We start from the raw sequence: 72089 nt of genomic DNA on the forward strand, positions 1-72089 counted from the left end.
CTCAGGGCAGGTCTGACGAACATGATTCTCTCTCAAGAACTCTACTAAGGAATGAGAATCAGCCAAGCAAATTGATTGACAGTGGTTTAATCTTGAGCATGGTACTAACAAATTTCTAATGTTTGCTACTTTTAGGAACTACTTGTGTGCGCACACTTCTCTACTAGTACTAGTGAATAATAAAAATACGAGATCTCTAACCTTGATGGCGACCTAGGTCACCTTACTGCTGGCTGGCTGATGCGTTCGCTGTAGCTCGCTGGATCGTCGACGCCGGAGTACTCCCCCGATGTGGTGGTACTGGGCTGACGGACTGCGCCCCTAGCGACGGTAACTGCGGACCGTTTCACGGGTCTGACCAACGCCGACGTGGTTGTGCTCGGCTTGAACTCGGCGGATGCCGATTGCTTGCGGGACGGCGCTTCTTGCTTGAGCTGGCAGACGGTGACGGTGGACGGGAAGCAAGCTATAGCAGTAGCTGGCTACGCTGCCACGGTTTCGCAGGTCTCGGCGATAGACGACGACCGGCGGACACTAATATTGCTTGGCGGTGTATCGTCGATTGCCGATGACTGACGGGCACTACACGTGCTTAACGGTATCTCGGCGGCTGCCGACGACTGGCGGGCGTGGCACGTGTTAAGCAGTATTTCGGCGGTTGCCGACGACTGGGGCCTGGCGTGACCGTGCTTGGCGGTCTCTCGGCGGATACCGACGGCTGGCAGGCATGACCGTCTCTCGGCGGTGGCCGATTGTTGGCGGAAATGTGTTTGCCGACGATTACCGGGCACTTCACTTGACCTATGGCTAACACACGCTTCACTTGGCTTCACGATGGCCGGCAAACTCAAATCTGCTGCCCCCTGGCTTATGCCGACGGTAAGACCTGGCAAAAGAATCTTTTATCATGGCTTTGGCCGGCAGGTGTATCCTGAGGCTAAAACCTCGTCGGCGGCTGAGTGACGGCGTAGATACTCTACGACGGATTCTTATATTTTTCCCAAACGTTTTTTTTTTCTTGCACAAAAAAGTTGTCTATCAAAACTATCCAACGGCTAACTTGCAAATGGCTTGGTCTTTCTATTTTTACTTTTTAAGGAACCTTCTGTCGAAAAGGCGGCCTTTAGTGGCCTATTGTCAGTCACGGATATGGCGAATCAGTTGACTTGATGGTAATGAGGTGATGAGAGTTTCTAATTAGAATCAAATATAAACAAACGTTGCGCGAATCTAGTATTTAGTCAAGATTCGGACCAGATGAGCCACAGAGTAACACGCGTAACTCCTGGCTTCATATTTTTCGATGATGCTGTGAGTTTTGCTGCCAGCATCTTTTTCTATCACAAAGTGTTACATAGTAACAACTGTTGAAAGGTTTTACCACCATGTTTGGCCAAATACCTCCCAAGACATCGAGAACCCAAGAAGTGTACATTAATCTTCTTAGCAAAGTCACTCCCAACGATTCGTCAATCATCTTTCCCCCTGAATGTGAAACGGTTGGTACGGCTGTCCCCGTTTCTTCCTTTCGTTGATTCAAAACCTTTCGTTGATCATGTTATTTATTACTAAATAATCTGATTGCCGAGGGGTTATGGATTGTCTCACAAATTAAAGCCTGTACGTGAGCCTGGCCGTTTTAATACTTGTGTCATATTTATGATGCAGAAAAGAAATTGCTCGGAAATACAACCGACATTTCCACGATGTTTTCCAATACTGGCTGTGCATGTTCTAAGACAAGACAATACATGTTTAGCCAAATACCTCGACAATTGTAAGATTTAGAAAACTGGCGTCTTCTACAATATCGTTCAAGTGGTCTGAACCATCATGATAGAGGTAAGTTTAGTTTGGAATTCACCCGCTTGGCGGCGCTAATGTATGCGAAACTATTTTTCAGGTGAGATATCTTCGCAATCTCTTCGGTATGGGGCCCTCCTTAGCTCTGCCCCAGTGTGGGATGTAATGCCAATAAGAAGAAGAAGAAGAAGGCTGATTTCTAAATATCTAACATAACAGATAATTCCTCATACACCAGTTTCTCCCAATAGTTGAACTTTAAACTGATCATCATCAAAATGATCAGCGTTGGGAAAAAATCAAAATCTCAAAACTCAAGAACGATTCAAATCACGCGTGAGTTGAAACGCACCCAACTCAGCACATAAAAATCATGGATGAGTTGAATCATCCATTTGAATCATCGTAGGTTTTCTTTTGTTCTACTTGGTAAAATAACAGTAAATTAACGTTCAACACATAGAACAATGGATAATCTTGCGTGTGTAAACAAAAAAATTCCCCTAAATTGATTATAAACACTTATAAGAACGAAACGAAAATGATCCGTTTTAGCATGAAAAACTCAGGCGTGATGCATTATTTTAAAATCGCAAATGAGTTAGTTTGCGCGGGAGCGCTCAATGCTTGAGTTTTATGAATGATTTTACCAACACTGAAAATGATTCTCACCACTCGTAAAACTTTGTAGAAGACGGCAACTCTATAAAGCTAACAGCTATCTAACCACAATTGTAATTCCTTACCGGCCAAACATCTGTATAGAAGAGAGCAACATTCTAAATCTTATGGATTGCGAGATATCAATACTAACTGATATTGGTTCATTCCGTCCAACACCAATCACCATTATACTAGTGCCGCCAAGCGGTTGAATTCCAAACTAAGATTGCCTCCATATTGATTTTTACCTTCGGAACAACTTTGTAGAAGAAATCAACTTTCTTATTCTCCCACATTTTAAGATACCTAACCTAACAAGTAATTCCTCATACACAAACGCCGGCAGGTGGTTGAATTCAAAAATATACTTTTTTCCATCTCAATAGTTCTTACCAACTGAATAATTTTGTAGAAGACGGTAACTTCCTGAACCTTATAGATTTCGAGATATCCATTCAAACTTATATTCTTTCTACACTAGCGCCACACAACGGTTGAATTCTAAACTAATCTGTTCTCCGTTATGATGATTTTGACCTCCCGAGCAACTTTGTAGAAGACGGTAACTTTCTATATTCTACAGATTTTGGGATAACTAACTCGACTTATAATCTTTGTACACTCGCGCAGCCTATCAGACGAATTCCGAACCAAACCCTTCATCACGATGGTTTTGACCACCTGAACAGCTTTGTAGAAGACAACAACTTTCGAATTCCTATATATATATATATATATATATTGAAATAGAATCTATGACAAAAGGACGAAAAGACAAAGACAAAGCTTCGAAAGAGACAGAAGGTCGAAAGGACAAAAGATCCAAAGGCACAGAAGGTCGAACCGGACAAAGTGTCGAAAAGGACAAAAGGTCGAGAGGGACAAAAGGTACATCAAGAACAAGTTGATAACAAGTTGGGTGTATTCCAAAAGAATTTATGAAATAAAAACTAAAACATCCATCTATTAGTGGTACTCATTGAATGAACTTTATTCAATTGTTAAAAATTCTGAAAAAACAAAAGAGCAGAGTTTTTACTAACTATATAGGGCAACTCTGGTGCGAGATTGATTCTCGCCGTTTCAGTTTCTTGTCTATTTCAACCTTTCGTCCCTTTCGACCTTTTGACTTATTGATATTTTGTTTCTTTCGACCGTTCCGTTCCGTTCGACGTTTTGTCCTTTCGACCTTTTGTCCCGTTCGACGTTTTGCCCTTTTGACCTTTTGTCCCTTTCTACCTTTTTTTAAGCACATTTAATTACTTTTATTTCTTCGATACTTCAACTCGTTTATCTTGAGAGTGTACTTAAAGCTGTTAAACTTTATTTCACGTGAAACATTTAATATGTGAACCAATTGCATCTTTTGATCAATGACCTAATGATGCGAATCTCTCTCTGATGCTTCTCCAATGGGATGGGACTTTTGAAACACTATGAGCCATTTAGCCCATTTATTTATTTACTCTTTTCGCCTTCGACTACTAAAATATAACTTATTTCCAGATGCCTGGACAACTTTTATGACAGATATACTCGATACAACATCTTACAAACGATTAAACAATAGATATACATAGGATTGTAAGATCATCATTTAAAATTATCGTAAGGAATGAATTTTGCGGTTGCTTGGTCTCCATACGGGATTTGGACAATGTACGAATTCACGACAACGCACACCAGGTGGCCAGTTTGATGCGTCCAGCGCCGAATCTCGATGACGTGCGTCGACTACGATTCTGAACGACACATAATCCAAAGATGAAAGGTTTCTGCGAGGAGATACTAGGCATTTGATGTTAAAAACTTGATCAGCTCCTATCGTTTCGTAGACCATGTGCTTAACTTCATTCTCAGTCACATCATTCGCTATGTTTGAAAAAAGAGTTGGATGGTCTGGTTGATATCATGAGAGTGATCGATGTCCATTATTCTTGTTGAAGATAAAGGTTGATTAGGCATTGTTTGATTTGGTACAGTATTACACGAAGCATTCGAAACCAATGTAGTCACTATCTTGTTTATACGTTCTATTAACGACATCATCCTTTATCCTTTATCGTCGATTCATCGATAGAATCTGTTCCTGTTGAAGGCTTTCTAAAGCGTCCGGTATCAATTATGTGCCTACAGCTATCGCGCATCCAGAAAATGTTGGAATGTAAGCAAGCGCATCCTTCGTCATAACTCAAACCTACACATTTTGCGTGAAATCAGGCTTTGGAATTCTCACTCATATGAATAAAAACCTGAGTGTGATTTTTCATGGTGCCCCTGTGAGGAAGTATTCTCACACAACATTTTTATCCGGATAGAACGGCGGGTGATAAATTCTTGAGCGCCGGATCGCCGGATAATTTAATTTTAATCCACAAATTTTCCTTCTCGTCGCCTCTCCAGATAAATTTTACAAGCATACGGGATTCGAACCCAAAAAAAATTTAATATGTTCAGAGCGCCCACTAAAACTACACCACCACATGAATTGATTGAAAGCGAGGGGAAAAACTGATGTATTGAACCTTCTACTTATCGTGGCGCATCGTCAGACAGAGATGCCAGATTTGAAGACATGTCTTCAATTTGAAGACATTTGAATCTCCGTGAAGACATTTATTTCATGAAGACATTTTGAAGACTTTTGAAAATATTTGAAGACTTATCTACTTATTTGAAGATACTTGAAGACAATCAATAAGCCATCGAGAGAAAATATTATTTTATTTCTTACTTATAATTCTGCGACTTCTATATGTAAATTATACAAAAAAAAATTACAAGATATAATAGTCTCGGGCTTAGAATCTCAGACATAAAAAAACCTGGGTGGTGCGGATAGAGCCGCTTTCCTGCTCTCAAGCAAGTAGAGGGATATTTTGAAATCAATCCCATGAGCAAAATTATTTTGCAGTTACATGCCTCACTTGTCATAAGACGAGTTTGTACAATCCCATTGAATTCCACCACTTAATTGTATCTTGACAGATTCGTATTTCGACCTCAACAGTAAGGCCGTCTTCAGTGTCTCGTACTTGACTCGACCAAGACGGCCTTACTGTTGAGGTCGAAATACGTATCTTTCAAGATACAATTAAGTGGTGGAATTCAATGGGATTGTACAAACTCGTCTTATGACAAGTGAAGACATTCCACTAAAAAGCACAAAATAATTTTCTTATCAGTTAGGTACTTGCCTGTCAAACATTTCCCGCTCTTCGAATTTCTTTTTCCATGCTGCATGAGGGAGCACAAATGCGCGAGACTCTATATGACTTTACGATGGTTTGCATACATTACTGTCTCAATCAGCTGTTGAATCTCGTGAAATATCGTAACGAGTGCTTTTTAATTGCATTCCTACTAATTTTTCGCTCAAAATATAATGTGAAAATATTTGTTACAAAGAATACAAAACTCAAGCTAAGTTGATTTTTTTCCCAAATAACAACAATACTTCTCAATATAGGATCTGAATCGAACATAACCACAAGCTTCATGTTTGGCTCCGGCACAATAGAAAAGTTTGGCTTCAGTTTGACAACCAAATCGATTCTATTCGCATCACCCAGCAAAATATATTCACACTAGCTGGCTGATAAATGCAACGCATTTTAGATCTCATACGCACTTAACTTTTAGTTGAGCGCTGATTAAAAAAATCCTGATGCCGTGTATGTAAACATCGATCATTACATCGGAGCGCAATGACCGATCTAATTTACGGCAAAAATAGATTGAACTCTTCTATAACTTGATTTAATCTATTTGTTAGAAATAGTGTTAGCCGTAAAAGTAGTTTTAAGTTCAATTGAATTTTATTGCCCATCTAACGCAACCCTACACTACCCTTTTTTAATGACTCGTCTAATACTCCGCCAACAGAAATAGAGAGTAAGAGAGTCTCCCGCACGACCGATAGCCGATGGTCAACCATACAGCTGTAGGAAGAGTGGACAGCAAAATTGTAAATAAACCAGTAGCAAATAATACGTTGAAGAACAAACAAGTACGGTCGGTCGTTTCTTTGGTCCCTAGATGACACAAAATTATTCTAAGTGTTCAGCTAAAAGTCCCACTTTAACTTTGCGTGGTCGGTTTGAGTGCAGTGTATTGGACTTAGTGCATTTGGTGGAGAACTTTGCATTGCGGTGATCTTTTCGGGGCTAATTAAATTAGCGAAGCAAGTCCTTCGAGTGACGGCACGCGAGTATCATGAACATTTGGTCCTTTGAGCCGGATCGAAGGCATTTCATACCGGAAAGAGATTCCCGCGGTAGTGCAATTAAAAGCAATCTGACCAAACGCGCGCGCTGGTCATCGGTGGTGGCTGCCATTCAATTGTTGGCATTTTTTGATTGCTTTGTGCGAACTAATAGTGCGTGTGCGCTGGGAGGCTTTACCAAGGCGGGTAGACCTCGTTCGTGTGGGAGAACAAATTAAACTATTTGCGCACTATTTTGTGACTGTTTCTCGCGTGGGGATAGTACCAAGGCGGGTACTATTCGGCAGCTGTGGAAGTAATAAATCACGCATAGCGATAATTGCGACGGTATTTTGGTGAACAGATTAGTGACTATCCGTTCAAGTGTTTCGATCGCGGGTGGAAGTTTCAAACTTTCGAAGCACATTCTGCCGTCGGCATACTATTCGTGCGTGATTTGCGTGAACAGTTTTGCGCTTGAGAGTGCACTAAGGCGAGTGTTACTCTAGTGTGGTGAAGAAGATCGGACATTGTTCCTGGCCATCTTGTGAACTTTCTGTGGCCATTGTGGGTAGGTGATTTGCCCTATTCATCTTTCGCCATCTTCACCTCTTGCTAGCGTGGATTGGAGCAAGACTCGGCGCCATTGGATCCGTTTGGCGCAATTTCATCCTTTTGGAAGGCATCCAGTTCCCAGGATAGCCCCGATGAGTCTATTCCACGTCAGTTTTGCATGTGGCTAGCAGTAGCCGTGATAGTACGTAAGAAAGTGCGTAACTTTTATCTATTGCTATTGTGGCTTGGTGAGACGGCCGCGAATCGAGTGGAAAACCGTTCGCGCCCTCGATTTGCGATACCGCGTAAAATTGGGTTTGTTCGTGACGGGAAGGAGAGATCGATTCGATTTAAAACGATCCACTTCCGTCGAATTTTAAACCGCGACGGGAAGGAGCAAATCGTTCGATTGTGTATCACCCTCGCCGGTTCGGTTTCGCGTAGAAACGGTTAGTTTCGCGTCGGGAAGGATTTGATCGTTCGATTTAACTGCCGTTTCCGTTCGTTTTCGTTCGCGATGCCTGCTAAAGAGGAGAAGCAGCTGGCTGGTAGCTTGGCTCAGCGCAAGTGCCTGTTTAAAGTTTTTGATGCGCTTGAGCGGTTCATCCGTGATTACGATCATGATCGCGACAGTTTCCAGTTGTGTGTGCGGATTGATTCACTGGACAAGATGAACGAAACCTTCGCGGAGTGTCAGAGTGTGATCGAGAAGCTGGATGCACCAGAGGCTCTGGATGAGCACATCGATGAACGAGTTGAGTTCGAGCAACGGTACTGCAAGGCAAAGGGTTTCCTTCTCTCGAAGCGCGCCGGGGATCCTAACCAGTCGGCATTGAACGATTCGATACACGCTCCACAGCAACATCAAGCAAACTTCCACCTCCGTCTGCCAAAAATCGACCTACCGAAGTTCAATGGGGACTTTTCACGTTGGATTTCATTCCGGGACACGTTTACTTCGATGATCCACGTGAACGGCGATATTCCCACAGTCGCCAAGCTCCAATACCTTCTCCAATCTCTCGAGGGTAGCGCCAAGAAACCCTTCGAATCGGTCGATATCGCCGCCGATAGCTACGCTACAACTTGGGACGCTCTGCTGAAGAGGTACGACAACCGAAAATACCTTAAGAAGCAACTCTTCAAGGCGCTGTACGAGCTGCCCGCAGTGAAGCAGGAGTGTGCAACACGCATCCACGGTTTGGTCGACGATTATCAACGTCATGTTCGCGCCCTAGCCAAACTGGGCGAACCGGTGGAATATTGGGACTTGCCACTCATCTACCTGCTCTCGTACAAGCTGGATCACGCCACACTACGTGCCTGGGAGGAGAAGACTAGCCACAAGGACGATGTGAAGTATGATGAACTGGTGGATTTTCTCTACCAGCGGGTGCGGATACTCAATTCCGTCGGGCCAGACAGTTATCAACCAGCCTCGTCGAAGGTGGCCGGCTTCCAGCAGAAAAGCTTCAAGCAGAAAGTGTCGGTCAATGCATCAGCCTCATCCACTCCCAGCTACTCCTGTCCGCTTTCCTGTTCGGACAGTCATTCCATCCGAATATGTCCGGTGTTTCTTGGGAAGAACGTCAGTCAACGCCGAGAGTTGGCTTCCCAAAAGCGCCTTTGTTGGAACTGCCTCAGCGTTGGTCATCAATCCAAGAAGTGCAATTCCAAATACAACTGCCGTACTTGTCATGAGAAGCACCACTCGCTTCTGCATGATTTCACTCCAGCGAAGGTATCAGCTACGCCAGCAATGCAAGTAAGCACAACAGAGCCAGCCGTGTCGTCGAAGCCCGCTGTTTCTACAGTTTCCTCCGTTCAGCAGCCGCTTCCATCCACGTCCCGCCAAGTTAGCATGGCAGTTCAAACTGCATGCACCATGACGCTGCTTGAAACGGTTGTTCTCAACATCGTTGACGACCACGGCATCTCGCACAAGGCTCGTGCTCTCCTCGATTCGGCATCGATGTCGAATTTCATTTCAAAACCGTTGGCGAAGATCCTCTTCAGCCGCCGGTCTACAGTGGACGTATCCGTCGCAGGCATCGGATCCTCCACACAGAAGATTAGTAGTGCCATTACAGCAACCATCGAGTCGGGAGATCGAACGATCTCGATGAAATTGCAGTTTTTGGTACTGAAGCAGCCATCGTCGGAGCTACCAACTACGCCGATCGATATTTCAGCGTGGAAAATTCCAAGCGTCGAGCTAGCAGATCCACAGTTCAATGTTCCCGGAAACGTAGACCTCGTCATCGGCACACGGGACGGAAGATTTCTCTGGGTGAAGGTTTTCCGTGGGTAGTCGAAACTCTCTTTGGTTGGGCGGTCACTGGTCCCGCATCTCGCTCGGCTACCTGCATTCCACGGTTCTGCTACCTCTCCACTGCTGACGATCGACTGGAAGCCGCTCTACGCAAGTTCTGGGACATGGAAACAATTCCATCGGCTCCAGTTCGATCTACCGAAGAAAGCATATGCGAAGAACACTATGCTGCTTCTACGATGCGCAATTCCGCAGGGCGGTACATTGTGCGTCTTCCGAGAACTGAAGATTCCGAAAAGGTTCTCGGGGAATCAAGGTCGATTGCCGATCGTCGCTTCCTGAGTTTGGAACGGCGATTAGATAGAGATCCTGCTACCAAGGACTCATACCATCGATTCATGGAGGAGTATCTACAGCTTGGTCACATGCAGGAAGTACCAGAGCCTGTAGATGATCGAATTGAACACTCCTACATCCCCCACCACGTCGTCTTCAAGGAATCCAGCACTACCACGAAGGTCAGGGTAGTTTTCGACGCGTCATGCAGGACCTCGTCCGGCTATTCTTTGAACGACACGCTCCTTGTTGGACCAGTCGTCCAGCAAGACCTCTACTCCATATACATGAGATTCCGGACAAAACGCATTGCCATAGTAGCAGACGTCGAGAAGATGTACAGGCAGGTATTGCATCATCCCGACGATCGCCGTCTCCTTCGTATCCGCTATCGCAGATGTCCATCCGATCCGATCGCTACGTTCGAACTACAGACCGTGACATACGGCACGGCTAGCGCACCGTACCTTGCAACGAAGACACTCCAGCAGATTGCCATCGACCAGGCGGAGTTCTATCCTGCTGCTGTTGACCCAGTGGTGGAAGATTTTTACGTCGATGATCTGTTGTCCGGCGCATCTGACGTGGAATCCGCCAAAACACTTCGCCTTCAAATCACTGCCATGCTCGGTTCCGCTGGATTTTCGCTGAAGAAGTGGGCGTCGAACGCTCCAGAAGTCCTCCGTGATGTTCCGCCAGAAGATCTGGCCATCCAACCTCTCCACGATCTGCAGGATGAGCAGATAATCTCCACGCTCGGCCTATTGTGGGATCCAAAGGCCGACAACCTTCGATTCAAGGTAGAAGTACCTCTCCCGGCGGCCATCCTTACCAAGCGGAAGGTAATGTCGTACATCGCCAAGATTTTCGACCCACTGGGCCTATTGGGTCCGGTCATCACGAAGGCAAAGCTTTTCATGCAGCGTCTATGGGCATTAAAGCATGACGGTGTTCTCTGCGAGTGGGATTCTCCATTGCCAGATCAGCTGCAACACGAGTGGAAGCAATTCCATACCACGCTTCACATTCTAGCTACAGTCCAAGTTCCTCGCTTCGTGTTTTCGTCAGTCGGTGCTACTATCCAGCTTCATTTCTTCGCCGATGCGTCCTCCGTTGCATATGGAGCTTGCTGCTTCGTTCGCACGGAATCGGCGGAAGGTATACGAGTCCAGCTCTTGACATCGAAGTCAAAAGTCGCGCCGCTATCCACGCACCACTCCATCGCAAGACTAGAGCTCTGTGCAGCACATCTGGCAACTCAGCTCTTCAAGAAGGTGGATGCCTCGCTGAAGACCACCACCACCGCCTATTTCTGGTCCGATTCCAGCACCGTACTTCAATGGCTGCGTGCCGTTCCAACCCGCTGGAAAACATTTGTCGCTAACCGCGTGTCGAAGATCCAGGCCACCACAAGTATAGACCACTGGAGGCACATAGCTGGTTCCGAAAATCCTGCTGACGATATTTCGCGCGGCCTCAATCCAACGGACATTATCAACTGTTCCCGTTGGTGGCATGGCCCTTCCTGGCTTGCACTGTTACCTGAATACTGGCCCAAGACCGTCATCGACCAGGAGAACTCCCCCGCAGCGTCCGAAGAAGGGCGCAAGGCACCGATAGTGGCAATGACCGCCGCACAAGCAGATTTCTGTGGAGATCTGTTTTCTCGTTACTCTCGCTACAACAAGTTACGTCGTGTGGTTGCATTTTGCGGCCGCTATATCCAGCGATTGAAGAAGCGCATAGAGTTGCGCAGTTCCGGATCATCTCTTCCTCCGTTGGCCATTAGTATCCGATCCATTTCAACGTCCATCGTACCACTCACCACTTCCGAGCTCCAGCACGCTGAATACCTACTCTGCCTACTAGCGCAGAAGGAAACATTTGCTGAGGAGTTGTCGGATCTTTCGAATGGCGAACGTGTCGCCAAGTCATCATCGCTGAAGTGGCTGAAACCGTTCGTGGATGAAGACGGTACTCTTCGCGTCGGTGGTCGCCTACGTAACGCCGCACTATCCGTCGCAAACAAGCACCCGATCGTTCTGTCCGCCAAACATCCGCTGTCTGCTCTGCTGGCTAGCAGTTTTCACATTAGCCTACTGCACGCAGGGCCACAACTCCTGCTAGCCACTCTCCGCCAGAAGTTCTGGATCCTTGGCGGCAGAAATCTTGTAAAGTCCGTCTTTCACCAATGCCACACTTGTTTCCGATCCAAGCCCACTCTAGTCCAGCAGAGCACAGCCGATCTGCCGGTATCGCGAGTGTCGCCGACGCGTCCGTTCTCCGTTTGCGGTGTCGACTATTGTGGACCATTTTACGTGAAGTCAGCAGTACGAACCCGTGGCCCCACGAAAGTCTACGTGGCCATATTCGTTTGTTTCTCGACCAAGGCGGTCCACATCGAGCTAGTGAGCGATTTATCGACTCCAGCGTTCCTAGCTGCACTCCGTCGTTTAGTCGCCCGCAGAGGAAGGATCGTCGAACTCCATTCGGACAACGCCACTACCTTCAAAGGAGCTTCGCATGCACTCAACCGAGTCTATCGCATGTTGAAGACTGAAGCCGCCGATCGAAACCAAATTTTTGACTGGTGTTCCGGAAACGAAATCACCTGGAAGTTTATTCCACCGCGAGCACCACACTTCGGAGGCCTCTGGGAGGCCGCAGTCAAATCGGCGAAGAATCACTTGCTGAAGGTAGTCGGCAACGTCAATCTTGCATACGAGGATCTACTGACCTTGTTGGCACAAGTCGAGATGTGTCTGAATTCTCGGCCCCTGACACCGATACCGGAGGACCCAACCGACCTAGACGTCTTGACCCCAGGACACTTCCTTGTCGGAAGCAACCTCCAAGCTGTTCCGGAATCCAACTGGAAGGAGACCGCCGACAACCGTTTGGACCACTGGGATCGCACCCATAATCTGCAGCAGATATGGTCCCGCTGGTACCCCGAGTATTTGCAACAACTGCAGTCCCGTGCAACTAAAGGTTGCAATCCGCCCGTCACCATCGAGGTGGGCGCCATCGTCATCATCAAGGAGGACAACGTTCCGCCAGCAAACTGGCCGCTGGGAAGAATTGTCAAGCTCCACCCCGGAAAGGATGGCATCGTTCGTGTGGTGACCCTCAAGACAGCGAACGCCAACGAGGTGGTGCGCGCCGTAGCTCGCATTGCACTGCTTCCGACACCGAGAACAACGTAACAGAAACCAGGTAGAGCAACCCATTGTGGGAGAACTTGCTCGATGCTCACCTGTGTTTCTGCAAAGGTAATTGCAGGTCCAATAGTTTACCATTCTCTCGTAAGATCTACCTGGTCTTTTTCTTTGTTCCCGGTAATCTACGTCGTCCGCTCACCATCATCAACCTGAGGTGCCTGCAAACCCTCGAATTCGAATGCCAACCGGCTCGATATCAACGTTCGTGACTGGATGACAACGCCAGCTAACCAATTCATCGAACTACTTACGTGACATTGCCACCAACGACGAATTTGTATATAGTAGAATTAATATTTTGAAACAGTCCTGTTTCAAGGTGGCCGGAATGTTAGAAATAGTGTTAGCCGTAAAAGTAGTTTTAAGTTCAATTGAATTTTATTGCCCATCTAACGCAACCCTACACTACCCTTTTTTAATGACTCGTCTAATACTCCGCCAACAGAAATAGAGAGTAAGAGAGTCTCCGCACGACCGATAGCCGATGGTCAACCATACAGCTGTAGGAAGAGTGGACAGCAAAATTGTAAATAAACCAGTAGCAAATAATACGTTGAAGAACAAACAAGTACGGTCGGTCGTTTCTTTGGTCCCTAGATGACACAAAATTATTCTAAGTGTTCAGCTAAAAGTCCCACTTTAACTTTGCGTGGTCGGTTTGAGTGCAGTGTATTGGACTTAGTGCATTTGGTGGAGAACTTTGCATTGCGGTGATCTTTTCGGGGCTAATTAAATTAGCGAAGCAAGTCCTTCGAGTGACGGCACGCGAGTATCATGAACACTATTCCGTTGAGCAAGAAACTGAACTTTTTCTAAATTCCTTCTGAATTCATTTGATTGTTTCGGAATTTCCATGTGACTTTCCTCTAAATATACGACGGAAAACTCTTTGAATTTTCCGTGAATTTTTAAAAGATTTTTTTGTGAAATTTTCAAAGAATTGTTCGTGTAAAATAAGGAGAATTTCCGATAAAAATTATAAGGAATTTTTTATGTCTTTATTCCAGAGTATTAAAATTGTAAATTCAGCATAAAATTTATATTTAATAATTTCCATAAAAAAGTTATTAACCTTAGTAAGATGTTGGGGTCAATATGACCCAAAACGAAACTTCAAAGTAGAATAACTTTTTACCTGATAATCCGATCGTTCTGAAATTTCTTGACTTTTAATATTTTGAGGAAATGAAGCATCTGACATTAAAAAAGTATTTTAAGGTGCAACAGGAACGACCCCACAAAAAAAGTTACGAATAAGATGTTAGGGTCATATTGACCCAGAAATGTTAATGCTTATAAAACAGTCAAATTATAACCGAATTACAAAGTTTATATACCGTTCGAAAGATAATCTCATCAATTTTGTGGCTATGTGGTGATATGCTGGTTCTGCAGACAATGGCCACCGGGAAACGACTTCCACGGGGACCTTGTCGGTCATATTAGGGGAGCATAAAAATCGCTCCATATATGCCATTCGATCGCTAATTCTTCATATATTCTCTTAAAACGGTAATGTATGGTCCATGAGAGGGCTTCCGACGAAAGTGGTCACTCCTGGTACATGCAAGGTGCCCCCGGGGAACCCGCAGGAGGGGACATTTCCGTTTTAGCACCAAAATATGCCGTGCGGCGGCTCTTTCGTCATGATTTTCCACCAAACAGATGGTTATACGCTTGAAATCGATAAGTGACCACATTGGCCACTCCTGGTACATGCAAGGTGCCCCCGGAGAATCCGCAGGAGGGGACATTTCCGTTTTAGCACCAAAATATGCCGTGCGGCGGCTCTTTCGTCATGATTTTCCACCAAACAGATGGTTATACGCTTGAAATCGATAAGTGACCACATTGGCCACTCCTGGTACATACAAGGTGCCCCGGGGAACCCGCAGGAGGGGACATTTCCGTTTTAGCACCAAAATATGCCGTGCGGCGGCTCTTTTGTCATGATTTTCCACGAAACAGATGGTTATGCGGTTGAAATCGATAAGTGACCACAATGGCCACTCCTGGTACATGCAAGGTGCCCCCGGGGAATCCGCAGGAGGGGAAATTTCCGTTTTAGCACCAAAATATACCGTGCGGCGGCTCTGTCGTCATGATTTGCCACAAAATAGATGATAATGCGCTTGAAATCGATAAAAGACCACATTGGCCACTCCTGGTACATGCAAGGTGCCCCGGAGAACCCGTATGAGAGGACATTTCCGTTTTAGCACGAAAATATGCCGTGCAGCGTCTCTTTCGTCATGATTTTCCACAAAAAAAGGTGATTATGCCCTTGAAATCGATAAGTGACCACATTGGAAACGCCTGGAACCTATGAGGGTCCCCAGGGAACCCGTAGAAGGGGACATTTGCATTTTTACACCAATATAAGCCGTGCGGCGGCTCTTTTGGTGTTTTCTCATCAAACAGATGGACGTGCGCTCGAAATCGATAAGTGACCACATTGGCTACATTTGAAACCTATGAGGCTTCCTCGGAGAACACGGAGAACACATTTCCATTTTTACACCAACATATGTCATGCGGCGGCTCTTTCGTCGTGATTTTCGTCCAAATAGGTGCCCTCGAAATCGATTATTGACATATTGTCCACCCTTAGAACCTATGAGGTGCCCCGGGAGCCCGTAGAAGAGTACATTTCCATTTTAACACCAAAATATGCCGTGCGGTGGCTCTTTGTTATTTTGACGTAGAACTGCGTCTGTCTTTTCTATATTGGGGTACACTTTACAATTGCAAAAAATTGAAAATCGTCACGAAAATATGATAGACTTCCATCGTTAATATCTCAGCCGTTTCTCGATGGATTTTAAATTTTCTTGGACCATTCGATCAAGGAAGAGTCAACGCTTCATACCTGATGTACACTGATGTCGTTTGTTACGCGATTATTTTTACAGGAATCGTTTTTTATGCGATTTTTTTTTCACGCGAGTTTGTGGATTTCCGTGGTTCCTTCAGACATACTTCGGGATTTACGCGGTTTTTCACGATGTTTTAATTTACGCGGCCCATATCTTCCGCGTAAAAACCGACTCTAGTGTGTTACAATATTTATGTATGATAATATTTACTATTAAAAACTTGCTAACAGTTTAGCACTTGGTTTCGGTGAATCAGTCAATCTCGTAAGTGCATCGCAAGCTTCTTCTTCCATAGCACTACATTCCAACTAGAACTTGGCCTGCTTTTCAACTTAGTAATTTATTAGCATTTCTTTAGTTATTCATTGAAAGTTTTTGTATGTCCGCCATTGCAGGGCTTTTAGCTGGTACAGTTCGTTTATGCTAACTTAAACGTGCGTTTTCCTTGGAAAGCTTGGAGGCGTTTGACAGTAGCTTCTTGCTTACGTCTGTTGATGCCAATAGAGGGGCTCGGAATCTTCTTCGTTGTTGCAATGGTGGTAAACTTTCTTTGGCTCGTTTTTTCTGATTCGTAGGTGTCTGCCGGAGTAAACGCTAAGTCCGACGCAATTCACGTGAAGGAATAATTATGATTATCAATAACGCCGTTGACAGCCCAGCTTTCGCAATGGGTTTTTCTGTAATGAGCCACCAGGGTCTTAGACTGGCTTAGCAACGAGTGGTAAGTCTCTGTAGCAGTTTGCGTCGGTGATGGCTGCAGATGTACACTATCAGCCAAGCTTGTACTTTTCAAATTGTGTAATCGATCATCATTTAAAATAATGTAAACCTAATTAATACCAATTTAATGTCAACAATGAAGTTCAATCGGATGTGTGGCATTGTTACCAATGCTTCGAATCGAGATACAATTATCGAATGATTCTTACTCTCTAGCGAGTTTTTATCAATTGGTAATTTGGATATGTGAACGCTTGAGAGTGTTGTTCATCCTCGATTATTTAAAAATTCTATTTTTATACTCATCTTCAAATGTTGGTCCAAAAATTATATACATCACCAGTTATGCTCACTCAATCTCAGGAGCATAAGATAAACATCGAAAGTGGATTCAGGCTGGGCTTGAAAAACGCTTGCTTTGGTCTCATCGCACAGAATAGTCGAAAACCTGTACATTACATGCAGCTACGTAGTTCAACGTCACCTTGGCGTACAACCCGATTGGGCTGAACCTTTGAGTTTTTTACCATTGGTCATGTGCTTTGAGTTGATTAGTGATATTGTCTACTCTTGGAATCTTTGAGATGCCCTGCGAACCCGTAGGAGAGGACATTTTCATGGTTATATCAAATGTACTGGCCGCTTACGGCAGCTGTATCTTCCACAAGTCTTCAAAAAGTTGGTTATGCGCTTGAAATTGTTCTTCATTTGAAATTGAGTACTGAGTCAAATTAAAAAAATAGTTTCTGGGCTACTGTGATGATTCCTTCGAACAGCTCTATAAGGATTTTCTATTCCGCATCTAGATATTACCATTAGTCGATGGTCCCTTCAATATCGACTCATAGAAGTTTGAGGTTTTCACCGATCACCGTGGACAATGATATGAAAACGCAACATTTTGATATAAAAAAATCTCTCCTTCTGCGAGACTCCTGCGGGTACCTTGTAGGTTTTAGATATTAAGTTCAGAATGAATGACCTATTTGATAGAAAAAAAAACAAGATTAAACTACCTAGTGGTGATGGTGCCTTTATCGCTCGTTCAAAAGGGTTGAGAAATATATAAGAAAAGTCTAATATAGCAGTAATAGGTAGATAGTTCTTATTTTTCATATTTGTTTATTTGCATTCTAAAATTTTGAGCATAAGTGCCAGAAAAGTGATTTTCCCATGCAGCTGCTGATATTAGTATTTCGGCCATAACTTCGGAGCCCATAGTCCGATCTGGCCAATTTTCAATAGGAAACAATAGGGTAAAATTTTCGTCGAATGCTATTTACTGCGAGTAATTCGGTTGAGGAAAAGTTCCTAAAAAGTGAGTGAGATTTTGTGTGCACAGACACTTTCAATGGATTCTTCACGGCACTCCACAATTACCGAAACTGGGTCTGGGGTTCCCCCAGGTTGATATTAGATTTCAAGAGCATAACCAACTATTTGATGGAAAATTATAATGAAAGAGCCGCTGCACGGCATGTCTTTAAGGGCCGATGTCCACGTAAAGTATATTCACGCTGCTTGCACGTAAACGTGTGCACGACTAAATTTGATGCCGGGTACCTTGCGTGGACGCGGCGTGCACGCAGCTTGAAAACACGCTACGTGGGCATCGGCCCTAAGTAAGATTAAGCACGGAAATGTCCTCTCCTATGAGCTCCACGACGGTACTTCATAGGTTCCGAAATGGAAAATGTGGTCACTTATTCATTTCGGTATAAAAACGGAAATGTCACCATCTACGGGTTCCCCGTGGGCATCTCATTGGTTCCAAGAGTGGCTAATGGGGTCACTTATCGATTTCAAGCGCATAATAATCTATTCTGTGGAAAATTATGACGAAAGAGCCTCCGCACGGCATATTTTGGTGCTAATACGGAAATGTCCCTTTCTACGGGTTCCCCGGGGACACCTCATAGGTTCCAAGAGTGGCCAATGTGGTCAATTATCGATTTCGAGCTGAATAACCATCTCATTGGTGGGAAAACACACCAAAAGAGTCGCCGCACGGCATATTTTGGTGCTAAAACGGAAATGTCCCCTCCGGCGGGTTCCCTGGGGGCCCCTGTAAGGTTCCAAGAGTGGCCAATGTGGTCACTTATCGATTTCACTTGCATAATCATCTATTTTGTGGAAAATCATGACGAAAGAGCTGCCGCACGACATATGTTGGTGTTAAAACGGAAATGTCCCTTTCTACGGGTTCCCCAAGGGCACCTCATAGGCTCCAAGAGTGGCCAATGTGGTCACTTATCGATTTCGAGCGCATAATCATCTATTTTGTGGAAAATCATGACGAAAGAGCCGCAGCACCGCACATTTTGGTGCCAGAACGGAAATGTCCTCTCCTACGGGTTCCCCGGGGGTACCTTGCATAAACAAGGTGTGGCCAATGTGATCATTTAACGATTTCAAGCGCATGACCATCTGTTTGGTGGAAAATCATGATAAAAGAGCCGCCGCACGGCATATTTTGGTGTTAAAACGGAAATGTCCCCTTTTACGGTTCCCCGAGGGCACTTCATAGGTTCCAAGAGTGGCCAATGTGGTCAATTATCGATTTCGAGCACATAATCATCTATTTTGTGGAAAATCATGACGAAAGAGCCACCGCACGGCATATTTTGGAGTTTAAACGGAAATATTCCTTTCTACGGGTTACCCAGGGGCACCTCATAGGTTCCAAGAGTGGCCAATGTGGTCAATTATCGATTTCGAGCACATAATCATCTATTTTGTGGAAAATCATGACGAAAGAGCTGTCGCACGACATATTTTGGTGTTAAAACGGAAATGTCCCCTTTTACGGGTTCCCCGGGGGCACCTCATAAGCTCCAAGAGTGGCCAATGTGGTCACTTATCGATTTCGAGCGCATTATCATCTATTTTGTGGAAACTCATGACGACAGGGCCGCCGCACGGCATATTTTGGTGCTCAAACGGAAATGTCCCTTCCTGCGGGTTCCCCGGGGGCACCTTGCATGTACCAGGAGTGGCCAATGTGGTCACTTATCGATTTCAAGCGCATAACCATCTGTTTGGTGGAAAATCATGACGAAAGAGCCGCCGCACGGCATATTTTGGTGCTAAAACGGAAATGTCCCCTCCTGCGGGTTCCCCGGGGGCACCTTGCATGTACCAGGAGTGGCCACTTTCATCGGAAGCCCTCTCATGGACCATACATTACCGTTTTAAGAGAATCTATGAAGAATTAGCGATCGAAAGGCATATATGAAGCGATTTTTATGCTCCCCTTATATGACCGACAAGGTCCCCGTGGAAGTCGTTTCCCGGAGGCCATTGTCTCCAGAACCAGCATATCACCACCTAGCCACAAAATTGATGAGTTTATCTTTCGAACGGTATATAAACTTTGTAATTCGGTTATAATTTGACTGTTTTATAAGCATTTACATTTCTGGGTCAATATGACCCCAACATCTTATTCGTAAGTTTTTTCTAATATCCGAAGAAGGTTAAGCAAATCCCCCAAAATTTAAACGGAAAATTTATCTCGATTTCCACAACTGTCTCAATTAATTTTCATAGAAAATTCTCACGAATGTCGATAAGAAATTGAAATTGTGCTGGTGATAAATGGATATTTCTCATAATTTTCAAGGTAAATTTCTGCAGGAAAATCTCCCTAAAAGAAATTCAGAGGAAACTTGCTAGACACTTTCAAATTCTTCTTTGGATTCTGTGCAATTCAACATCGCGCAGATTAATCACCCATCATGTTTGCACTACCTGCACTCGCGAGAAATATGGGATTGACTGACTGCGAATGTGTATACTCACGATGACAAACAGGATCTGTTATTTGACACATGCTTGCTAGGCCTGTTTATGATAATAGGCCTGTCCAATGCCACACATCTCCCCTCTTCTCCAAAAAAAAATGCTATCACCCTTTTCTTCTGCATGGAAAAAAAATAACACCCACGACATATTATGTATCATTCAATTGCTCTCTCATCATGACACGAAAGCATCTTCCAGCAAACAACCATTCCCGGCACACCATTCTATTGCCAGCATCTCATTTCATAATCGAAGAACACAAATAGTGGCACACCTAAATATGGAAAGCACTCTCAATGAACTCCCGTGCAGTGGGCGTCTCGACTCGCAATTGTACTCGCAATTCGTGAAGTAATATTTCACTTGTACTTCAAATCACTACCACTACTTCTACTTTTTTCGAATACACGTCCAATTCACTGTGCAGTCAAACAACCAGCAACAAAAACCATACCGCAAGTAAAAAAACAGCTCCAAATCATGGCCGAATATCTATTCTCAATTGAATTAAACCTTCCGTGTACCTGTGACCTTCCGGATTCGCAATACCAAACTACTTGTAGGCCATCGACCATCGCTGAGCAAGAGGCTCTTGGATGAACTGTGATCATTCTGATCCACAATAACACCGTTCTTCTTGCGGGCGTCCCACCAACGCAGAGGAAGAAACACTAGAATGCGGGCGTCCCACCACGCAGAATTGTGATCATTCTGATCCACAATAACACCGTTCGTCTTGCGGGCGTCCCACCAACGCAAAGGAAGAAACACTTGAATGCGAGCTTCCCACCACGCAGAACTGTGATCATTATGATCCACAATAACACTATTCTTCTTGCGGGCGTCTCACCAACGCAGAGGAAGAAACTTTAGAATGCGGGCGTCCCACCACGCAGAACTGTGATCATTCTGATCCACAATAACACCGTTCTTCTTGCGGGCGTCCCACCAACGCAGAGGAAGAAACACTAGAATGCGGGCGTCCCACCATGCAGAATTGTGATCATTCCGATCCACAATAACACCATTCTTCTTGCGGGCGTCCCACCAACGCAGAGGAAGAAACACTTGAATGCGGGCGTCCCACCACGCAGAATTGTGATCATTCCGATCCACAATAACACCGTTCGTCTTGCGGGCGTCCCACCAACGCAAAGGAAGAAACAATTGGATGCTAGCGTCCCACCACGCAGAACTGTGATCATTATGATCCACAATAACACTATTCTTCTTGCGGGCGTCCCACCAACGCAGAGGAAGAAACACTTGAATGCGGGCGTCCCACCACGCAGAATTGTGATCATTCCGATCCACAATAACACCATTCTTCTTGCGGGCGTCCCACCAACGCAGAGGAAGAAACACTTGAACGCGAACATTCACCACGCAGAATTGTGATTCGTCTACAGCTACAACAATCAAACTCTCCTTATTAAACTCTATCGCTCCCCGAGACAACGCATGCAAAAAAACGGTTCTCCTTTTTCATGGTTTGTCTTTTATGCTTCTTCTTATCACAGTTGACCGACTTTTCATAACGGTATAAGTGATTCCAATTCGCGAAAGGTTAATTTATATTTCACAATGGTTTCCATATCGGGATAAAACACATTCATAACTATATAATATCAGGAATCTCGGCTATGTTGGAATACTCTTCAAAGGGGAGAAGCCTTCGATAATCAAAGGTAATTCAAAATATTTTATTCGAGATGCTAGATGCATCAGATAGTTCATGGTGGTAGCGTTTGGCTGAATGCAGATGACGTTACATTTGAAAAACCATTAAAGAGTACCCCGATCTTTCGAAACTTAGCCAACCTTGTAGCCGACACTAGCTATCAACAAAGTAGAAAATTTCTATCACACATTCCAATCCATTGCACTTATATTCAAAGAACAGTACGAAGACGTGTTTTTGATAATTCAAATTTCAAACCATTGTAATAAAAAACTCTTAAACATTATAACATTTAGTTTACAAAATGAACTTGTTTTGAAAATAAAACTTAGAAGTTGGGAACAACACGTTCTTATTGGTGTATTTAAGTCTATCGCCACATACTTGGTTAATCCATTAACAATCGAATCAAATTAGTGAGATCTGATCTAAGAAACTACTCCTCTTAACAAATTGAAAGAGACTTTGGCAAACAAGCATATCTGTTTGCGTTCCAACAAAAACGTTACAAACCTACTTCATTCAATCAATTTGTGCATCATTACCCATCAGCCGACCAAAACAAACTAAGATAGTGAAATCGTCCCGCAGAAATAACTCTTTTTGCCATGTAATAAAGAGTGTTTACAAAAAACTAAAGCATAATCGTCTGAAGAAGGCTATTTTTGGTTGAATAAGCGCTCTATCCCCTTCCAATGTTTGTTGGGGTCTTATCTGAGTCTCCAATATGCGAATGCAACGTATACAATTCTGATGGTGAAAATGATGCAAAACGTGCAAATGTGTAAACAGTGCATCTGTAAGTTGCATTCTGATTAATTAGGCAAATTAGTTGGATTTTCTTTTAAGTTTTAAACATGCTATTAGGCGCAAATTCGTTTTAATTGTATCATGTTGCATTATTCAGTGGTGGGGGCGTTTTGCATCATTTTCTCCTGTAACATTCAAAATTTGCGCACACACTGTCACAGATATCAGTGTTGAGGTAATTTGACACTGGGGGATGAATTTATCCCCCAAATAAGAGCGAGCAAACAAAACTGTAAAAACCATTGTGAAAAACCGGTGTTGGGTTCGGGGACAACACCCTAAAAGTAGAATCCTTCTCATTTACAAAGATACATTTACCGCCACTCTTCTTACCGGTGCAAAAAATCTCCGCTGCTTTAACTTTTTCGGCTACGTCCGAAATTATTTTTTTCACTCACTTCTATAAACATGATGGGTGATTTCATGCGAAATATGTTTATACACTCCTGGCAGGATCGCCAAATGTGCAATTCAACATCGCGCAGATTAATCACCCATCTTGTTTGCACTACCTGCACTCGCGAGAAATATGGGATTGACTGACTGCGAATGTGTATACTCACGATGACAAACAGGATCTGTTATTTGACACATGCTTGCTAGGCCTGTTTATGATAATAGGCCTGTCCAATGCCACACAGATTCCTTTGAATATTCTTCTAGAAATATCTTTGGACATTCTTCCAGTGTTTTCTCTGCGAATTCCTCTATGCATTTCTTCAAAAAATCATCCTGGTATTCTTTCTGAGATCCCTCCAGGAAATTGTCGTGAATTTCAGGGATTTTTTCGGAAAATCATCCAGGAATTCATTTGGAAGATCCTCTGGAACTCCTTCGGTAATTCCTTTACGAATTCCTTTAGTAATTCCTCCAGGATTTTTTTGAAAGTTTTCCCCGGGATTGCGGCGGACGCTCCACCGGGAAGTGCGGGATTCCTCCGTAAGTTCTTCCTCTGGAAGATGCTTTAAGAAAGTTGCCGAATGACTCTTCAAGAATGCCTCCGGAAGTATACTATGAAATTTATCTGGTATTTCCTCCAAGATTTCTTTCGCTAATTTCTGCAGCAATACCTAAAGCAGTTCCCCCAAGAATTCATCCAGAACTACCTCCAAGAATTTCTCCAGAAGTTTCTTCAGGAATTCCACCGGAAATTGCTTCAGTAATTTCTCAGGAATATCCTTTAGAAATTCATCAGGAAAATCCTTCAGGTATTCTCCCAGAAAAACCTCCGGAGTTCATTCTGAAGTTTCTACAGAAATTCCTCCATGAATTCTTCCGGAAATTCTTTCTGAACGTATACCGGAAGTTTCTTCAGTGAACCCTTTGGATGTTCCATCAGGAACTCGTCGGGAAGTTTCTTCAGGAGACTTCCAGAAGTAATTAGAAGCTCCATCCAGAAGAAATAAGTTATAAGTTATATAAAGTTATAAGAAGCTCCATCAGGAATTTATCCGGATGTTTCTTCAAGTATTTCATAGTAAATTTTGAATCCCAATAGGGTATTCTATAAAAAGAAATTTGGAAGAATTCCACGTGAAAATGCAGTTTAAAAATCCGACTCAGTACAAAATCCAGGGGAAACTCGTTAAAAAACAAAAAATGTTTAAAGAATATTCTCTTGAATTCTAACAATTTGTATGTGAAAAAATTGACATTATTCCACATCAGTAAAACAAATCTATTGGATTTTGAAATTTCTCGCTGATAATCATAATTTTAATATTGAAGACATTTGACGACATTTTTAAATGACTGTGAAGACATATGAAAATATCATCTGGCATCCCTGTCGTCAGATTCAATCAGCTTGGAGAGGCAAAGTACCTAAGCAGCATTTGATTTTCGCGAAACATGGGAAGAAGGATAACAATTTTTCGCACCATCGCTTGTGCCGGAGTTTATCGCACTGTAATTTATCCGGATAAAATGCATAGTGGAGTGATCAGTTGTCGCGTGAGTAAGTGAGAAATCCGAACCCTGCGTGAAATTGATGACGATCTTCACAAAAACCATCGCAAGACACAACTATATCTTCTGCGCAAAATTCCTTATCGCATGAGCTGCAATGGTCCATCATTCTTCAATATGTAACGATCTAAACAGTGCGGTGGTAGAAAGAAGAATAGCAAAAACAGAACGGCTGACCGGCTACAGAGTCTCAGAGACAGTGTTGCCACATTTTCATCTGTACTAAAATCTTCAAAAATCTGTACCAGACAGTATGGAAAATTACCCATAAGTATCCTACAATTATAAGTCAATTAAGCGATGCAAACCAATTCAATCGTGGAAAGCTTTTTTATGAATTTCAATGATTTCTCATGAAAACATGATTTGCCGAAATTTTGTGTTTTGCATTGCGCGGCCGGTAATAAAGTTAATTAGTTCAGTGCGTGTTGGCTCTTGTTTCGGACGGCAGAACGATCGCGCGATTTGCCGAAATTTTGTGTTTTGCATTGCGCGGCCGGTAATAAAGTTAATTAGTTCAGTGCGTGTTGGCTCTTGTTTCGGACGGCAGAATGATCGCACGATTTGCCGAAATTTTGTGTTTTGCATTGCGCGGCCGGTAATAAAGTTAATTAGTTCAGTGCGTGTTGGCTCTTGTTTCGGACGGCAGAACGATCGCGCGATTTGCCGAAATTTTGTGTTTTGCATTGCGCGGCCGGTAATAAAGTTAATTAGTTCAGTGCGTGTTGGCTCTTGTTTCGGACGGCAGAACGATCGCACGATTTGCCGAAATTTTGTGTTTTGCATTGCGCGGCCGGTAATAAAGTTAATTAGTTCAGTGCGTGTTGGCTCTTGTTTCGGACGGCAGAACGATCGCGCGATTTGCCCAAATTTTGTGTTTTGTTTTGTTTTTCCCTTAGAACGGTTCGTAAGTAAATTGATGAATATATTTTATTATTTTTACAGCATATACTGTTATTGACAAACGCTCTATATTGTCGAATAGAGCTCCCTATTATTCACCTTTCCCACTAACACAAATTTTCCTTCCCGAGACATCTATGAAGGTAGTATGGGTTCCCTGCATCTTCACTAGTAGATGTTGAACTAACATTCCTTCCCTTCCTTCCGTGATTGTAAGGACGTGGCCAGGTGTACAAATGCTACTGTATAGGAAAAGGTACTAATCCAAAGTATTAATTTGCGACAATATACAGTAGATTGCTCAATTCAAGCTCTGTCTGGTAAGGGGGCGCGTATCGCGGGAGAGGGTTCTCTTCGTCGACTTCCCCTCATTCGAATGGAGGTGACAGGCAGGGAATTTCTTTGCAGTTTATCACCTCAGAATGCAAGTTCGCATTGTTTTCTTTCGTTCTGAGGTGATAAACCACAGAGAGATCTGCTTCTTGTCACTTTTGTTTAAGGGAGGGGAGGTCGACGGGGAGAGTCCTCTCTTGCGACATTCACCCTTATTCCAGATGGAGCTTGAATTTAGCATTGTATAGCCACCCACGATTTGTACAATCACATATGCTATGCTATGCTATGCTATGCTATGCTTCAATGATTTCTCATGAAAACAATTCGCAATTAGTTGTACTTACCATATTTTTTTGTTACCTTTAAAGTACGTAGCTCCCAGTAATTTTATTTCATATTTTCAACAATAGATACTATTTCACATGTCGTTTAATATTCAATATTTTTTCCTGCATCCCAAGTAACAATTATGGGTTATAACGTTCTTGGAGACAACGGTTAACTCTACAAGTATGCTATAAAACCATAATAGAACCGTCAGTGTTACTAGGGATGAGTTGATATTTATTTTGCCACTTTTTAACTAACGAAAGTTTTATACGACGGTAAAACTAAATAGAATACAAACTCCTCGTTTTGACTTGCATTTTTGAACATTTGTTTTATAACAGAGCTGAGATGTGAATTTTTTTTTATATATCGAGGCTGTTGAACACTCACGCGCGATGTCAGTTTTGAATTATCAATTATTAAAAACTCGCCAGCGAGTAAGAATCGTTCAAAAATCGTATGTTAGTTTGAAGCATTTATCGTTAGTGTTAAGTTTTGAACTAATTTTTCTTCCTACCGCGAAGCCATAACGCCAAACAATATTTGATTCGATGATAATTTTGCGTTTATTATCGTTTGATGAGAATTTATCACCGGTGTAACAAAACTGTTCTCATCTGAAAAAATCTCGAATGAAAATTACAATATTTATCGTTGGAGAATTATTATCAGAAGCAAATTAACTTTTATATTGCTTGGTTTGTTTAAAATCTGTACCAATCTGTACTTTTTGGTAAAAATCTGTAATCTATACCGTACAGAAGCTGTACCCAAATTCGTCAAAAAATCTGTACCTTTCCAGATAAATCTGTACTTGTGGCAACACTGCTCAGAGAGTAGGTGAGAGTTTGCGTATAATCTATGCGGATGGCTGATTCGGTTGTTCGGTTGCTTTGTGGTATACGAACGTCAAGCAGTGATCATCAGAATGGCGGCAACGACGAGTTTTTGATTAGGATATTATCAAAACATTAGGTGCTAATTAATCTGCTTGCAATTGATCCACATAATTGGTTACACGTACGGGTCACAAAGTATAATGAAAACACGTTAGTTGGAATTAACGATCGAAAAAACCAGCATTACATCACGAATAACTGAAGCAAAGTATAATGAAAACACGTTAGTTGGAATTAACGATCGAAAAAACCAGCATTACATCACGAATAACTGAAGCACTAACAGAACACGGACTGATCAAAGCGAGAGACGAAAACTGTGACCATTGTCCTTTTGACCTTTTGTTTTTCTACCTTTTGTCCCTAACCCAGAGACGAAAACTTTGACCATCTGTCCCTTCGACCCTTTGTCTTTCGACCGAATTGTCCTTTTGACTTTTTGTTTTTCTACCTTTTGTCCCTAACCCATTGAAATATCCATCCCATTAAGTCATCGCACATATGCTAACGCCGCCAAACGGATGAATTCACAACTAGTCTGTATTTCAGATTGACGGTCTGGATGACCTGAACAACATTTTTGAATAATATAAGCTTCTATCTCCTTAACATTAAGAGATAGTATACTAATAAACGCACAACCTAACTCTGTTGTACAAAATACAACGCGTGCGTGCTCGTGTTACAAATCTGGGATAATCTTTAAAGAAAATCAAAAGTGAACTTCGCTCAAGCTGCTGTATAAATTGTTTTGCAAAAAAACAAAAACAAAATAAAAATAAAAGTCTACGTAGACTTTGGTGTACCCGGTCCCCATTCGTAGACTAATGTACACTTTTTCGAAACACCTCCCCCTCCCTCAAGAGCCTACGTGGTTTATAAAAAAAAACCCCTGAGCTCAGCACCGACACCATCCTTACCAGAAGCACTTTGAGGTTTTCAGCTTTCAGCCGCTTATTGACCACTACACGAAAAACGCCATTATCCAGGGTTTGCAGAAACTGCTCTCAATATATAAGGGGGCCCATACACGCTTCGACATGTTGTACATCTTTGGCTCCGTCTCCAGGACATTAGGTTCGGTTGCAGCAAAATCGGACCGTCAATGGGCAAGTTGTATGACTATTGAACAGTACAACTTGCCCACAGACAGTCCGACTTTACTCCGACCGAACCAAATTCCCTGGAGGTGGAGTCAACATGTCAGAGTGTGTATGGGGCCCCTAAGGAACAAACATAAATGAGAAGCAAAACCTCTTCAAATGAAAAATAAGTTATCGAACTTGTATACAATTGCGGAAAAAACAGATTCAGATAGGCAGCCCTCCAGTAGGGCGCTTCGTTCTTGCTCATTTTATGTTGGGGATCATATTTTTTCACACAGCTGTGTTTTTTTTTCTTCCTAAGCAATGAAGGGGGAATCTGCTCAACAGACATCCTGGGTTGACCAGGAAGTGCGGGGTTAGGGGCCACCTCCAACGAGGCAGGACTGCGTCCCCGATCCGCTAAACCGTTTCCATTGCCGCCAAGCCCATCGTCCCTTCGGTACAACCAGAAAGTAATGCTTCAAAGGGGGCCAGTGCATAACGCACCCTCGAGGTTAGCTGCGTGTCCTTGCAGCATCGAACATCGTGACTCGCTTTTTTAGAAGAACACCATGGTATCGTGCCAGCGCATTGCCGGCTTTCCAGGTGGCCTTACCACGCCCTATGTCCTCGGAAGGTGGGCAGGGTCGACTTCGCGCCTGCTTCCCTCTGCACGACTGGTATCAAGAATGATGATGCCGCGTGCACCCCAAATTGACCTTTCTGCGATAGGGCCTATTCGCCAGCTTACAGAGGGACTTGACGACGTGGTTCCTACGCCTGCCCCAGCCCTGACGAGGACCCCTTTCCGTCCTCGGGCTCGGAACCCGCCCGGTTGTCCGACGCCGCGAAAGCGACGATACCATGTTGTTCTTTACGCGGCCACTTGTTCGATAAAAGGATCAAGTTCGACCACAGGGCACCGGTATGACCCATGAAGTCGACTTCGAACCCTTGGACCACCTCTTATTTGCGCCTGAACTAGCCATTCCTCGAGTCCACGCGCCACCTTCTGTGTAGCTCCGAGACGATTTGAACGATAGCCGATAAAACGGCGTTCCAGCCAACTTCATCTTTACACATCCTCCGGACTAGGTTGTCTGGGGTAGTGTCCAGACCACATGTGGCAAGCATGTGGTCACGCATTGTGCGAAAACGCGGGTACACGAACAACACGTGTTCCGCCGTTTCCTCTAAACCTACGCACACCGGACACTCGGGCGAGGCCGAGTGTCCGAACCGGTGTAGGTACTGTCTGAAGCAACCATGGCCTGTAAGGACCTGGGTCAGGTGGAAAGTGATTTCCCCATGGCGCCTCTTGACCCACGTACCTATCTCCGGTATCAACCTATGCGTCCATCTACCCTTAGTGGAACTGTCCCACGCACGCTGCCATTTGACCATTGAAGCCAACCTGACAGTCCTACGGATGCCTCTCGTGCCGCGCATTTCGAAGCACTCTATGTCTTCACCGATAACGATGTCAATAGGCATCGGCATCACACAGCTGTGTAAAACAAGTTGTAATGCATAATCATAACTGATATTCCCGTAATAGGCACTTTTTAAAGGAATTGATCATGGAATAGTGTACCCTGAATCAATTTATTAATGACCTAAATATCCAATTGATGATGGGTTTTTGTATGCACATTTTAGTCGTAAATAAATATAAAACCACCACTTTTATATGGAGCTCCATACAGGTATCAGAACGTCGGCTCCAGGGGCACGTTCACCTCAATTTGGGAGATTTGTGCCATCGCCTTCACAGCCTTTTTCATCACACACCTGACGGAAAAGGAAGTGAACAAAAGGAAAGGAATGTGGATGGGAGAACAAAGGGAATGTTTGGAAAAGGGCCCTTGAAGAGGGCATACAACGCATAAGCGTACAAGAGCTTATAGCTCCTTACCACAACAGGTTATGAACAACAAAATACTCTGAAGGTTCAGGTTTCTGAAGTCAATTTCACTAAGTAAGTGTTTACCAAATATTTGGAAGCGCAATTGTGCATAGACTGGGCAGTTACATATTAGATGATAAGAAGTTCCATAATCGGATTCACAACTATCACAAACAGATGATTCAACGCGTTGAATATTTGCCATGTGATAGTTCAGTCGGCAGTGACCTGTCAAAGCCTTGACTAAGACACTGCAATTTTGTTTAGACAGATTAGCTAAATAGCTTGCTACTACCGGAGATGGCTCCCGGATGTACAATTTTGTTTGATGACATGAATCCAGACTACTCCAATGCCATTTGTGCTGAGTGACAGCCCAAGAGTTGATCAAAAGCTTCACCCAACACTTGGATATTGGAATAGCTGGCTCAGGACCAATAAAGTCATGCGATGCTCCATTACGAGCTAATTCATCAGCCAATTCGTTTCCAGCTATGGAAGAATGGCCAGGTACCCATATAAGGTGTAAAGTATTTACTGAATTCAGTTCCTCAATTTGAGTTCGACATGCGATTACTAACTTCGACCTTGAGTTGGCCGAGGCGAGAGCTTTAATAGCTGCTTGGCTATCTGAACAGAAGTATATTACTTTGCCCATAATGCGTTGCTGCATTGCAGATTGCACTCCACACATGATGGCAAATATTTCCGCTTGAAAGACAGTGCAGTGTGTACCCAGTGAGTGTGACTGTTCCAATCTCAGCTCACGCGAATAGACGCCTGCACCTGCTCTGCAACCTTCGAGGAGGGAGCCGTCAGTGTAACAAACAATGCTGTCCGACATACTTCTCTCCAAATAGCCAGATGTCCACTCATCCCGCGAGGGGAATTGTGTCGAAAATGTCCTATAAGGAAAACTACTAACTTGTGTGAGATCACTTGGAGCAAGGAAAATTTTGTCCCAATTAACCATAAGCGGTAACAACGAAGTGTGTGTAGAACTGTGGTTTACAGGATTCTCTTCCATAAAACCGAGAACCCATAGTCGGTAAGTACAAGAAAATGCTTCTTGTTTGAGATGTATGTGTAGTGGGGCCACGTCGAAGAGAGCTTCGAGAGCAGCCGTGGGAGTTGAAGAGAACGCACCAGTCATTGCCATTAGGCACATCCTTTGAAGATGGCCTAATTTAGACTGAATTGTCCTCGCTTCACCCTTTTGCCACCACACAAGACATCCATAAGCCAAAATTGGTCGTACAACTGTTGTGTAAATCCATTTGATATATTTGGGTTTAAGACCCCAAGTTTTACCAAAGGTTTGTCGGCATTGGCCGAAAGCCATACACGCCTTTTTGATTCTGAACTCAATGTTAGGAGTCCAGGAAAGCTTTGAATCCAAAATTAGACCCACATACTTTACTTGATCAGTTACATTGATTTCAGAACCAAAAAGATGTAATGGACGAATACCATTACGATTACGTTTTTCCGTGAAAAGAACAATAGATGTTTTATTCGGATTGACCGAAAGGCCATATTGGTGACACCAACTTTCAACTACCTGAAGAGCATTTTGCATCAGGTCGAATAAGGTAGTAATGCACAAACCCACTATCAATGTAAGATAGTCGTCGGCAAATCCATAGGTAGGAAAACCGCCATTATTGAGTAACCTCAATAGCGTATCTGCAACGAGATTCCACAAAAGTGGAGATAATACTCCCCCTTGAGGGCACTTAATTTCCTAATCGCTGCTTGACGTAATGTCGAGTAGAGATGTCGGTTTTTAAGCATCTGGTGAATCCATTTGGTAATAATATTAGGTAGCCCATGACAACGTGCGGCTTCCAATATTGCATCGAAAGACACGTTGTCGAAAGCGCCTTCAATATCTAAGAAAGCACCCAAGCACGATTGCTTTTGAGCGAATGCTTTCTCGATATCGTACACAACCTTGTGTAGAAGAGTCACGGTGGACTTTCCAGATTGGTAAGCATGTTGATTAACATGAAGAGGCATGTTTGCCAAACAGTCATCACGAATGTGATGGTCGATAATACGTTCTAAGCATTTCAGAAGAAATGAGGTCAGACTGATGGGTCTAAAACTCTTCGCTTCTTCATACGAAGCACGTCCTCCTTTTGGGATAAACTTTACAGTGACATCCCGCCAGGATATGGGAATATACCCAGTAGCAAAACTGCATACTAAAAGCTTTTTCAAAACATGTTTGATATGTTCAAAACCTTTCTGAAGTAGAACGGGATAAATCCCATCCTCCCCTGCAGATTTGTAGGGAGCAAAACTGTTAAGTGCCCATTGAATCGATTCAGTAGTTATGATTCTACGTGCTTGAGCCCAAGATCCATAGCTACATGAAAAGACATCAGGATCATCCGAAGATGTTATATCGACACATCCAGGGAAGTGCGTATCAAATAAGTGTTCTAACGATTCTTCATCAGAAGAAGTGTAGTCGCCATTTGGCTTGCGAATTTCGCCAACTTGGAAATCCTTGGATCTCGCAAGAATTTTATTCAATCGACTGGCTTCACTCAAATTGGAAACATTTGCACAAAGGTTTTCCAGCCGGATCGTTCAGCAGATCGTAGAGCCTTCTTGTAAGCTTTGCGAGCCAACTTGAAAGAATCCGTTCCTGCTGAATGGCGTCTGTTCCAACTCATTCTGCACTGCTTCCTTACCTTAGCCAAATTGGAATTCCACCAAGGGGTTCCTCTTGAGGTTTTTACAGAATGTAAAAGGCACGCTTCTTCGAAAGCTTCCACGATGTGCAACGTTGTAGTATCAACTACATCATCCAAGTCGGTAGGAATTTCTATAGAAGGTAGATATACATGAAATTTGGTAGAGAGCAACTCTGTGTAAAGATCCCAGTTTGTTGAACGGGGATTTCTAAAACGCAAGGTCTGCGAAGTAGCATTCAAATGATCAAAGTAGATGTAGCGATGGTCAGATATCGATTCCTCATCTGACACATGCCAATTCGTCAATTCGTGACTGATTCTATTGGAGCAAAGGGTTATGTCTAACACTTCTGCTCTATTAGATACCATAAAGGTTGGGCGATTGCCTATGTTAAGTAAACTAAGTTCGGTACTACTTAAGTATTCCATCAAGCTGGAGCATCTCAGATTGATATCCGAGCTACCCCAGATGATGTGATGAGCATTAGCATCACTGCCGACAATTAGCGGAAGGCCTTTTGAAGTGCAATATATGACAACTCGTTTGAAAGCATCCATAGGGGATTGTTCATCATGTGGTAAATAAACCGAACAATAGACGTATTTCCTGACGGGGGTTCCGCCAGTTGCATCAATTGTGACAGCACATACATCTCTGGTTGTTAGTTCAGAGATAAGTGTAGCAACAATAGCATTGTTAACAAGCACACATGCACGCGGCATTGATCGAGAGTTTGCCATTTCTTTACTGAAAGCAGCAAAAACCGGGTTCACTAGGTTACATAGGTAGAAGCTACCCTTGCGAAAATAGGGTTCCTGCACCAAAGCCACTTGGGATTTGCCATTTTGCATGAGTCTACAAAGATTAATCGTTGCTGTTCTTTTATGCTGAAGATTGATTTGAGCTATCTTAACTGAAGCCATTGCAAATTAAGATAATGCACTCCACAACTTCGGCATTAATATGAACAGCAACGATGAAACCAAATTGGTATCTTATCAAGAAAGTCGAAGACGAAACACAGAGTACAATGTGTATAACGCATAAAGCGAATCCATATAGGTGACAATTTGTTGAAAAACTAAATAAAAACATGCTCATAATCCCACCCTTATTTAACCTTTGAGATTGAATAAGAGTAGCCGATTATTTCGGAGAAGCAAAAAGTCAACTAAGCCATAGCTCCGGTTAGCGCAGTAAGGGCTAGATACTGTGAATAGTGCGCTGCTGCTTCACAGGCTCCGTTAGCGGTTAGGTTCTTTTAAGACCCCCCTAACCATTCATTCGTAGGCACGGTAAGCATAAAGCCGCATCACACCAAGAATTTGGGGTCACCTGTATGGTGGACTTCTACCACCGGAACAAGCAATCCGTAGCGTTATTCTTAGCCAGATAACTGGCTGCCGACACCACACAGCTATCTTGGCTGTTCGGGGAGAGAAGTTGACATTGACTTTACGTCAACTCTCAATGTGGCCGAACAGCCTAAGGTTAGGGGCCACCTCCAACGAGGCAGGACTGCGTCCCCGACCCGCTAAACCGTTTCCATTGCCGCCAAGCCCATCGTCCCTTCGGTACAACCAGAAAGTAATGCTTCAAAGGGGGCCAGTGCATAACGCACCCTCGAGGTTAGCTGCGTGTCCTTGCAGCATCGAACATCGTGACTCGCTTTTTTAGAAGAACACCATGGTATCGTGCCAGCGTATTGCCGGCTTTCCAGGTGGCCTTACCACGCCCTATGTCCTCGGAAGGTGGGCAGGGTCGACTTCGCGCCTGCTTCCCTCTGCACGACTGGTATCAAGAATGATGATGCCGCGTGCACCCCAAATTGACCTTTCTGCGATAGGGCCTATTCGCCAGCTTACAGAGAGACTTGCCGACGTGGTTCCTACGCCTGCCCCAGCCCTGACGAGGACCCCTTTCCGTCCTCGGGCTCGGAACCCGCCCGGTTGTCCGACGCCGCGAAAGCGACGATACCATGTTGTTCTTTACGCGGCCACTTGTTCGATAAAAGGATCGAGTTCGACCACAGGGCACCGGTATGACCCATGAAGTCGACTTCGAACCCTTGGACCACCTCTTATTTGCGCCTGAACTAGCCATTCCTCGAGTCCACGCGCCACCTTCTGTGTAGCTCCGAAACGATTTGAACGATAGCTGATAAAACGGCATTCCAGCCAACTTCATCTTTACACATCTTCCGGACTAGGTTGTCTGGGGTAGTGTCCAGACCACATGTGGCAAGCATGTGGTCACGCATTGTGCGAAAACGCGGGCACACGAACAACACGTGTTCCGCCGTTTCCTCTAAACCTACGCACACCGGACACTCGGGCGAGGCCGAGTGTCCGAACCGGTGTAGGTACTGTCTGAAGCAACCATGGCCTGTAAGGACCTGGGTCAGGTGGAAAGTGATTTCCCCATGGCGCCTCTTGACCCACGTACCTATCTCCGGTATCAACCTATGTGTCCATCTACCCTTAGTGGAACTGTCCCACGCACGCTGCCATTTGACCATTGAAGCCAACCTGACAGTCCTACGGATGCCTCTCGTGCCGCGCATTTCGAAGCACTCTATGTCTTCACCGATAACGATGTCAATAGGCATCGGCATCACACAACTGTGTAAAACAAGTTGTAATGCATAATCATAACTGATATTCCCGTAATAGGCACTTTTAAAGAAATTGATCATGGAATAGTGTACCCTGAATCAATTTATTAATGACCTAAATATCCAATTGATGATGGGTTTTTGTATGCACGTTTTAGTCGTAAATAAATATAAAACCACCACTTTTATATGGAGCTCCATACAAGTGGAGTATGAGCGACAAACGTGCTTTTTTCGAAGGTGTTGTACTTGTTACAACGGTGCGAGTTTCGGAAAGTTAAAAAATATACATTCATAACGACATGTCAACTTTATTAAATAGTGATCCTTATCTCCTCTTAAACCGCAAATAGCTTTACCATATGGACCAATAATGATAACCATTTGGTCATTCGTGATATCTAACTAAATTGACGATCGCTTTCTTTTTTCACATCGCGTCTCCCATAAACTATACACACTTGCAGTTGTTCCCAGGTTAATTTGCTAAGTAGCCAGAATGAACATGAAACGAGTGCCAAATGGATATTTTATACCATCCAGTCGGATAGATAGATTATCCCACTCGCTCAAATCCCACGCACTCATAACGAAACGGGAAACTAGAGCACGAATCGTTAGTACCCGATATGTACGATCCATCAGTGCCTCTGTTTCAGTCAAGTAGTAACAGCCCGTTAACCGCGCAATTTGTTTGTATTGGGCTGAGCACGTTTCCACAAGAATATTTTTAACTGCCGTTAAATAATTAAAAATTAAAAATCGTTTATCACGCGCTGCAAACTCTTACGACTATGGTCGGATAAAATGGTGCTGAGCGGTCAATGCTTTCGAAGTTTGATCGTACCTTTCTAGATTTCGTCGTTTACTCCATTCCTCCGCCAGACGGAGGTGGTTCCCGCAAAGCATTGGTGAGCCGCACATTGCGAAATTGATCGATGTTCCTTGGAGCCCCCACACATCGTAGCTTATACATTCACAATTAGCAATAAAAAATGAAATGTTTTAGAAAGATTAGTTAGGCTGAGTAAAGGTGAAATTTTCTATGAAAAATGTCGAGTAAAAAAAATCAATGCTGTTTGGAATCGTCTCGCATCAGTCCCTGCCGTATTAGTCCTTGAATATTGTGACCAATTGTTTGTATCGGATAAAAATTATATAAAAGTATTATGAAATATATATATTCTTGATTAAACTTATAAACTTTTATGAAAACTTGAAATTAAAGAGATATTTTACACAACATAGAACTTTAGAAAATCATTGTGACGTAATAGTGCAACATGTCGGTTGGATATGAGATTTTGAGGCCCGTTCTTCCTATTCGATAACAGTGCAGGAAGGGGCAAAAAACTTTCGCTATTATATTTTATCCACCTGCCAACAGGTGCATGATAGTAATAGATAAATTAAGCAAAAAAAATAGCGTGCGAAACTTTGTACGAGGCACCGAGCGACGATTTTATTTATAACACGAACATTTTTTAATTGCATTACATCCACAATAGACCGCTGATGGTACCGGGCGGCGAAAGATGGAATAGCGAGTGTGTGTATAGGCATCGCTACAACAAGGTATGTAATTTGTAAGTTCCGTTTTATGCTTCAATAAAAACTACGTATACGCGAAGATTAACGATCTAATCGTCACCTTTCGCACTTGAAAGCAACATCTTCAAGTACGTGTGTATAATTAATGAGTACGATTTGACCAGCGATGAAGGACACGAACTTGAACAGAGGATGCAGTTTTAGTGTATTGTGACTGATTTTGAAAGTCCGCTGTGATTCTTAATTTGTAAGATCGGGTTCTGATAATTGGTAACTATTCATCTACGATTTTCATAATTATTGTGCAACTATTCGATCATTACGACCACAAAGATGTTAAGAGTTCGTACTTGAAATGTGTATATTTGAAAAAATAATAATAATAAATTAATTAATAAATAAAAAATAAACTCAAGCATCAAGGAAAGCCTTGATTCAATTTATTGTTATTGTAATGAACTAGTTTTTATATAGCAAATTACAAATGATATGAAAAAGGGACTTAGATATTTTTGTGGAAGGCATTGTACTCGCTCCTACAATGTTACATATATCATTTTGCTTTACGAGACATGCTCTTAACTGCGATTATGCTGTGCATTAAGAGGAAGAGAACTGAACAAAATCACATTTTTACGTTATCGTCCGCTGTTGGACCATTATAGGATTATAGAAGTGTACTGGAAGAGACAAGAGAACGACTTAGGGACACGGCAGGTATTTTCGTCCATCATCGTAGGAGCTGAAACCAACGGAAGCAATGTCCATTTTCTAGAACTCCACTATAGCAGAAGGTTTCTCCTGTGCTCACGATTTGGTACCTACGGGTTAGTTTGGCAAAAAAAGTGCCTCTTTTATTGATTTTCGAGACTATGACGAAAACACGAAATTGCCTGCGTTAACCCTACCAGTTCTGACTCCGATCTCTTTTGAATTATCAGCACACCTGTTGAGTGCTTCTCTAAGGAGACACCCGTGTTAAAATAAACACCTCACATTTGTCAAAGCAACTGTTGCTATGCGTCGATTTATGTTGCTATAAGGTACTGAGGGATGCAAGCTTGATAATCGATATTAGAATTTAGTTCTGAACCCTATCATAATCGGTTGGAAGCGGTTGAAGGTGTACGCAATTGTCGATAATTGTATTTAATAAGTAACAGTGATGTCCCGATCTCGTAATCAACTAACAGCATCGGATATGCCCAGACGGACCAGGTCCAAATTATTGGGCATGAAATCAATTGAGCTGGATGAAGACCAAGATGGGAATGACGAAGATGAATTACTGGTGCTGAAAGACGTCACTATCAAGTTCCGTGTAATGAAATCGCACATAGTAACCCATGCTTATCCGAACATATACACGATCGAAGAAGTTAAGAAAGACATTTCGAAGAAGTTTCAAGTGCCGACGAAATTTCTGATGCTCAGGGAAAATAGTAGCGAGAAACCTTTGGAAGACAGTTCGCGATTGTTCGATGTCTGTGACAATGACTTCGGCATCATCGACGTGGATCTAGAGTTGGTCGAGGGGGCACGGGAGGAAAATATTCGCCTGGAACCACAAGTTTACTACAAGTATGCACATGAAATATTTGGTACACCGGTACAAGCTACAGCAATTCCATTAAAACGTACATGTGACTCCTGTGCTTTTATGTTGTTTTGCTCTAGCACGAAAACAACCACCCTATGCCATAAAATCTAAAAATCGTGATTTTTAAACTAAATAACGAGGAATATATATTAGATTTCAAACTTGTTTATTGGAATTGCTACATTTAGCATACTAGCATACTATTTTTTTTCGCATTTAGATCCACCGTCATCTATCGATGCTTAATATGTGCAAAAATATGAATTAATGATATTTGCGTTTTTCAGCAATTTCAGTCTACCGGATATAATTACTGTCCGTATACCAGCCGATGGTACGGAAATGGAGGGTCGAGTGAGTCGTGACCTTGTGGTTGAAATCGAAAATCAAGCCATCATAAAGCCGTTTGTCGGCGGCTACGTAGATAAAACCACAAGTAAAATTTCTTCGTCTCTCTAGAAAATAGCTTTGCAAGTCACATTAAAAAGCACTTTTATCGTTATTGCTGACGGTGATAGTTGCTATTTGCTATCTGAGAGTACATTTTAGCGTGTGCAAATTTATACCTTTGAGTTTTCCGTTTCAGAAGCCGAGTATCATGATGCTTTCACCCAAACTGGTCCTCCCTTGGAAAGAATAAAATTCGATGGTGAGTTATAATTGACATCAATTAAAATTATTAATAATGTTTATGATTCTATTGATCCTATGTTTATCATCATAATAATCCCTAAACTCTCTCTCTTCTGATGTTTGGGTTATAAAAACTATGCGGTGGCGTCTTCAAAGTGGTTTCGACATTTATCAAAACTCTCCTCATCTGATCCTTAGATACTTGACCAGATATGGTGACGGGGAAAATGGTGGCCATTAATATCACCATATATCATTTGGTAGTACTCTAGATAAGAGAATCGGAAAATATTTTAAAGCGTTATGTTCATTTAGTCAAAAGATATGGGCTGGCGAAGTAAAAATAGCTGATAAAGAGAAAAATCGTTCCTAAGTTTGATTTGTATGTTATGAAGTCAATTTTTCTCCAAATATAAGGTTTTTTGTACCATTTTAGGCTTAAACCCACTGCTTTTAAATATATTGGTTTGATTTATCTTTATTTTTTTGATTTATATTTATTTATTTCTACTTATTTTTCTGATCTGATGATTGATTAATATTTCACTGATTATCCAAGCATTCTGGGTTCTTCCATCTCCAGAAATTCTTGGGAATTATTTCCAAGGACTTGCCCCTGCAGGGGTTATGATGAATTCTTCCACCAAAAAATCTAAAAAACTTCAGCCTACCCTCCCCCCTAAACACAGGTTTTCCTTTTTCTTGAATTCTCAGATAATCTCCAGATATATTGAAGAAATTCTTCTTCACAAATTATGGGCAGTCGTTCCACAAAAATTGTGGAATATTGGTTAAGGATTTTTGGAGAATTCAAGAATTCCTTCTACAGAAATTCTCCGGAATTTTGCTAATCAAGCATCCAAAAGTTCAGAGCAATTGCTCTCGCCAGGCTTGTAAAATGTCATCTGCATGTCATTTGACTAATTTGTTAATAACTTTCTTCAGAAGTAAGATTCACATAATAATTTTAAATGTACTCATAAAGCTTGAGTAGGGCTATACTTTTGTTCAAGGGTACAGTGCTCTAAATATAACATCTTAGGCTGGAGAGTGAAAACTCTCCAAAATGTCACGTGTCATTTGACATAATGTCATTTGAATGACATATTGCCTCCCACGCCCCAGATTACATATTTACAGCAATGTATTGTTAGACAAAGTTGTAGGCACATTTAAGCGCTTTAAGTTCGTCATACATCAAGAATCAATAGCTAACTTCTGAAAAAAGTTCTGGGAAAATTAAACAAACGAATGCAAATGACATTTTACAACACTGGCTCTCGCACAAATACCTCTCCCAGAACTTAAGTGAATTCCTTCTTCAGGAATTTGGAGAAATCCCTCCCCTGAAGATGTTGGGAAATTACTAATATCAGCTCAGATATTCTGGATAATTCCTCTCTTTGAAAATTCTGTCGACAAGACTTCTGAAAATTTTGTTCCAGAAGAATTTCTGTGAAATTCTCATAGAAGAGTTCTGGAGGGGGATCCCAGATTTTCAATTCACTCGAAGCATTCCTTATCTAGGAGTTTCGGGGATTCCCTTATCAAAAAGTTTTGAAGAATTAATAATACATTTCCGAGAATTTCGAAATGGGGAAACTACTGAACTGGCAAAGGGAAGTCGAAAAACCTACATCATACCATAAATTGAATTCAGTCACTTCAGCATGACTTTGCTTTGTAATCGCCAAGCTAAGGAAGTCACAATTCAGAATTTTTGCTTATATTTTCACTAGGAATTACACTCCCTCCCAGAAGAACTATTGAAAAAAAATCATGAAGAGTTCCTGGAGAAATTAATAAGGAATTCATGAAAATGTTCCTGCTTTAAACATTCTGTAATTTTCTGAAGAATGCTTTAGAAGTTTTGAAGATTTTTTTTAATCCATGTAGGATCTCTGTAGAGGATCTGGGAGCCGCATTCCAAACCAAGTCACCTCAAAAGGAATATTAAGTAAAGCAAATAACAAAAGTTTTCGCACACTTACTCGCTACATTAAGGTACACCGGGGCAAGTTGAAACGGTTTTTTCAAAGTTGAAATTCGAAGTGCTGTAAAAAAATCACCCTTTGATATATTTTGAATCCGTTTGCGGTGTTGGCTAGTTCGGGCCAAATATTATACATAAAAAATAAGCAACCTTAACAAACTTTTTTATAAATATTTTTTATATTTAAATTATTTTTTTATATGCATCGTTTCAACTTGCCCCGCGAATCGGGGCAAGTTGAAACACTGCGTTACATTCAGACGTAAGCTAATTTTGCCGTATTAAAAACAAAATGTATGTACTCAGTAAGACTCAAGAAGCACGAGGTTAAAAAGGAAAGGTGACTATAATACTGCCAGGATTCGCATAAGAGTCCCATGTAAGTTTTTGACGATTTTGATTTTCTTTCAGTAATTAGCTTAAAATTGTCTTCTGTTTAAGAAAAACTGATAAAATAGTAGGCTTTGTTCTAGAAATTTGAAAACAAATTCCACTTTTGTTGTCTCATCTTGATATTTAACCTCATAAAAATCAGATTCCAGATTTTGGTAGGTACTCTTTTACACAAGAAATAAACTTATGTATGGTCTATTTAATTGTGGGACAATTAACACGGATAAAGAATATTATGCCATTTTTTTGGAAAGATACCAATTTTTTTCAATTTATTAGATTTTTTTTTGTATTTCTCCATATAAAGCAAGTTTGATAAATTCAACGGCAAATTACTCAAGTCAGCGAAAATGACATGGGACTCTTATGCGAATAAGGGCAGTGTACAATAAAGTCACAAGCGTATTTACAGAGACCAAATTCTTTAGAACGCACTGCGTTGAAAAAATATGCGTTATAAAATTGATTTCCTCCTACTGTGACCACTCGGATTACTATTCAGGATGCTTCATTATTTGGTTCACTTGTATATTGCGCAGTTGATTAATTCGGCTGTGGCTTTTTCATAAATAGAGATGAGTGACGTTTAACGCTCGCACACTGATGTGTAATTCGGCATGTGTAAATACATGTTTGTTTTCCTTCTGCTCATAACCTCAAAATTGATCGAGTCATCACAATGGTTGCGAAGGAGTCAAAAAATATATGAAAAATATACTCATTTTTACCCAAACTTTGCTGAGTAGCACCATCTAGGAGTGTTTGTTTTCCTTTTATCGCCACTCACACATTCGGACGTGAGAATCTCAATGTACATTAATTAACCAGCCATCACATCTCTCATAAACTCTTCGATTAGAGAAATAAACAGCTGGGGTAGTGAAAGATGTAGTTAACAAAATGTTCACATAGGGGAACTGTACCGGTTTTGGCCATGTTCCTAATTTGGCCAATTTTACGAATAACTACAAAAATAAACCAATTCGCAAGGGTTTTATTAGTTCTAACAAGAGATATATCCCTCACCCTTCAACGCTGCTTTCAACTGATCGATTTTTTTGGAAAAATATGTATTTTTCAGGGTTGGCCAAATTAGGCACTAAGTTGGCCAAAACCGGTGCACTTCCCCTACTCTATGTTTTATTTTCCTGAGAGTCAGTGCTCAGTAGATTAAGAATCTTAAAACTGCAGTTTAAACATGACCTATTTTCATTCTAGTGGAGATTGTAGAAGGGTTGCATTCAGGACGGAATGGGCGGAAATTTATTAAATTTATGTTCAGAAGTTTGCATGTTTTCATAAATTTATGTTTTTCGACATATATGTTTTGATGACGTGTTTCAACAAAGAAATGAATTTTGGCTTATTGATGTCTTGTGTGATGGTAAATGGGTGACGTGAGGACAATTCAGTCTAACTTAGGCCATCTTCAAAGGATATGCCTAACGACAATGCCTGGTGCGCTCTTTTCAACTCTCACGGCTGCTCTTGATGTTCTTTTCGACATGGGGATTGCACATACATTTCAAGCAAGAAGCATTTTCTTTTACTTTTCACGAAAAAATGTATTGGAGGGTAACCACTCCCTTCGGTGGGGTTTGATCCAATACGCTAGACAGGTGCTTTCCAAACTAAGCTACGAAGGACCTCCGTCATCCTCCGCAGCTTGGCGGGTACTGATGAATCCAAATTCCCAGCACCAGGCACGACGCCGAACTCTCGCAGCTCTTAGTTGGGAAAGCACCTGTCTAGCGTACTAGTTTCGTGGGATCAAACCCCACCGAAGGAAGTGGTTGCCTTCAAACACCTTTTCCGAACTAAATTCATCACATGTTGTGCATATGCATAAATCGAATTTCAGACATAGTAATTAATTTCCACTCCGGGTGGCTTAATACCCGGAACATAGGAAAATAACTTTGAATGAACCTGCCATAAGAAGATCTTCAGGTGGTTCTTAACAAAATTCTGGAGGAAATCTTGGATTTTGACATTGGCAAAATCTTATTTCATTATTTGACTTCGATCTAAAAATTTCGTTCGAAAAAAAGATTGCAAATACATGAAATGAAATATGAAGGAATAATAAAAAAATATTATAAAATAAATTGAACCCTTGGTCGTCAGAATGGATCCAAGTAGTTAGGGTAAAAGACCCATTAGTGGAGGAACTAAGCAAGTTCACTACTATTTTTTATACCAAGTCTGATTTTATTCTGCTTACCTTAAGTGTAAATTCGAAAGCTTATTGGCTATATTTTAAACGAAGAGTTATCCAATTGCCGCAGTATGCATAATTATAACCTAAAATGATACCTCCAATTATTGGTGCAGTGTTCCAATAGTTGTGTTATTTTTTAATTCGTGTTCCTCCGTTCAATAGGATCCTTGTTTTCAAATTGGACTCGCAATTATAGAAACACTACCGCAACTATTGGTACAAAGCAGAGGAAAAGATAAGGTATTTAGGTGATGATGTACCGATTTTGATGCGATTATCAACCTGTTTTCTTTTATTTCGATAGACTATATGGGTTGCTGCGTTCAAAACGTAGAATGCGTGAAAGCAACACTACCGCAACTAAAGGAACACCCACGACTATTGGAACTTTTCCCCTACCATATTTCAAATTTGTTTGAGACTTTTCACAAATCGTATTTTGTAGCATTGTGAAAGCAAAACCAATGTAGTAGGGGAAGAGGCCCCAAACGTCCCCCCTCCCCCTCGGGGCTAAACGACTTTCGGGTATTCACTTATATTTACCATGTTTGAGATAGCCTTAATAAAACTAAACGTGAAATTATGTAGGTTAGGCGAAAAAAGTGTCAACATAATAGATAGGAATGTAGGAAAAACTTAAATTTTACACATTTTGATGAAACATCTAACATTTCGGCGAGGCAAAACTATCCTACAATGTACTCGCGTCTCCGCACTGTCCATACAAGAATGCTGATGTGCCGAAGCATGGTACTTTGTTCCCTAAGCTGCCTGCTAAAAGGCGTTTTGCCTCATGAGTTTTCCGGCAACGAAATATCACCACTTTTTTTTAATGTGAATATTATCAATATGATTGAGATTTTTTCTAATTTTAATATGGCATCAGCAAGCTATATTGTTAAACTGTTGCGTGAGGTAGAAACACCCATGAAAATCGGTATAGCTAGAGCATAAAAGCAGTCTATGCTTAGCTAGGGCATATTGCCCCTCCTTCCCCTACCACGCGTTTTCCTAGGTTGACAACCACATGGTTTTTTTCTAGAAGTTTCGAAAGAAGGCCTTCCTCGATCATTAGCGGTTCATTTTTAGAATTTTCCACAGAAGTTTGAGAGAAAGATACCTTTACAGACTGTATTATAAAATGAGACTACTTCCCTAAGCAATCAAATTGGTCATCAGTATAGCATAGAAGTAACACCATTGCAACGTGTTACGTCGATTTGTGATCTCGAGGTAATAATCGATTCAAAGCTAGGCTGCAGCGAACATGTTGGAATAACAACCGCCAAAGCGATCTCTGTTCTAAGATTCGACGACATGCTTCAGGATTCAACGCCGTCTTGACAGAATTTCGGTGTATTAGTCACACAGGTCAGACAGGTCACTACCGACTGAACTATCACATGGCAGTCCCGTTACGCTGGAATATGGATACTCTGAAGCAGCGCGTAACGGTGTAAATCCGGACATATCGCCAGGCTCGGTACAACACTGAAGCTGACAATATGACGTCCCTAACCCCGAATCCCAAGGTGTCAGGCGACCCGTGCCGAGAGGATGAATGGCCTGGGGGTGAAACCATTAGCCAGGCAGTTAAAGGAGCTTGTAATCAGGGTTGTTAATCGATAAATTATCGTCCTTAAGTTAACGCCAACTTCGATAACGATAACGCTTTTACGATAATGCTTCGTTGACGATAAAGTGAGCGTTAAACTAACGTTATCGTTATCGAGTATTCGTTGATTTATCGATAACTATCGAGTTAACTGTAACATGTACTATAGTTCAAAGTACAAATATTCACAAGTTGGATTTGCAATATCTATTTAACAAATATTGTATCGCCTTACAATATTCAGAAACGACTTTAAATCCTGGAATTAAATTGGGATTCAAGGAGGTCACCGAATTGACCAAATCATTTTTATTCAATCATTAAAGTTTTTACAAAGTCGCAGTTGTTCATAGTAGAGAATCTGAGAGCATTTTGAATGTCTACCCATACTTGTTTAATCTAGCATGATTAACAAAACTTCTGTTTTGAAGATCCGGAGCACCCAGTTAAATGAATATTTTATGACTTTATGTCCAACCAAATCATATTGAAAAGGTGACGAGGTTAGTCCACCAAACTGTTGAGAGAATGTTTACTCGTTACTGGTGCTGTCTTGAATGCACCACAATAGATCGCTGCATCAAATAAATTTCTAGTACTTGAATCCCAATATATTGCCGAGGGGTTCCGATTCCAGGTGAATATTTTTGTTTATACGATAAACATTAGCAAAAAAAAGACATCATGCTCTCTCATTAAAAGCGTATTTATATTTAAGTGTCACTGTCTCAGACAATTATGTCCGCCTGGGTATTGCAAATTTTTGCGATCTTCTTATTGCAACATATATGCTGCATAGTGAAAAAAAACTCTAAACCACCAACAGAGCACCTCACTTCTCATCGTTTCGTAGAGTAGCAGGCATTAAGCAATATTTTTAGAGTGCCCCGCTTCAATCAAAATTAACTCTCATCAACCAGCTGCAAACAATTTATTCCATTCTCGGCTTCTGTCAAAATTTTACACCAACTTCATTCGCGTAATCTAGTAACCCCATTATCGCAAAATTATCGAGTTAACTTACGTTAAATTATCGAACTCCGATAATAATTCAGTTGATTCATCGTTATCGTAGCAACCGATAACGTTGATCACAATCAACTTTATCGGCGATAACGATAAATTAACGATTAACAACCCTGCTTGTAATGCTGGGTAGACACTTTTTCGTGGTGCATTACGGAGTAAGATTTACCACACTGTGCTCTAGTTCTTACTATTCTTATAATACTTATGAGTGATGGTCGGAAGAGAATGGAACGACTATAATTTGCTTTTAGATGACCCATCTTTTCCTCTCTGGATGGAGTCAATGGAGTAAATTATAAAAAAAAACGTAACTCGAACTTAGGCTGGTTTCGAAGCCGACGACATGAATCTTCATGCTTCAGAGCGCTGATTAATTAGGAAAGAAGCGGATACGAATTTGGTGGATCTGCTGAACCCTCTGACTGATTAGAGCTCTGTGTAAAGGTGAGATTCAGAAATGCTCAAACGCAATGAAATCAGATCTCTGTACAAAAACGAATTCGGATCTCATAAGAAGAAGCAAAAATATGTTTGAACTTCAGTACCGATGCATAGCCAAAATCAGTATTATCCCACCTATTGTTAAGCCGAAACTGATTGAGGGGCGCGCCTTTGAGAGTTGGTATAAGCCATTTCTCGAAGGGTATAAATAGCGATACCTTAATCTAAATAGGCCTGACATTAATATCGAGAAATATATGAATAAAAAACGACTACTCCATTTCTTCTCAATAGAAATGGAGTAGAAAGACATGCACTAAACAAATGACACTGGTATACTACAAAAGTTCAAAATGGACGCAGTGGTTCATTCCGAACAAAAAAAAATTACATGGCAAATATTCAACGCATTGAATTATTTGTCTGTGATAGTTCTGAATCCAATTATGGAACTTCTTATCATTTGATATGTAACTGCCCAGTTTATGCGCAATTGTGTTTCTAAATATTTCATAAACACTTACTTAGTGAAATTGACCTCAGAAACCTGAACCTTCAAAGTATTCTGTTGCTCATAACTCGTTGCGGTAAGGAGCTATAAGCTCTTGTACGTAAATGCGTTGTATGCCATCTTCTTGGGCCTCTTTTTCTCTCCCATACAAATTCCTTTCCTGTTTGTTCACTTCCTTTAACATCAGATATGTGACGAGGACGGCTGTGAAGGTGATGTCACAAATCTCTCAAATTATGATGAATGTGCCCCTGAAACTGACGTTCTGATACCTGATACTCCTTCTTCTTCTTCTTCGTTGGCATTACATCCCCCACTGGGACATGGCCGCCTCGCAGCTTAGTGTTCATTAAGCACTTCCACAGTTATAACCTGCGAGGTTTCTAAGCCAAGTTACCATTTCTGCATTCGTTTATCATGAGGAGAACACGATGATACTTTTATGTCCAGAGAAGTCGAGACAATTTCCAATCCGAAAATTTCCTAGACCGGCACCGGGAATCGAACCCAGCCACCCTCAGCATGGTCTTGCTTTGTAGCCGCGCATCTTACCGCACGGCTAAGGAGGGTCCCGCACCTGATACCTGATACTACCCAAGAAAAATCCATTTAAACTTTTTGTTTTAATCATTAGGCCGTTACAAATATTTAATTGACTTTTTGTCCTACTAGTCTCCGAAAGGTCAAGGGGGGTAGTAGTGGATAATAAAAAATAAATATTAAAATGAAAAAAATCAAAAAACTCCTCGGATTTGTTAAAGAATGTTTTGAAAATTCTCAAAATTATCCGAGTTTTATTTTGTTGCCCCCTCAAAATATGATTTTTTGGCAAAAAAAATCCGAGGGGGGGAGACAAAATGGATTTTAAATATTTGTATCGGCCTTATGATTCCTTGATCACAGTATTCGCCGTGTTAATCAAAAAGCACGTACTCTCCAAAATAAAATTAGGTTCAAGATTCTCCTAATACAATTTACCATAAAAATGCTGACTTACTTGTAAAATCATTTAAGTAAGTGATGTAATGGAATTTCCACAAAAAAAATATTCACATGAATTTGATGAACCAATACACCATGCGTCTCCATATGTTCATAGGCTTATTATATGAAAAAAATATTATGATCCCCAATCCTGAACCAGCCCCCCTCCCCCTTCTACGGCCCGCCATTCCCTGAAAACACTCATGGGGCATGAAATATCAAATTAATCGAATAACTTTATAGAAAAACGTGAACATGACAAATGCGAATGTCTTCAACGTAAGCGACGAACACCCTGCTTTTTTGTGATCAGATTCAGAACATCTCGGAATTTTCCCGATCCATCAGTCACTTTCAGGAGTCGTAAACTAGCACATGAGCTTCCCAGGCCAATGAATTTCGTCAGCCAACGATTTTCGTTGATTTTGCTGTGATCTTTGTGATAATAGTGAGGTGTTAAAGGTGATGATAGTAACAATGCCAGTGAGATAATGATTGAATTGATTCTACTGAGAAGCGAAGGGACGGATAGGCATTTGTGCTTATTGAACTCACAGGTTTATGGAGGGGGCCTAAGATTTTGTGACAAAACATACACTAGCATAGTACAAAAAAGCACGACACAGAGGGGAAGGTGGTCTGAAAATCTCAAAAAGTAGTGGACGTCATATTTGTTAGTTTTTGCTAGTTTCTGCTAGTTTTTTTTTTTATCGAATTAAAAAAAATACTGTGGTGTAGAACTCTAATTACATACTCCATGATGCATTATAATGCTATATACTATGATTATTTACGCATATTTTACTAATGTTTGTTTATATATCTAATCAAAAGGAATACTGAGTCGGGACACCCAAACCGTCGAGGAAAAAGCTATAGAAATCGACACACCACGTGATCAGGCAACTATCAACTACGGAGATGCCATCGAACATTCCTACTCGTCCAAATACACGGACCGTGTCATCATAGCTCGGAAATACGAAAGCTACGACGAGATGACCAAGCGCATTGATCTGGTATCGAAAGTGAAGCTTATCCAACGCAATTTTCGACGCTATATGTGGCAGAAGTTTATAAAAGAAAGCGCAACCGAATGGAGGTTAGTCTCAATTTGATACCAGAACTTGCATTACAGAATTACAAAATCAGTTTACTAGGGGCGTTTTCAAAAATGTTGAAACATCAATTTCATCAAAATGTAAATATAATTTGTATAGTTTTGATTGCTTTAGACTTTGAATCACCTAGAATCCTCTATTATAGAGCGAATATAGTGATCATCACGCTTTACAAACATTTGCCATAACATTTATTAGGTAAATGCACTTTATAATTGACCGCAAGCCAGCCTTATCTGAACCAAGCATAAAAATGGCCGATGGTTAGTGTATACTGCAACTGCCGTATATTACACATAATTTATTGAATCAATTATCTTGTTTTACAACAAATTAATTCATGTAATCATTGCTTGATAAAGTTTGATGAATTCAACCATAAAATCTGTTTTAGGCGTCTTCAGAAAGAACAGAAACGTCGGGAGATCAAACGTACCAAAGCGCGCCAAGACGAGTACCGGAAAGAGTGCATAGTTAAAACTTTTCCAAAAACAAAGCAAGACTTTGACGCACTCTATGCCCAAGTGCAAATGTGGAAAGAAAACGAATTAAAGCAGATCTGTGAGAAATATTCTGGTGCCCCTAAAATTGCTGAAATGAACATGCTGCTCGACAAAGAAGTTCAGTTACTAAATGGAATCGACCGGCAGCGACAGATATTGCAGGAAGAAGCGAAAAAAGCCCGCAATGAACAAATTTTGAAAAAGCTAGGCGACCCTGTGAAATGGGTCGGCTATAACAGTAATTGGACTCGATTCGTCAGAGAAAAATCATTGCGATATTATACATTTTTTTCTTTTGTTCTCCGGCAGGCCTGACCATCCAGATGGACACACTGAGGAATCAGCGTGCGCGCTATTTGACCAACTATTACCGAAAGCTGGCGGACGAAACTCAGGGAACCCAGGAGCGAATCACACTGCTTAATCGCCTCTCCGATGTCATCGCCAAAGAGGTGCATCCAGCGGTTAATGAGGTAAGTCAAATCATTATCAAAATCACTCATGATGGCTCAATTTGGTAGCCGGCAAAGCATTATGCTGCAACCTTTACCATTACCGTTCTTTTTGGCGAACGATTTCTTTTTGCACTATAATACACAGAGCGAAATTATCGAAATTAGGTTAATATATTTATCAATTTATAATAATGCACTATGGGAACACAGATATGAAAATACATCCAAAATTTAGGATTCAAATTTACTAGAAAAGTAGAAGGCAAGGATCTTTTGTCGGTAAAATCGATTGCATGGCCCGTTAACTTTTAGATGACCCTTGATAGTAGGATATAGTTTTTTTTTTTTCTTACTACCAGTCATCATTTGACGTGGGCAAAAAATGTAAAAGTAAAAATTATGTCTATGACTATTGAGCCAAAACTTAGGTATTGGAAAGGTTGCAAATTGCATAAATCTTAGACAATATTGAACAAAAATTAAACAATTGTTTCTATTCATTCCTAGTTGCAGACATTGTTTGACAGAGAGAGACAATTACTTTTATGTAACGTTAAAGAGGCCGGCCTGGATTTACTACGCAAACGCCAATTACCGCTACTCATGGATATTATCTCAACTGATGTCACCAAGGAATATAACGAACAAAGTTAGTACGCAGTCAAATGCTACTCATGTTCAACCAATCCTAACTAAGATCAATTCTACACAATTTGCATTGATTTTTTCTAATTTTTTGGCTTTGTTATGGCTCAAAAGTTATGGCCAAAATACTATTTTTATAACACACGAGAAAAACTCCATCACCTCTAGGTGGATTAATCTGTTTTTTTTATATATATAAAAGACCCCTCTCCCCCCAAGCGTCTTCATTTCTTTACGTAATTGGTGTACGGCACCACAAGATCAGTTATAGGGGTGATCGGGGCAATATGGGCCACCTAAGGGAATCATTCCGAAAACCGCTGAAAAGCTCAAAAAACATCGATCAAATGTAGTTGACTTATACTAGAGAATGTTACCTTTCATCTAACGTCGATGAATGACAAAAAATGCGTTTGGAAATTGTTGGAATGCACTTTTGAAAATGTATTGATTTCAATGTGTGTTCCCGACTATACGGGGCAATATGAGCCACCATTTGGGGCAGTATGGGCCACCCATCCAAAACGTTTATTTAGGCGAAAAAAGTACCGTAATATGGAAGAATATGATATTCCTACAACAGTTGTGAGTATTCCATTCCAAATAATATTAAAAAACCGCACAACAGCGGACTGAACCGATTTGCCACTCTTCATCGTTTGAACAGCCACATTTCAATTGGCCAATGGTCATTTTTTCTGTTTCAAACGCAGTAATGCGCTGTTGTAATTTTTCCGTAGTGAATCTTACATATATGATAATATTCTTGTATTTGACTACTGAAATTTGAACTTGTTCGTATTTTAAGGCCTGATATCTTGCTCAGTACAGGTATGCCCATATTGCCCCATAGAGACTGGTTTTGGAAAAGAAAAAGTTTTATGATAAATTCAGATTTGTATCAATACAAACATGTGTGTACAATATTCAATTTTAATATATCTTTTGATTGTGGTGTATTTTTGACTTGTATTTTAATCAGTTTTGTGTCAAAACCTTATTTATAAACTTCAAATCTTATAATAATTTTGCCTATGCAGCGAAAATTTACATTTTCAAGTGTATTTTCATGTTTGAATTGAATTTTAATGCGGTTTTCACGTTGATGCATATGTGTAGCATCCTCTTAAAGATCATATAACTAATATATGCTAAAACTTGTCAATAAGCTCAAAATGAGGGTGGCTCATATTGCCCCGTATGTTCATATTGCCCCTACTGCCCCTATACTATATGCAATGAACCACATCACATTGAGAGAGAAATTGATACTAAATCAATTTAGTGACAAAGACCCTGCTACGCTAAAGAATTTTTTTGTGGGCTTCATGGCCGTGCTGTGAGCGGCGTCAGTCGTCAAAACGCATTTGCGCGCTGTGGAGTATGGGTTCGATTCCCGCCATAGTAAGAAGAAAGCTTTTCGTAAAGCAGAAAATTCTACACTGGTCCACTGGGTGTTGGGTAAATGTCCTGTCCGTTGTCTAAAATGCTAAGTGTTGAGTATTCAGTCTGTCCGACCTAATGGTCAAAGACGGAAATTCTGCCTTTTAGAAATACACAACAATGGATAATATTCTGATGATAATTTTGACGGTCGGTCGGGGTTTGCTAAACCTCACCAATATTAAACCAACCATAAGCTTTCATGTAGCGGTTCCAATTTATCACACGACGTATCGAATGCTACTTAATTTTATTATTAAGGAATGTTTTAAAGATTATGCATGAAAATATATGATTAAATGGCTGGCTTGCTGAACACAGAAACGTCATAAAGTTGTTAGGTGCGGTTTAAAAGGATTTCGACCATATATACATACATATTCTTTATTTCACAGCCAGAATCAGAATAAAAATATCTTTCGGAGTTTTATACATCTGTCAACAAACTAGCAGTGCTATACAACTTTTAAACGACTTATCGATACGTTCGCATTGGTTGCAACCCACCTAGGATTTTTGAATGATATGACATTAACAATTAACTTTTTTTTAGAACCGAAAACACGCTTATGTAAAACGTGCACCCGAGTGCGCTCTATAGCTAGATTCCCCTTGGACACGCGACAGACATCAGCTAGCATTTGTGAACGATGCGTCGATTTGCCTGGCCCTGCTGTCGACATTGCGATCTACCGATCAATACTGCGATCAATACGGCGAGATGAGAGAAAACGTGGGGCCCTTTCTTCTTTTGCGTTCATAATCCAGGACAATGATATTAAACATATAGTGGAGAACATCTGGCATGGACACTCGGCGATTTCCAATGCGACCAACCGGGCTGAACTGCGACTTCCCCGATGGGATACCAGAAGCGATTGGGCTCCGTGGAACTGTATATGTCTTACCGAAAGTGAAGCCAGAGCACACTTGAAAATAATCAATCTAGAGCTCTATTACGAGAAAAGCATAATCAAAAACATCAAAAACAAACATGCACTATCAAAATCAGCGTTCAAGCAATTACGAGAAATTGATCAAATATTTGTTGAGTCTGGAACCTGGTGGCAAATTGGACTGAATGCAAATAATCAAAATTGAAATCATACGTTTTTTTTGCAAATTTGGTAAAACATTTTCGCAATAAAACAATGTTTCATGTGAAACTTCATGGTTTGGCGCATTATAATTGTCATCTCTTATCACATTCAAATTATTTCCAAACAACGAATCTCAATTCATTGTATACTTACCTGCGCTGCCTGTAATCGCATATTTGTTCCATATAATAGGAAACCCATCACAGATGGGACAAATATGCTATTACAAGCAGCCGTGGCGCCGGGAGTGGGTGGGACAAGTAGGACATGCCCTACGCATGAAATAACTTGGCTAGGACACTCGAAGCATTGTCCTACCCATGATTATGGTAAGAACATACCATATGGATAACTAAAAGATCTAATACTATCAATACTATTTAATTTTTTTAGATCTATAAGAATTTAATTAAAACGTTTCAAAGTTTATCAGAGGTTTGAAAATTAATCAGAGGTTAAACTGACAATCGTAGAGGTTTTCAGGAATTGTAAAGAAGAAATTTGAACGAATGAACGAATATTACCATTACAATTCATAATTAGTTATCCATCATTGAGCTCCATTGGAAAAATTTACTAAAATCCCTTCATATTCACTCAAATTTAACGATTTGCTATTATTCTACCACATCCGTAAGATTGTAGTTCAATCCATTAGGGTCTGTTCACAAATTACGTAACGCTTTTGGGGGGAGGGGGGAGGTCCAACTTGCGTTATACTTTGTTACACTAAAAGGTGGGGGAGGGGGTGGTTACTACCAAATGTTACGCATAACGCGAATAAAAATTTATTTGGATGTCTTTTTTTTTAAATCACTGATTGAAGCAATTGCTGTTTATCGTTATCGAACATTAGTCATTATCGAAATCAAGTATGCTGACATAGCGGGACTGATATGCGTAAAAATACCAAGCGAATATTGTATTTCTCGACACCACAGTTCCGCTAATCTATGTAATTGGTTATGATCGCTAGTTCTATATTTGTTTCAACTAGCTGCATTCTTAAAATCCTTCATGTGCCGTCCCTAACAGTGTTTAAAAAATACCAAAACCCAAATGCTTCAGCGAAGAAAAAAAATCTGCCCTTAAAATTTTCACAGTTACGCGTTACATGGGGGAGGGAGGGGGTACCAAAAATGTTTCTTTTTGTTACGAGGGGGAGGGAGGGGGTCAAAAATTCGGATTTTTGTGTTACGTAATTTGTGAACAGACCCTTAGGAAAAAACAAACAACCATGCGTTCACCATCATTTTACATGCTATTGAGTCATTTTAGACCACTATTCGGGCGTTTTGCCCCAGGCCTATTTTTGAAACATTTTTTAAATGCGTTAGAAAGTCATAAAAACCTTATTGTTTTGAATAGGAGATCATAGTGAAATGTAGCCGGGTTTATAATTTTGCTCCTATACGTTGAAATGGTTGGGTATTTTTGTTTATATGGGCGAAAACATCGAAAAAGCTTAAGGGGTACATTTTGGACCATTCTCCCCTAATCGTAAAATAAGGACGGAATTTTTACACTGCCGCTAACCGCAAGTCGAGCACATCTGTATATGGGCGTCCATATACAGATGTGCTCGACTTGCGGTTAGCGGCAGTACAGGCGACATGTGATATGAGGCAACCGAAATGCTACGATGGGGGCGCGTTATATTTTACTCCACGATACCGAAACGATGACGCACCGCCACATGTTGTCCAACACGTGCACTTTCAGCAGAGAACGGTTTGCCATGCATCCTAGGGACCCCATACACGCTCCGACATGTTGTACAACTTTGACTCCTCCCCCAGGAAATTTGGTTCGATCGGAGTAAAGTCGGATCGTCTGTGGGCAAGTTGTATTGTCAACTTGCCCACAGACGATCCGACTTTACTCCGATCGAACCAAATTTCCTAGGGGAGGAGTCAAAATTGTACAACATGTCGGAGCGTGTATGGGACCCCATACACGCATTATTTTGTATGTGTAGGTCATCCGCTTTAACCACAATCGGCGATGTATAGAAGCGATGTCTATAAGAAGCAAGCTAAAAGTTCAAGTGATGCCGGTATTATTTTCACGATTTCATGCATTTTCATACGTTGCCATTTCGACAGTTTTTCACTTCGCCGGTCTCTGGTTATAGGGTGGCTAGTGCCTACCGAGTAGGTGGGGTAAAAGTCCCCAAAGTCGTGGGTGTTCCTATAGTTGCGGTAGTGTTGTTTTTACACAATCTACGTATTTAACGCAGCAACCCATATAATATATCAATTTGTTGACCTATCATTACACGAAATAGAGGAAAACGAGTTGAGAATTGCATCAAAATTGGCAAAGTATCAATAAAATACCATATCCTTTTCTTTGCTTTGCACCAATAGTTGTGGTAGTGTTGCTATAGTTGCGAGTCCCATATGAAAACAATGGAATTCGCAACTAGGTATAGGAACACGAATTAAAAATACCGCAACTATTGGAACACTGCACCAATAATTGGAGGTACCATTTTAGGTAACAATGATGGATGCTGCTGCCATTAGAACACCTTTCGGATAAAATATAATTAATTAACTTTCATCTGCACCATTGAGGTAAGTAAAATGAAGTATAGGCTTAGTGTGAACCAACAAATAGTGGTAGAACGTGCTTAGTTCCTCCACTATTGGGTCTTTTACCCTAACCGAAACCGCTTCAAACAGCGCATGCACGTTTGGTTGAAGAGCGCGCAATCTAATCTAATCTAATCTAATCTCATACTTGCGCAGCCAATACTTGAAAGCATCCTGGAAAATGACGGTTTCTAAATTCCGTCATTTTTCTTTTCATACGGCCAGGCCAACTACGCAGTATGTACCGCAGAGATGATTTCTAGATACTGAGCGACTTCAGAATTTGTAAACCCTTAAAGTCGATCCATACCATGAAATCGAGGGGATAGGAAGAAAGCGTGGACCTCCCGTACCAAACGCTTCCAGTTAGTATAAATAATAATCAAATATTATATTAATGAATTTTTCGTTGGGAGCGAAGCTATTTAAAAGTTATGAAATGCTCCATTCGGCAAGTGATGGTTGACGTCGTGTTCAGAATAACTACGTTCACTTTAAATAAGAAAAAATAAGAAAAGAAGAAGAAAATCATCATTAGTAGACGGTAACGTCAGCTTCTTTCCTCGGTAACAGATGTGATGATAATTCTGAAAATAAAAGAAGCGCTGGCACAGCATTAGAAGATTGGACACTTTAATTATACTCATGTTATATTTTGAAATGCTTTTCCAGACTGCTATCAGAAATCAAGGGGGGTTAAATCCTTGATTCCAATCTAAGAAAAACATGACAGGGACATGAGTATTACTATCTGCGGTTGGGAAGCATCTAGGAAGTTGGAAGGAAGGATTAGTGTAGTATTTACTTAATGACTTACCGACAATTTCATAAGCACTACAGAATTGGAAATTGGGGAAGGTTTTCGTTGGGTCAGGATTTGCCTGTAGCTGGCAATGTGACCGTGGTAGATCTTACCCCGTAACACACCACGTAGAGGTGTCTACCAAGCATTACGGGAAGTTTGGTTGAAGAGCGCGCAATCGGAACAAAATAGAAAAAGAACAAAGGCGGTGATTAAATGAATTTTCTGCTCTCTCAAAGCGTTCCATGGCGAAAGTCCGGTTTTGAATAAGCACATTGGATCCCAAGCGTTTTAATATTTCATATTGATTGGGATTATGGCTTATGATGAATTTTTTTGTCAAATCAAATATCCAAAAGCTATTCGTATACCATGTGGACAACTTAGCGGGTAGAGGGGCAGGAAAAATGTCCATGGTTAACACAAATTAATGAAAAATTGCATGATCAGATGTGTGTACGCTGATGGAGGGAAGTACACATTTAAAAATGTTCGACATCTGTCCACGTAAGAGGGGTCCCGTCGCGTAGTTGGCTACACGTTCGCCTTATATGCGAATAGTCATGGGTTCGATTCCCAGCCCCTCCACCAATCTCTCGTCAGTCGCCGATCCGCAGCCCATACGGTGGCGTTTTGGGGAACGCGCCTTACCGTCGCGGCTGCCAGATGACGACTGACAACTTGTTCTTCTCGGAGGCATTCCTCCAACGTTACCCGAACTTAATGGCAACCAAACAATGCAACGATCATTGGATAGACGACATGGACAAACGGACACAATGGACTCACGACAAGATGAACTGGCAACGACAACAATAACGAATAATGGATATCTAAAAATAGATTCTGTGTGGATTCTGTACAGCAGAATACCTTAGTAGATCTCGGCATAGTAGCGGTCAAGAACATTGTGTCTGCCAAAAAAATTTTCATTCATTTATTTAGTTAACATCTAAACAGATAACACTGAATCAACAATTTGACGCCACAATGCACGGTTCGAGGCCGCATCTCTCCATCCTCGGATACGCCCCACGCTCGCCAAGTCGTTTTGCACCTGGTCTGCCCATCTCGCTCGCTGCGCTCCACGCCGTCTCGTACCTGCCAGATCGGAAGCGAACACCATCTTTGCAGGGTTGCTGTCCGGCATTCTTGCAACATGTCCTGCCCATCGTACCCTTCCGGATTTAGCTACCTGCTGGATACTGGGTTCGCCGTAGAGTTGGGCGAGCTCATGGTTCATTCTTCGCCGCCACACACCGTCTTCTTGCACACCGCCAAAGATGGTCCTAAGCACCCGTCTCTCGAATACTCCGAGTGCTTGCAAGTCCTCCTCGAGCATTGTCCATGTTTCATGTCCGTAGAGGACAACCGGTCTTATAAGCGTCTTGTACATGACACATTTGGTGCGCTGGCGAATCTTTTTCGACCGCAGTTTCTTCTGGAGCCCGTAGTAGGCCCGACTTCCACAGATGATGCGCCTTAGTATTTCACGACTAACGTTGTTGTCAGCCGTTAGCAAGGATCCGAGGTAGACGAATTCCTCGACCACCTCGAAGGTAGCCCCGTCTATCGTAACACTGCTTCCCAGGCGGGCCCTGTCGCGCTCGGTTCCGCCCACAAGCATGTACTTTGTCTTTGACGCATTCACCACCAGTCCAACTTTTGTTGCTTCACGTTTCGGGCGGGTGTACAGTTCTGCCACCTTTGCAAATGTTCGGCCGATAATGTCCATGTCATCCGCGAAGCAAATAAATTGACTGGATCTGTTGAAAATCGTATCCCGGTTGTTACACTCGGCTCTCCGCATGACACCTTCTAGCGCAATGTTGAACAACAGGCACGAAAGTCCATCACCTTGTCTTAGTCCCCGGCGCGATTCGAACGAACTGGAGTGTTCGCCCGAAATCTTCACACAGTTTTGCACACCATCCACCATTGCTTTGATCAGTTTGATCCCAGGGAAGTTGTTCTCGTCCATAATTTTCCATAGCTCTAAGCGGTCTATACTGTCGTATGCCGCCTTGAAATCAACGAACAGATGGTGCGTTGGGACCTGGTATTCACGGCATTTTTGAAGGATTTGCCGTACAGTAAAGATCTGGTCCGTTGTCGAGCGGCCGTCAATGAAGCCGGCTTGATAACTTCCCACGAACTCGTTCACTAATGGTGACAGACGACGGAAGATGATCTGGGATATCACTTTGTAGGCGGCATTAAGGATGGTGATCGCTCGAAAGTTCTCACACTCCAGTTTGGCGCCTTTCTTGTAGATGGGGCATATAACCTCTTCCTTCCACTCCTCCGGTAGCTGTTCGGTTTCCCAGATTCTGACTATCAGTTTGTGCAGACAAGTGGCCAGCTTTTCCGGGCCCATATTGATGAGCTCAGCTCCGATACCATCCTTACCAGCTGCTTTATTGGTCTTTAGCTGTTGAATGGCATCCTTAACTTCCCTCAAGGTGGGGGCTGGTTGGCTTCCATCGTCCGCTGAACTGACGTAGTCATCTCCTCCGCTGCCTTGACGTTCACTGCCTGTTCTCTCAGCGCCATTCAGATGTTCCTCGTAGTGCTGCTTCCACCTTTCGATCACCACACGTTCGTCCGTCTAGATGCTCCCATCCTTATCCCGGCACATTTGGGCTCGCGGCACGAAGCCTTTGCGGGATGCGTTGAGCTTCTGATAGAACTTGCGTGTATCTTGAGAACGGCACAGCTGTTCCATCTCCTCGCACTCCGCTTCTTCCAGGCGGCGTTTCTTCTCCTGAAAAAAGCGGGTCTGCTGTCTCCGCTTCCGTCTATAACGTTCCACGTTCTGCCGGGTACCTTGCTGCAGCGCGACCGCCCGCGCTGCGTCCTTCTCCTCCAGAATCTGTCTGCACTCTTCGTCGAACCAATCGTTCCGTCGACTTCGACCCATATAGCCGACATTGTTCTCCACTGCGTCGTTAATGGCTGCTTTGACTGTATTCCAGCAGCCCTCAAGAGGGGCCCCATCGAGCTCACCCTCTTCCGGCAACGCTGCCTCGAGATGCTGCGCGTATGCAGTGGCGACATCAGGTTGCTTCAGTCGCTCTAGGTCGTACCGCGGCGGTCGTCGGTATCGAACATTGTGTAGTAGATGAATGTCACTATACGAAGAAAAGGCAAACAAATGTTGGAGGTATTCTTTCAGTGCATGATCATCCTAATCATCATGCTGGAAGGAAGGATGAAAATGATGATGATGTTGAGAGTGCTGGAATAGTTTTGGCTTGTGTGTGAATGTGTTGAACGAGAACGGCTCGTAATGCCGCCTGGGCGGCTTGTGCCAGCGGAAGCGAGAGCTATGAATGTATTCAATATCGGAAAAGGTAAGAATTGCGTGTGAGCTGTGAGACAGGGAGAGGATTGTTTGAATTTCCATTGCGATGGATTTCGGTTGCGTTGAACGACGGAAGAATGAGTATGTGTGTGTATGAAGCAATTCAACGAACTTTGATTCGGTTTCAAGAGCCGATCATGGAATACAAACTAGAATGAAGAAACGAAGAGCAAGCTTTGGTCATTCTGTTGGCTATTTTATGTGCGATAGCACGTATTCGTTATTTTCTTGCGTTGGAAAGTTGGTATTTCGATAAACCGTCACGACAATTGGCGTAGTTAGAGCTCCCAGGTGTTTAAGTTAATACTAATAGGTAAGTTGTGAAAACCATTGTTGTCAAAGTGAAGAATGTAATATTGAAAATAGAATAAAATTGTTGAATAAAAGTTATTCTGCGAGGAATACGAGGAGGCTTTATGGAAACAGGAACATTGGATTCCTGATCAATAAAAGAAAGAACTAAAATAAATGAAATAAAATGAAAATGAAGAATTTAGAGGACAGAAGGACTTAAAATTTGAATTGTGGAAATAGGAACATTTTGGATTCAATAAATGAAAGGTGGAAAAGAAGCATGAGGACTTCTGGAGAGAAGGGGGCAAAAGGACTCCCAGGTTGGAATGTGGAAATAGGAACATTTTGGATTCCTATTTAATAAATGAAAGGAGGAAAAGGAGCATGAGGACTCCTAGAGAGAAGGGGGCAAGAGGACTCCCAGGTTGGAATGTGGAAATAGGAACATTTTGGATTCCTATTCAATAAATGAAAGGTGGAAAAGCAGCATGAGGACTCCCAGAGAGAAGGGGGCAAGAGGACTCCCAGGTTGAAATGTGGAAATAGGAACATTTTGGATTCCTATTCAATAAATGAAAGGTCGAAAAGAAGCATGAGGAAAAGGAGCATGAGGACTCCTAGAGAGAAGGGGGCAAAAGGACTCCCAGGTTGAAATGTGGAAATAGGAACATTTTGGATTCCTATTCAATAAATGAAAGGTCGAAAAGAAGCATGAGGACTTCTGGAGAGAAGGGGGCAAAAGGACTCCCAGGTTGGAATGTGGAAATAGGAACATTTTGGATTCCTATTCAATAAATGAAAGGCGGAAAAGGAGCATGAGGACTCCTAGAGAGAAGGAGGCAAGAGGACTCCCAGGTTGAAATGTGGAAATAGGAACATTTTGGATTCCTATTCAATAAATGAAAGGTCGAAAAGAAGCATGAGGACTTCTGGAGAGAAGGGGGCAAAAGGACTCCCAGGTTGGAATGTGGAAATAGGAACATTTTGGATTCCTATTCAATAAATGAAAGGTGGAAAAGGAGCATGAGGACTCCTAGAGAGAAGGGGGCAATAGGACTCCCAGGTGGAAATGTGGAAATATAAACATTATAGGTTCCTATTCAGTAAATGGAAGATGAAGCAGGAGAAGATTTATTTAAATTGGATTTAGATTGGTCTTGGATTGATTTTTTTATTAGATTTGGATTGGGTTTGGATTGGATTTGAATTTGATTAGGATTAGATTTGATTGGATTTGGATTAAATATGGATCGGATATCGATTGGATTTGGTTTTAAATGGAATTGCTTTGGATTTGTATCGTATTTGAATTGGATTTAGATACCTAGTATTTGGATTGGATACGGAATAGAATGTATTTTAATTGAGTTTGGATTAGATTTTAATTAGATTTGATTTGGATTGTATTTCAATTGGATTTGGATTGGATTTGGAATGGATTTGGATTGGATTTGGAATGGGTTTGGATTAAATATGGATTGGATAGGATTTGGATTGAATTTCAAATGGATTTGGATTGGATTTGAATTGTTTCTGGGTTAGATTTGAATTGGATTGGATTTCAATTGTATTTGTATTCAATTGTATTCAATTGGATTTAAAATGAATTTGGACTGGATTTGGATAAGATTTGAATTGGATTTGGATTGGATATTGATTAGATTTGGATTTAAATGGAATTGCTTTGGATCATATCAGATTTGAATTGAATTTTGATGGGATTTGGATTGGATACGGATTAGAATGTATTTTAATTGGATTTGGATTTAAATAGAATTGCTTTGGATTTGTATCGGATTTGAATTTTTGGATTTGAATTGGATTGGATTTCAATTGTATTTGGATTGGATTCGGAATGGATTTGGATTGGATATTAATTAGATTTGGATTTAAATGGAATTGCTTTGGATTTGTATCAGATTTGAATTGGATTTTGATGGGATTTTGATTGGATACGGATTAGAATGTATTTTAATTGGGTTTGGATTGGATTTGGATTTGGATTGTATTTCGATTGGATTTAGATTGGATTTGGAATGGATTTGAATTGGATTTGGAATGGATTTGGATTGGATTTGGAAAAGATTTGGATTGGATTTGGATTAAATATGGATTGGATAGGGTTTGGATTGGAATTCAAATAGATTTTTGGGTTAGTTTTGAATTGGATTGTATTTAAATTGGATTTAGATTTGTTTGGATTGAATTATAATTGGATTTGGATTGGTTTTGGATTGGATTTGGAATGGGTTTGGAATAAATATGGATTGGATAGGATTTGGATTGAATTTCAAAGGGATTTAGATTGGATTTGGATTTGATTTGGATTGAATTAGGACAAGATTTGGAATGGATTTGGATTGAATTTGGAATGGGTTGTGATTAAATATGGATGGGATAGGATTTGGATTGAATTTGAAATGGATTTGGAGTGGATTTGAATTGGATTGTATTTGAATTGAATTTTAATTGGACTTGAATTGATTTTTTAATGGATTTGTATTGGATTTTTATTAAATTTGGATTTAGATGGAATGTAGATTGAATTTGAATAGGATGTGGGTTACATAGGGATTAAATTTGTTTTTGTGGTTGGATCTCAATTGGATTTATATTGAGTTTGAAGATGGATTGGATTTGTTTGGATGTTGAGAACGAAATTTAAAAAAAAATCTGATTGGATGTGTTTGTTGAAAAAAATCAGACGTCAAAATCACATCATTGGCCCTAGTCACTATAAGAGTAGAGGCAACGGATATTGTAGTAGATGAATGTCACTATACGAAGAAAAGGCAAACAAATGTTGGAGGTATTCTTTCAGTGCATGATCATCCTAATCATCATGCTGGAAGGATGGATGAAAATGATGATGATGTTGAGAATGCTGGAATAGTTTGGTTTGTGTGTGAATGTGTTGAACGAGAACGGCTCGTAATGCCGCCTGGGCGGCTTGTGCCAGCGGAAGCGAGAGCTATGAATGTATTCAATATCGGAAAAGGTAAGAATTGCGTGTGAGCTGTGAGACAGGGAGAGGATTGTTTGAATTTCCATTGCGATGGATTTCGGTTGCGTTGAAGGACGGAAGAATGAGTATGTGTGTGTATGATGCAATTCAACGAACTTTGATTCGGTTTCAAAAGCCGATCATGGAATACAAACTGGAATGAAGAAACGAAGAGCAAGCTTTGGTCATTCTGTTGGCTATTTTATGTGCGATAGCACGTATTCGTTATTTTCTTGCGTTGGAAAGTTGGTATTTCGATAAACCGTCACGACACATTGTTGATGACGGATAGTTTTGGGCGCAGTTTAACCATCACCAGATAGTGGTCAGAGTCGATGAGAACGCCACGATATGTCCTGACGTCTATAATGTCGGAGAAGTGCCGTCCATCAATCAGAACGTGGTCGATTTGTGGCTCAGTCTGCAGTGGTGATCTCCAGGTGTACCGATACGGGAGGCTGTGTTGGAAGTAGGTGCTGCGAATGGCCATATTCTTGGAGGCGGCGAAATCAATTAGTCGTAGGCCGTTTTCGTTCGTCAGCCGGTGAGCGCTGAACTTTCCAATAGTCGATCTAAACTCCTCCTCTTGGCCAACCTGAGCGTTCAAATCTCCTATGATGATTTTGACGTCGTGGCTTGGGCAGCTGTCGTACTCACGTTCCAGCTGCGCGTAGAATGCATCCTTATCATCATCAGTGTTTCCGGAGTGTGGGCTATGGACGTTGATTATGCTTAAGTTGAAGAACCGACCTTTGATCCTCAACCTGCACATTCTTTTATTGATCGGCCACCACCCGATCACGCGCCTTTGCATATCGCCCATCACTATGAAAGCTGTTCCCAGCTCGTGTGTGTTGCCGCAGCTCTGATAGATGGTATGATTACCTCTAAACATTCGCACCATTGATCCCTTCCAGCAAACCTCCTGCAGCGCTACGATGCCGAATCCACGGTCCTTGAGCACATCGGCGAGTATGCGTGTGCTCCCGATGAAGTTGAGAGATTTGCAGTTCCACGAACCGAGTTTCCAATCGCTAGTCCCTTTTCGTCGCAGTGGTCTTCGCCGATGGTTCCGGTCCGTACTCTCTTGTTGATTGTTCGTTGCTTATGATTTTTTAAAGGCTGGCTTGCAGGGCCTGACACCAAACCCCCAAACACCAAACCAAATTTCCGGAGGACCATTCCTCCTTATTTCCGGTGGACCATGGTGCACAGTTTCACTTAGAGTCCCTCACTGGCACTCGGACGATGATCAGCCGCCCCTAACATGGAGAACAGACGCTGTTGTGAGCCGATCCTGACATGGAGAACAGACGCTCAATAAGATTTGCACCTCCGGGAGGAGCAAACCCCCCTTCCCTGTCAGCATACGACCATAGTTCCCATCGAGGTTGGTTACCCGATCTTCCCTAAGGTTGCTCGTATCCCGGCCAGCACCGCGGGGAGGTAGGGATAGGAGTTGCTGGGTAAGAGGCTAAGGACCGCGAGATGGGGTCTATTTTATTCCTTCAGGTACGCGAAGTACCAATAGTACGCTTTACCCAGCATTTGCCGTGCCCAAATAAATATACGAATAAAAAAAATCTGTCCACGTGGTATGAAAACAGCCCTTCGGAAAAAAAATCATCTAAGAAATAAACTAAAATAGAATAATCAATAATTGAGTAACGTTTAACGTTACAGATATTGTCGCGCTTATCTTTTTCTAGAATGTTGCGGCGGTCATACACTCGCAGGCTCGACTGCGAAGGTAAACGTCAAGATAGCCGCCAGTGTTAAAAGATAGGCCGAAATTTCCCGCTCAAAACAAAACCACGTGCTTTTCGCAAAATGACAGCAGTGTTCGATTGTATTAGTGAGAGGCAACCGGAGTCACTGAGTACATGGAGAGTGTCTATCATGGCAAGTGCATACGGTGGGTGAGATTTTCATTGACACTGTTGTATTTAGTGACCGTTGCGATTACCTGAGAAGCAACCAGCAGGAAGCCGCAGTATTCTATTTTATCTCGAGATGCATAATATGTTCCGATATTATCACGCTCCGATTTTGCCACGCTCTGATTTCGTCAACAAAATTATTCCGTCTTTATCAACAAGAAAATTCAATCTTTTTTTTTAGAGATTTAGAGATTTATGCTTGGGTTAGTTTTTAGTTAAATGTTGTATTTATAATATTTCAAGCACTAACGGTAATACGACCGTAACTAATAAGAGAGGATTCTTTTCACCGAGTTCCCCTCATCGAAATAAAAGTGATAAGATGCGGGTTTGTTTACCTTTTATTACTTCAGGACGAAGGATTACATTGTTATGTAGCGTTCTGATATAACTAAAAAATCGTTGAAATACTTTTTCGGATGTTCTAGGACGTCCAAACTATTCTGGAGTACATATCCTCGAATGCATCAAGAAATATATCTTACAAATTTTTTTTTTTAAGCTGAGATAGGGGGAAAGACGGCTTTGGCAGGTTTTGTTCTATTATTGGCAAGGGGGGTTTTTGTCGACCAAATTTTATGAAATTTGGCCACAATATTCTTTGATATGCAAAGAATGTTTAGGCCAAATTTGAGCCTAGTCAGTCCCCCTGCCAATAATAGAACAGAACATGCCAAAGCCGTCATTCCCCCTATATGCCCAAAAATATTTATGTGATCATAAGATATAAATAAATCGCCGCGTGTTTACAGCGGCACACTAGGAGTTAACTTTCTCAAATCAGTATGGCGAAAGGCTTATTCCGATTTTGTCACTGTTCCGATTTTATCAACTGAAACTCACGGATCGTGTTGACAAAAACAGAACATATCTGTATAAGCTTCATTGTAGAGACAAATATGTATTACCTGTCTAATCATTCTTAATATAAATCAATTTTATGAACACATAATTATTAAGACTTATCTCATTCTACGAATAACTTGAATTAAAATTAAAAGATACCGTTACATTGAATAGCTGTTTTATATGTCATATTGAAAAGCATTATGATTCCCCAGATTAGTTTGTTTTTCAGTTAAACCCACTTTCACTTTAAGTTTAGTTTGAGCTTAATTCGATAAATTAGATGTAGCTTAGAATCAGGTAGACCAGAGCTTCCCAAACTGCTGGGTATGCGACCCACCTAGCCAAATTCTATATGTCTCGCGACCCACTTATGAAAAAATACATTTTACCAAGTAGTATTAAGCATTAATTGAATCAGAATATCATCTGTTCCGGCTTCTTCCTTCTAAAAAAATATTCACGTTAGCTTACATGTACAAATGCAAAAAATGATGAACATGATATTGTTTGTCAAAATTTTAGCCTATTTATTTAACTTCATTAAGGGGACATCTTTTAGGCATAAATGTTGTCTAAAATAGCGTGGTAATGACTATTTAAAATAAAATGGGCTTTGAACTTGAAATTATGTTTTTGAAAAAAATTTTCAAAAGGTTCGGCATCCGAGCTGCAATTAATATTTGTTCTACGCGACCAACCAACAATCCGCTCGCGACCCCCCTGGGGGTCGCTTAATAAAATAAGTGAACCTTGTCTTGTGAATGTTCGTATTGAGGATAAATTCGTGGAAATGGAGGTTGACTGTGGTTCCTCAGTTTCTGTTATAAGTAAAACGCAGTATTTTTCGCTTTTTAATAAATCTCTACAAAAGTCTGCTAAAAATTTAAACAGATGTTACAGTGAATTTTAAGAAAAAAAAAACTGAAAAATTGAGGCTTTTGGTGTTAAACTGTAAAAATAAGTTTTATCCTCTCGTGGGACGATCGTGGCTAGATGTATTTATTCCTAGCTGGAGAAATTACTTTTGTAACTCTTTACAAATAAATAACATTCTAATGAATGAAAATAACGTTTTAGTAGATAAACTTAAACAAAAGTATAAGCATGTATTTTATAAAAACTTGACGTCACCAATAAATGGTTTTAATGCAGATCTGGTTTTGAAATCGGACAGGCCAATTTTCAAGAAAGCTTATAATGTTCCTTATCGTTTGAGGGATAAGGTCATCGCTTATTTAGATAAACTAGAACAAGAAAATGTCATCACTCCAGTACAGACAAGTGAGTGGGCGTCTCCAATCATAGTAGTACCAAAGAAAAATAATGACATCCGACTTGTAATAGATTGCAAGGTTTCGGTTAATAAGGTAATAGTACCAAATAGCTATCCATTACCAACTGCTCAAGATTTGTTTGCTGGATTGGCGGGTTGTAAATTTTTTTGTGCCTTAGATTTAGAAGGTGCATACACCCAGCTATCTCTTTCTGAAAATTCTAGGAAGTTCATGGTGATAAACACTATTAAAGGTTTATTTACCTACAACAGATTACCGCAGGGGGCTTCCTCTAGTGCTTCCATTTTCCAGCAAGTAATGGATCAAGTTTTAAAAGATTTAGAATTTGTGTACTGTTATTTAGATGACGTGCTTATTGCTGGAAAAAATTTGGCCGATTGTTTAAAAAGACTTGAATTGGTTCTTGAACGATTATCTAATGCAAATATTAAGGTAAATTACGACAAATGTAAGTTTTTCGTTACAGAGCTGAATTATCTTGGACATATTATTTGCCAAGATGGTTTAATGCCTTGCCCTGATAAAATTGAAACAATTAAAAATGCAAAAATTCCCAGAACTGTAACGGAACTCAAATCTTTTCTGGGTTTGATAAATTATTATCATAAATTTATACCGTGTCTTTCTTCTAAGTTGTATCACTTGTACAATCTTTTAAAAACCGATGTTAAATTTATATGGAACGGAAGTTGCGAAAATGCATTTGATGAAAGTAAACAGGCATTACTGAAAGCTAATATTTTGGAGTTTTATGACCCAAATAAACCAATAGCAGTAGTGTCTGATGCATCTGGTTATGGCTGTTATGGCTTAGGAGGAGTGATTGCGCATATTATTGACGACGTTGAAAAACCGATTTGTTTTACGTCATTTTCGTTAAACTCAGCCCAAAAGAAGTACCCAATTCTTCACCTGGAAGCTTTAGCATTAGTTTCTACCATTAAAAAGTTTCATAAATTCCTCTATGGCAATTTTTTTTATGTGTTTACTGACCATAAGCCATTAGTAGTGCGCGAGCTCGAGCGGTTAGTTTTCGGGAAAACTGTCATCACAATTTGAAAAATAAAACACTTGACCAATTCTGATGTGACTTGCTAACTCCAAGTCCAAAATCCGACTCTCTTCTTTATTTACAAAAACGTTATTTATAACTCCTGGCTATTGTTTACAATTTTTCTCTCATTTTCAATAATGTTGCAGAATGTTGCATGCTACCTACATTTACTCTCATGTGACATTCTGCTCCGAGAGCATTCGTACTCTCTAAATAAACAATTATTTAATAATTGATTCAGCTACTATTTCTAGGCCAGCTTATTCGTTTTGCTTATACTTAAATATCCGTTGTTTATTTTCAACAGCGGTTGCTATTTGATAAACATAAATGGACAGGTTCCAACCTGTCCAATCTTTCCTTTTGTTCGTTTATATGACATACTTAAAAAAATAGAAAAAAAATGATGATTATTGCATGGCGTTTAGGGTCGGTACAGTAGGTATCTTTGGCAAGGCAGGAAAGCATGCTATTTACGTTACAAGATTGCAAATATATATTTTAGGACTTTCAATATATGATTTTGAAATTAAATACAGGCCATCTTCACAAATGGGTAATGCGGACTTTTGTTCCAGATTCCCTCTAGCGCAATTAGTGCCTAGTGAGTATGATAAAAATATTATAAACAGTTTAAATTTTGGAAATGAATTACCAGTGGAATATAAAAAAATAGCAAATGAGACAAAGAACGATACATTTCTGCAACAAATTATTAATTACATTAACCGTGGTTGGCCAAAACGACTTGACAAGCGTTTTGTGAACATTTTTTCTAATCGGCATGATTTAGAACTTGGTGACGATTGCTTGTTATACCAGGACAGGGTAATCATACCGCAATCAATGCAGAAGGTGATTCTGAAATTATTACATGTCAATCACGGTGGCGTAGTAAAAATGAAACAGTTAGCTAGACGATTTGTATACTGGTTTGGTATAAATACAGATATTGAAAACTTTTTCGCTCATTGTGATGCATGCAATGGAATGGCGATAGTACCAAAATCAAAAATGAAGTCTCACTGGATTTCAACAACAAGGCCTTTTAGTAGAGTACGTTATTATTTATTTATTCAGACTAAGGCCGAAGTGGCCTGTGCGGTATGTAAGAGTCTTCTCCATTCGGCTCGGTCCATGGCAACACGTCGCCAGCCACGCAGTCTACGGAGGGTCCGCAAGTCATCTTCCACCTGATCGATCCACCTTGCCCGCTGCGCACCTCGCCTTCTTGTGCCCGTCGGATCGTTGTCGAGAACCATTTTCACCGGGTTATTGTCCGACATTCTGGCTACGTGCCCGACCCACCGCAGTCGTCCGATTTTCGCGGTGTGAACGATGGATGGTTCTCCCAACAGCTGATGCAACTCGTGGTTCATTCGCCTCCTCCATGTACCGTCCGCCATCTGCACCCCACCATAGATGGTACGCAGCACTTTCCTTTCGAAAACTCCGAGTGCGCGTTGGTCCTCCACGAGCATCGTCCAGGTCTCGTGTCCGTAGAGGACTACCGGTCTAATGAGCGTTTTGTAGATGGTCAGTTTGGTACGGCGGCGAACTCTATTCGATCGAAGCGTCTTGCGGAGTCCAAAGTATGCACGATTTCCAGCCACTATACGCCTCCGAATTTCTCTGCTGGTATCATTTTCGGCAGTCACCAGTGAGCCCAAGTACACAAATTCTTCTACCACCTCGATTTCATCACCACCGATGCCAACTCGCGGTGGGTGGCTCACATTGTCTTCTCTTGAACCTCTTCCTATCATGTACTTCGTCTTCGACGTGTTGATGACTAGTCCAATCCGCTTGGCTTCCCTCTTCAGTCTGATGTAGGCTTCCTCCATCTTCTCAAAGTTACGTGCCATAATATCTATGTCGTCGGCGAAGCCAAATAACTGGACGGACCAAAGCGATGTTGAATAGCAGACACGAAAGACCATCACCTTGCCGTAACCCTCTGCGGGTTTCGAAGGGACTCGAGAATGCCCCTGAAACTCGAACTACGCACATCACCCGATCCATCGTCGCTTTGATCAACCGTGTCAGTTTATCCGGAAATCCGTTTTCGTGCATTAGCTGCCATAGCTGGTCCCGATCGATTGTATCATATGCGGCTTTGAAGTCGATGAATAGATGATGTGTGGGCACGTTGTATTCGCGGCACTTCTGCAGTACTTGGCGAATGGCGAACACCTGGTCCGTGGTGGAGCGTTCGCCCATAAAACCCGCCTGGTACTGCCCCACGAACTCCCTTGCAATTGGTGCTAGTCGACGGCATAAAATTTGGGAGAGTACCTTGTAGGCGGCGTTCAGCAATGTGATTGCGCGGTAGTTGCTACAATCCAGCTTATCGCCCTTTTTGTAGATGGGACACACGACACTTTCCATCCACTCCTGCGGCAAAACTTCCTCCTCCCAAATCTTGGTAATGACCCAGTGCAGCGCTCTAGCCAGTGCCTCACCACCGTGTTTAAATAGCTCTCCTGGTAGTTGGTCAACCCCAGGGGCTTTGTTGTTCTTCAGCCGACCAATCTCCTCCTGGATTTCCTGGAGATCCGGGGCCGGTAGAATTATGTCCTGCGCGCGTTCCCCTAGGTCCATCACCATACCGCCATCTTCGTCTGCCACATCGCCATTCAGGTGCTCTTCGTAGTGCTGCTGCCACCTTTGGATCACCTCACGCTCGTTCGTAAGAAGGTTCCCGTTTATGTCCTTACACATATCGGGCTAGAGTACATATTGGTTTCTTTTATTTCCAACATCACACATTTTTGCTTATGGTAGATAGCTTCTCAAAGTGGGTGGAGATAGAATGGATGAAGAGGGGTTCAGATACGAGTAAAGTACTAAAAAAAATTAGTAGCATTTTTTGCTCGTTTTGGGTTGCCAGATGTCTTAGTTTCTGACGGTGGTCCTCCTTTCAATTCACATACTTTCGTTAACTTTTTGGTTAAACAAGG

General features: G+C 41.5%; 3 protein-coding genes across 6 annotated transcripts; all 3 read left to right on the forward strand.

The window, feature by feature from the left end:
* The first annotated feature begins 7742 nt into the window (after window positions 1-7742).
* On the forward strand, window positions 7743-9536 carry LOC134206622 (uncharacterized). The gene has a single exon (XM_062682352.1). It carries the CDS (start codon window positions 7743-7745, stop codon window positions 9534-9536), a length of 1794 nt encoding a protein of 597 aa, XP_062538336.1.
* Window positions 9537-9661: 125 nt separating this feature from the next.
* LOC134206623 (uncharacterized) lies at window positions 9662-13039 on the forward strand. Its single transcript, XM_062682353.1, has one exon. It carries the CDS (start codon window positions 9662-9664, stop codon window positions 13037-13039), a length of 3378 nt encoding a protein of 1125 aa, XP_062538337.1.
* A 578-nt stretch (window positions 13040-13617) lies between these two features.
* On the forward strand, window positions 13618-54000 carry LOC134207244 (IQ and ubiquitin-like domain-containing protein). 4 transcript variants are annotated; one of them, XM_062682978.1, is made up of 9 exons: window positions 13618-13622; window positions 38437-38824; window positions 39131-39279; window positions 39430-39492; window positions 49498-49765; window positions 50179-50525; window positions 50597-50760; window positions 51250-51391; window positions 53384-53999. In XM_062682978.1, exons 2-9 carry the CDS (start codon window positions 38445-38447, stop codon window positions 53929-53931), a joined length of 2061 nt encoding a protein of 686 aa, XP_062538962.1. In that variant the 5' UTR covers window positions 13618-13622; window positions 38437-38444; the 3' UTR covers window positions 53932-53999. The 4 variants fall into 4 exon arrangements, with proteins under 4 accessions (XP_062538962.1, XP_062538956.1, XP_062538951.1 ...); XM_062682972.1 differs by lacking the exon at window positions 13618-13622 and having other exon boundaries at window positions 38312-38824; window positions 51256-51391; window positions 53384-54000; XM_062682967.1 differs by lacking the exon at window positions 13618-13622 and having other exon boundaries at window positions 38314-38824.
* The last annotated feature ends 18089 nt before the right edge of the window (window positions 54001-72089 follow it).

Source organism: Armigeres subalbatus, chromosome 1 (assembly GCF_024139115.2).
Source record: "Armigeres subalbatus isolate Guangzhou_Male chromosome 1, GZ_Asu_2, whole genome shotgun sequence".
NCBI lineage: Eukaryota > Metazoa > Arthropoda > Insecta > Diptera > Culicidae > Armigeres > Armigeres subalbatus.

Excerpts from the sequence above, each read along its gene's own strand:
- LOC134206623 (XM_062682353.1), top strand. The coding sequence starts at position 9,662 with ATGGAAACAATTCCATCGGCTCCAGTTCGATCTACCGAAGAAAGCATA.
- LOC134207244 (XM_062682967.1), top strand. The coding sequence starts at position 38,409 with ATGTCCCGATCTCGTAATCAACTAACAGCATCGGATATGCCCAGACGG. Across the intron at positions 39,493-49,497 it reads GGAAAGAATAAAATTCGATG|GAATACTGAGTCGGGACACC; the intron begins GTGAGTTATAAT and ends TCTAATCAAAAG. Across the intron at positions 50,761-51,249 it reads TGCATCCAGCGGTTAATGAG|TTGCAGACATTGTTTGACAG; the intron begins GTAAGTCAAATC and ends ATTCATTCCTAG.
- LOC134206622 (XM_062682352.1), top strand. The coding sequence starts at position 7,743 with ATGCCTGCTAAAGAGGAGAAGCAGCTGGCTGGTAGCTTGGCTCAGCGC.